General features: G+C 39.0%; 4 long non-coding RNA genes across 4 annotated transcripts in view; 1 reads left to right on the forward strand and 3 right to left on the reverse strand.

Annotated features, from left to right (window-relative positions):
- LOC126819744 (uncharacterized) overlaps positions 1-2,968 on the reverse strand; it is a 6,928-nt gene extending 3,960 nt beyond the window's left edge. Inside the window, exons 1-2 of the long non-coding RNA XR_007679741.1 lie at positions 2,506-2,968; positions 802-1,020 (exon numbers count right to left, since the gene is read on the reverse strand). This is a non-coding gene — a long non-coding RNA (uncharacterized LOC126819744). The remainder of the gene's footprint in view (positions 1-801; positions 1,021-2,505) is intronic.
- A 6,358-nt stretch (positions 2,969-9,326) lies between these two features.
- Positions 9,327-14,522, reverse strand: LOC126819749 (uncharacterized). Its single transcript, XR_007679747.2, has 4 exons — positions 14,168-14,522; positions 11,380-11,598; positions 10,586-10,671; positions 9,327-9,413 (listed from the first exon to the last, which is right to left on the reverse strand). It is a non-coding gene; the product is annotated as an uncharacterized LOC126819749 (long non-coding RNA).
- Positions 14,523-18,642: 4,120 nt separating this feature from the next.
- Positions 18,643-22,904, reverse strand: LOC126819748 (uncharacterized). The gene is made up of 3 exons (XR_007679745.2): positions 22,786-22,904; positions 20,338-20,517; positions 18,643-18,819 (listed from the first exon to the last, which is right to left on the reverse strand). It is a non-coding gene; the product is annotated as an uncharacterized LOC126819748 (long non-coding RNA).
- A 6,587-nt stretch (positions 22,905-29,491) lies between these two features.
- Positions 29,492-33,681, forward strand: LOC126819747 (uncharacterized). The gene is made up of 3 exons (XR_007679744.2): positions 29,492-29,840; positions 32,286-32,462; positions 33,251-33,681. It is a non-coding gene; the product is annotated as an uncharacterized LOC126819747 (long non-coding RNA).
- Positions 33,682-53,644: the final 19,963 nt, after the last annotated feature.

A 53,644-nucleotide genomic window follows, 5' to 3' on the forward strand; every position in this document is an offset into this window, starting at 1 on the left:
CGTATGTTACATAGCTTTTATAATGCATGTTCCATAGCTTTTATAATGCATGTGCCATAGTTTTATGACGTATGTGCCATAACTTTTATAACGTATGTTACATAGATTTTATAATGCATGTTCCATAGTTTTTATAACGTATGTTCCATAGCTTTTATAACGTAGGTTACATAGCTTTTATAACTTAGGTTACATAGCTTTTATAACGTAAGCTACATAGCTTTTATAACATAGCTTTTATAACCTATGTTCCATAGCTTTTATAATGTATGTTCCATAGCTTTTATAATGTATGTTCCATATCTTTTATAACGTATGTTACATAGCTTTTATAACGTATGTTACATAGCTTTTATAACGTATGTTCCATAGCATGCATAACGTATGTTATTGTTACATAGCTTTTATGACGTATGTTCCATAGCTTATATAACATACGTTCCATAACTTTTATAACGTATGTTCCATAGCTTTTATAACGTATGTTCCATAGCTTTTATAACATACGTTCCATAGCTTTTATAACGTATGTTCCATAGCTTTTATGATGTATGTTCCATAGCTTTTGTTCCATAGCTTTTATAATGTATGTTCCATAGCTTTTATAACGTATGTTACATAACTTTTATAATGCATGTTCCATCGCTTTTATAATGCATTTTCCATAGTTTTTATAATGCATGTTCTGTAGCTTTTATAATGCATGTTCCATAGCTTTTATAACGTATGTTACATTGATTGTACAAATAAATAAAGAGAAAAAGAAAGAAAGAAATCGAAAAAAGAAACTTTACACAATACCTGGCTGTAATTACAAGATTTAGTTGTTCTACAATCATATTCTCGTCTGAAAGTATTCTTTTCTCCGTACCATTCGTTCATAATGTAATCCACCAAATTGGTACCAACTATGTCATGGCGTACAACTATCAGACTCTCGCCCTGGGTGTCCTTAAGATGGTTAAATTGACAACTCCCACTTCTAGCGGCAGCGCGTCTTGCTAGTTCGTTACTCCATCTCTGATAAATCAAATAAAATATGTTTTTGTATTTTGTACTAATTAAAGCGATAATTTCATATTTTCTAAGAAAGTCAAAACATAATTATTTCGATGTCTTTTGCTCAATAGGTTGTCAACTCACTATTATACGGTCATAGGTTATCTTTCTCACGCTTAAAAATCTTCACACCGGAAATAATAACACAATTACCTCCCAATTACCTACCTTGTTTTCCTATTCCCCACCATGGAATAGTTATCTTCAAACGTTTGAATTTGAAGTTGAAAATGATATTTTTGTCAATTTCTCAACTGGCAATAGTGAATTATAGGTTTGGATTAATAGGATTATTCTTTAACAAGGTAGGACTGTTTATAGATACCATCTATTTTAGGGCTTTATTTTAATATATTTTAAAAATATAACTTAAAAATATGAAATTGTAACTTTAAATAATTATAAATTTAGTCAATATAGATCTTCTGGATGTTTCCTTCCGATCGGATGGGGAAATTAAACTCCTAGTATATCCCGCCTAAGCTAACGTGTACTTCCGATGGGGAATTAAGCTCTGTAGTAAATCTCACAAAAGGTGCCCATCGGATGTGAAATTAAATTCCAAATACATCCCACCAAAGCTAAGATGTACTCCCGATCGGATAGGGAAATAAACTCATATTATATCCCACAAAAGATAGGATTTGATTCTGATCGAATGGGGAAATTGAATTTCTAGTGTATATCCCACAAAATCTAGGATGTGATTCCGATCAGATGAAGAAATTAAACTCCTAGTACATCCCACCAAAGCTAAGATGTACTCCCGATCGGATGTGCCTTATTGACTGCCTAAATAGCAAACGACCTGACATTACCAAAATACACAAGTATCCAAATATTCATTTATTTCAATTAACACCACATTAGTATCTGATTATTAATAAAAAGCAGTTCCCGTGCTTTCGATTGGGGAATTTGTGCGGATTTTGTTCATTGATATACTTTTCAATCATTGATTTTTGACTCTTTATGGTCGGAAGATACAACTAGATGGTTTTTTAGGGGGTGGGGGTTTAATGAGCACGCTTTAGATCATAACGTCTGTCATTTAATCAAGTGGGTGTTTCCTAACCCACGCCTGTACGTGCAAGCAGTAGGGTCGCCTGTGTAGCCTCGTGGGTTTTATCCGAGGTCTCCGATTTACGCCCATCTCTCTTTCCCGCGCGGTTCCCCCTGTCAGTCGTGTAGGACAGAGGGCCTGGAAAAAAACACGGTGTAGTCGTTCGCATGGGACAAAAAACGTGCACGTTCTAGAATTCAGAATATGAATGAGAGTAGGCGGTAGTACTGCTGACCGGGAAAAATTTCCCTAACAGTACACTGTGCTGCGTATGCTTGTCTTCATTATCCCGGTCTGAGAAGAACACACTCTTCTACAGCAAGTTGCGCAAAATCCCCCGCAACCCCCTGACACACCTAAAAACAATAATAACCCAAACATACCATCTCCATCATGTTGCTGGCATCCACTTCTGCTCTATATTTGTTGATAAACTGCATCAGTTTCATAACAGTGGGAGCAGAGAGATAATTTGGTGGAGGTGCTTGGGGATTCCTTCTCGGGAAGAGCTGTTGTGTATTTGGTCGTCGTCGTTGTAGTGGTTGTTGATTATAGTTCGTCCTCCTTTGTCCCTGGCCGTTTGTCAGAAACCTGCGATTACCTCTAGCAGTGGATGTATTTGGGGTGAACGATCTTCGTTGAAAGTTAGAACTCCACGGGTCGTGGCGGTTATTTGTCATAATCCTATTGCCCCAGTTGCTGTTCCTGACCATACCATTCGTAGATGCAGGGTACTGTTGTTGGCAGAGATTTAAATGTACCAAAGTACAAAACAAAATTATCCGCACAGACAACATTTTCAGACAGTCTGTTCTCGTCAGGTACAGTTGATTCTTGTGACACAGGTCTTCCTCTTACTGCCTAATTTCATAATGTTGACAACAATATAAATTAACCCACGTTAATCAATCAAATATCCAACCATGATATGTTTTTTTACCGTACAAGTTAAGCTTAATAGTTCCCCGAAATAGTAAACCTCATCATCATCAATCACTATTTCAGGGCGGGGAATTTTCTGACGTGGGAATCATTCCAAGCATTGTTCTCGCAGGCATAATTGGTTTGTTTTTTTGTTTTTTTTAAAAGTGAGACAGTGTTCTTTTTAAACAATAATGTGACTCATTAAATTAATCAATCATAAAGTAGGATGACTTTGTCTTATGTAAACTTAATAGATTGGTAATTTATGTTTTGTCTTGAACGAACTACCATAATCTCAAAGAGTATATTACCTCCAAGGAGGTAGGGTGGTCGAATATATCTTTGTCTTTAATGTACTGCCGTGATTTCAAAGGGTACAGTTACACCAAGGAGGTAGGGTGGTCGATTGACGACGATATCACCCCTGGTGGAAGTGGACGTAAAAGTCAAGTATAAGATCAAGTGCGTCATTGAGAGTCAAGAAGCGTGCGTGTCAAGGAGTAGCGTCACCTGCTCGACCTCATGGGTGTTCTCCTTGTTCTCTGGTTTCCTCTCAAGACTTAAAAAAACCAACGCGCAAGCGCATGGTAAAATAAAACTGTACCATATGTTAGTACTGCAATGAACTTGTGTTACACAATTGACAATATTTAGGAAATATCACTTAATTCCCCTCCATACATGAAATTGATTAACAATCTTATCAGATGACTCATAGATGGTCGACATTGGCACTAGCTTGACACGACTAACAGCCACGCGGAAGTCGTTAGTGGAGTCAGTAATCATCACAGCTGACCTGAGTTACGCAAGGTTCTCTGTATGGTATTAGCAATCTTATCAGATGACTCACAGATGGTCTACATTGGCACTAGCTTGACACGACCAACGGTCCCGCGGAAGTCGTTAGTGAAGTCACAGCTGACCTGAGTTACGCAAGGTCCTCTGTCTGGTAATGCAATCGGTATTGATGAATTAAAGTTACAATTCCATATTTTCTAAGAAAGTCAAAACATAATTATTGCTATGTCTTTTGCTCAATAGGTTGTCAACTCACTATTATACGATCATAGGTTATCTTTCTCACGCTTAAAAATCTTCACACCGGAAATAATAACACAATTACCTTCCAATTACCTCCCTTGTTTTCCTATTCCCCACTATGGAATAGTTATCTTCAAACGTTTGAATTTGAAGTTGAAAATGATATTTTTGCCAATTTCTCAACTGGCAATAGTGAATTATACGATTAATAGGATTATTCTTTAACAAGGTAGGACTGTTTATATTTTAGGGCTTTATTTTAAAACATTTTAAAAACATAATTTAAAAATATGAAATTGTAACTTTAATCTAGCAATAGCCAGGTGTTTAATCGTGTGAGATACTTTATCTAGAAAGTCCAACCTCGTGGGTTTTCTACTGGTCCGCCGGTTTCCTCCCACTGCTAAAGAACCCTACGCGCAAGCGAACTATTGAAATAAAATTAAACCATTTGTTAGTCCCGAAATGACCTAGTTTGTGTCGAGTGAACGTTAAACCCCCCTCTCTCTCTCTCTCTCTCTCTCTCTCTCTCTCTCTCCTTTATCTAGAAAGGCATTATAAGCAAGAATTATTCAGACTAGACGAGGGCGTCTAGAAGTTAACTTGGGACCAGGTAGATCTCTAGGGCAGCGGCCATGTAAGTTAGTTGGGAGTTGGCACCCAATGGTGGCAAGCCAAGCTAGGACCATGGCTCCCTCAACACAAGCTAATTACGAAGTGTTAAGTTTTGTAGATGATATGTTTAAAGGGGAATACAAGCTAATTACGAAGTGTTAAGTTTTGTAGATGATATGTTTAAAGGGGAATAAAAGTATTATATGAATTTAAACCAGTGTTGTCATCAAGAACCTGACTTAAAGACTCAAAAGTGTAACACTGGATTGTGTAGAGTGGAGGTAAAACTACCTTCCTCTCTCGGGCGCGATCTCCTCGCCCACACGCCATCTTCTCAGCGGCCCAGATTAGGCGCTACCCAGGAACAACAACTGGGCTCTGTGACGCAAAAGGAACAATTGCGTCATTAATGAAGGAAACGATGGCGGTAAATTTCTTATTCGCTTCTCTTTCTGTAGTCTCGGTCACCCAGAGCACCCTAGTCTTCAACGCACATAGGGTCTGGGACCATTGTCAATATTTGACGAAAAGTCTATTGCCCACACGTAACTGGTTTTTTTAAATGTGGTTGATTATCCAGTATCTTCTGGCCAAGTCAAGTAAGAGTTGTGCCCCTTCCCGCAATAAATCCCATAATTCTTGCATCAATATAAACAAACATGAATTGTGACGACGAATTAGGATACCTCCCTCAGACTTTGTTTATGATAATGCAAAAGACCGGATAATCTAGCCAGGGTTTTAATGTTTGTATAATAAATGGAAGAAATTCCCATTAAATCAATCCTTTATGGGAGATTAGATAAATAGCCTAGCTGGCAGTTCTCACTATATAGTTAAAAAATATATATTGTAACGGGAATGGGCTGAAAATTTCAATCAAATTGATCCACAATGAACAACCGAGGTTTAGCGATTGAATTTTCCGCCTAGCCTCGATCATCGTTACTAAAGTCGGTAGGATATAAAACATAGTCTCGATTATCCATTTAATAATTAAATTATGAATGGAAGTCGGACAGCAAATCGGAACCTAATCCAATAAACATCGCAGGCTAGCGATGCCATTAAGAGTTAATTATGTTCTGGATAAGTTAATTAATGTTTAATTAATAATTTAGATAACATTTCAGGCCTAAAGAAAGACCTGCAATAGGCAGATTTAGCTCTTGCATAATGTATGTTGAAGTCAATCCTTGGAGATTGGCCGCAAATGGAAAGACTATCGAATCTTGTTCTAAGATACACTACCATGTTTTTACTTCTCTTAGTTCTGATTTTGGGGAGGGGGGCGAATGGTTAGAGGGTGCGCGCTGTATCATAAGGCCTGTCATTGCGCCAACTGGCGTGGTTTCGATTCCCCGGTTGTACGTGACAAGGAGTAGGGTCGCCTGTCCAACCTCGTGGGTTTTCTCCGGGTCCCCCGGTTTCCTCCCACTGCTAAAGACCCCTACGCGCAAGCGAATTATTGAAATAAAATTGAACCAGATGTTAGTCCCGAAATGACCTAGTTTATCTCGAGTGGACGTTAATCTCTCTCTCTCTCTTCTCTCTCTCTCCCTCTCTCTAATAATTTGTATAACAACACCATTAAAACAATGGGAAGTCATATGAAATAAGGTCGTCAATGTGGAAGAGTTTTGAATTATTCATTACCAAGTTCTTTTTGTTCCCTTTTTTTTTTAAATGTAAAAGTTTGACAACGGCTTGTCAATTTCAGTCGATTTTTTTATTTTCTATTTTCATTCAAAGTCTTAAGGTAAATGACCTGCTTTTTTTATCCAAAAATATCTCCATGCGAAATTGTTTTTACCTTTTTGCGTTAAATTAACGTCACTATTACGTCACGGGAAATGAAAATAAAATAGCGTATGGCATACTTACTTCATCAACTAATATATTTTCGGATATACTCCAATCTAATGACCAGACGTATCAATAACTCTTAATATCTATTTTAATTTCATAAAGCCTAAATAGGTTGTAGACCTCGAATTGCTGCCCCTCCCAATGTCATAGTAATGAGAGGGAGAGAGAGAGAGAGAGAGAGAGAGATCAATAAATCTTAATATCTATTTTAGTACATTAAACCTTACCCTAATTTTATAAAAAGGGTGTACACCTCGGGGAGAGAGAGAAAGAGAGAGAGAGAGAGAGAGATTAACGTCCACTCAAGACAAACCTTACCCTAATTTTATAAAAAGGGTGTACACCTCGGGGAGAGAGAGAAAGAGAGAGAGAGAGAGAGAGAGAGGGAGATTAACGTCCACTCGGGACAAACCTTACCCTAATTTTATAAAAAGGGTGTACACCTCGGGGAGAGAGAGAAAGAGAGAGAGAGAGAGAGATTAACGTCCACTCGGGACAAACCTTACCCTAATTTTATAAAAAGGGTGTACACCTCGGGGAGAGAGAGAAAGAGAGAGTATGAGAGAGAGGGGGAGAGAGGGGGGGGCTAGCATAATGGTTCAATAATTCGCTTGCGCGTAGGGGTCTTTACCAGTGGGAGGAAACCGGAGGACCCAGAGAAAACCCACGAGGTTTAACAGGCGACCCTAGTCCTTGTCACGTACAACCGGGGATCCCTTGTAAAATAAATGTCGCCCATAAAAACAAGAGATATGCATTGTCCGTCAATTTTACAGCACCCCTGGGAACACTCCCCCACCCCCCTCGTTGCTCTGAGCTAGTTATGGCCCTGTCCACAGAAGTTACGAAAGTCTTCAAATCACTCTGGGGATCACGTGGCTAATTGGGTAAGACGCTGGCTCGCTAGCCTGGAGGTCGGGTGTTCGATCCTTGCATTAGCCGAGAAAGTTCATCCAGATTTTCCGACGTGGTTTCCCCTTGTCAGTGATGCAGGACGCAGGGCCTGACAAGGACAGCTGTCTAGTCATTCGGATGGGACGAAAAACCGAGGTCCCGTGTACAAATTGGCGTGCACGTAAAAGATCACTTGGCAGTTGGAATTCGATATAAGAGTAGGCCGTAGCGCCGCTGCCCGGGCAAAATTTCCCTCATAGCACACTGTATGGTGTATGCCCGTCTTCATTAGCCCAGTTTAGGAGCAAAACATTAGGACGTTAAACCCTATTTCGTTTCATTTCATTTCATTTCAAATCACTCTGTAAAAGATGACTGCTTTCAACATATGACGTCACACCACACGGCGATATTCAGATCGAATTTGAAATAAGAGTAGACCGGCGTGCCGGTGTCCGGACAAAATTTCCCTCACAGCATACTGTAAGCCAGTCTCCATTATCCACGTCGGTGTAGAACAGTAGGACGTTAAACCCGTTTCATCTCATACCTTGGTATGTTCCTCAAGGTTAGGCAGGACCCCCACCCCCTCCCGCCCCCCAGTCAGAACCAGTTTACATATTCATGATTACAGAATGATTGGCAGCTGTCAGTTAGGGTTTCCTATAGCAATTGCCCGGAAATCAAGTAGGACGGACGGCACGGAAAGGAAATGAGTCAGTACAGTAATCGAACCTAAACTGTCTTATCTTTGGAATAAGGGGCCACAGTGACGCGGTGAGTAAGCACTGTCTGTTCGATCCCTGCGTTGGCCAAGAAAGTTCATCGGTAATTTCGGCATGGCTCCACCTTGTCAGTGGTGCAGGCCTGAGCTGGGACGAAAAACCGAGGTAGGCCTACACATTGGCCTTGCACGTAATTCGATATAAGCTGCCCGGGTGACACTTCCCTCATACATAGCACACTGATTGGCGCATGTCCGACTTCATTAACCCAGTTGGAACAGAACAGTAGGACGTTAAACCCCGTTTCTTTGGAATAATCCCATTGGTCTCTATTACTTGATACTTTATCATAGCGAATACAAAATGGTGGATTGCGGGGATCGCCATTTTGATCGATCATGTGGTCACCTAAACATGCGCATGGATCATACAATGACAAGAAGTTTATGGTCGTGATGGAATAGGAAGCCGAACCCGATAACGCCTTACAGTAATTTAAACAGACTTTAAAGAAATTATAAAACAAGGGGAAATAATTCAATCCGTTTATTTCATAACAATTAAATTGGTGTTAAAAGAATACTGCAATTTACCTGAAAAATATAGTTGCAGAAATATATAAATACTATAGTATTATGGTTAGTGCTAAATGATAAGGCCAGCTCAATTTTTCGTCATAGGTCACAAGAAGCAAACAGCGTTAGCGATAATCCCAACCCTAACCCTAACCCTGGACCTATCCCCAATGCTTACCCTAACCAAACAATCACATGGCTTAACCTTATTTACATCTCAGCGACCTTGATAAAAATTGAGCTGCTGGCCTTAACAAATAAATTTAGTGAATCAGCAAGACGTTGGCTCGCTAAACTGGGGTCTCGTTGACCGTGAAAGTTCATCGAGATTTTCAAACGTTGTTCCCCTTTGTCAATGATGCTGGACGGGCGGCCTGAGGTCACTTCGGCGTGTGCTTAGTCTAAAAGAAACCCTTGACGGTTGGAATTCAATGGGTGTCATTATGGACGTCTCCCATACCACGAGAGGGTTGGATGGCCGAATGGTTAGCGCACAAGCGAATTATTGAAATAAAACTGAACCATATGTTAGACCCGAATACTGTAAATAATACATACCAATAGCATAGATTGTTTTCACATCGACCATTACATCCTGAACATGGTGTACCTTGCTGATAAGGGCTTACACCCCTGATATTACCACTGAAAAAAAGACGAGATCTATTGTCAGGCATTGTTCCATTCAATATCTAATACTCAGATTGACTGTATTCCATCGGATTAAAAAAATGCCCATCAACAGACTTTACTCTGACGCTGGATTGTTTATATTGGCTGCAGAGGGGTTTTTTGGGGGGGTTTTCTTTTTTTTTAGATTTATTCAAAAATATAACATACAGGCACATCATACAGTATATTACATTATAGGGTTTATCATTACATCATCTGTACATATAATTATGTCATACAATTTCAAAATCATTTATTTAACATTCATTTATTATTGCCAGTACATGTTGATCTTTAGCATTGTGTGCAGGGGTTACGTTATTACTATTATTCTTAAAGTGTACTGTTTTATTGTTACGTGTAATTGTATTTAGCTTGGCTTTCCCCCCAAGATATAAACAACCGTTTTAGATCCAACATTCACAATAGTGTAGCCTAAAACGGTGACCCCAGATAAGTGAATTCAAAGAAATGAAATGAAATGAAATGGGTTTTTAACGTCCTACTGTTCTGCTCCTAAACTGGGTTAATGAAGACGGGCATACGCCATACAGTGTGCTATGAGGGAAATTTTGCCCGGGCAGCGGCGCTACAGCCTACTCTTATATCGAATTCCAACTGCCAAGGGATCATTTACGTGCACGCCATTTTATATACACGAGACCTCGGTTTTTCGTCTCATCCGAGCGACTAGACAGCTTTCCTTGTCAGGCCCTCTGCCCTGCATCACTGACAAGGGTAAACCACGCCGGAAAATCTGGATGAATGAATTCAAAGAAGCAGGTGTAATTTTAAAAAAAAGAAAAAAAGTGTTAATCAAAGAAAAATCCTATATGGTCATGTCCCTACACTATACAACTTGCATCACGACTAATTAAATTAACCGCAATCTCGCAGTTATTCATTTAAATTTGATGATGATGGCGACGATGGCGACGACTACGACGAAGATTACGATGATGATGGTGAAGATTACGGTGACGACGACGATGATTACGAAGATGATAATTACGACGATTACGGTGACTACGACGATGATTACGATGATAATGATGATTATGACGATGGTGATTATGATGATGACTACGATGATGATGATCATGATGATGATGACGACGACGACGATGATGATGATTGTAACTTACGGTGGAGAGTAAAAACAGACAAGGTAGTACATATCCGGACAGACATGCGCAGCGCACCCAACTTCTGTTGTTGTAGACCAGATCATCTGTTATAATAGATAAAGATACATTACGTAAGATTTAGATAAAGAGCTAACCGTTCTTGCTATAATCGTTGAAAAAAATAGATAATGCAAAAGCCAAAATGCAACTTGGAAAGTAGAAATTAGGAAATTAACACATCGAGATATTAGTGCATATCATTTTGACTTCCTTTCGACATTTTGAGTTTCGCCTCAGAAGTTAGTGTTGTCTGTACGTTCCATTGAATACGCGCAATGATAGTTGAATTTTGTTAAAGGACAATATTGGTGCCAGTCATTATCACATATGTGATAGAGCTGGTTAAACACATTCCAAATATAATTTTATCTCAGAGATCATAGCTCTATCACATATGTGATAATGACTGGCACCAATATTGTCCTTTAACCATGGCTTCATACGGCATGTAAAATATACCTGGAGTGTACAGACTACAACAACTTCCGAGGCGAAACTCCAAAAGTCGACACAACGCTAAAAGGTTAGATCTATTTAATAAGGCCAAATTCAAGTTTGGTCAAAGGTCACGAGATGTAAACAGGGCTAGCGCTAATCCCAATCCAACCCTAACCCTGGACCTAGCCCTAACACTTGCGGTAATCTTAACCTACAATCTCGCCAACAATCACATGCTCTAACCTTATTTACATCTCAACGACCTTGACGAAAATTGACTTGGCCTTAACAAATAGATCTAGCCGACGTAATACCTGTGTATAGTGACAACTTCCGGTGGGCATACAATCCTTGCCATCCCATTGATATTTCTCGTCATACCAGCCTTTTAAACCATAGTCTATCAACATCTTTAACGTTAACCCAGTGCCGGAAATCATAGCAAGATTCTCTCCACGACCTTCCATCTGGTGACCCCATTGGCATTGTTTAGCCCAATCCAACGATTCATCCGCCAGCTGATTATTCCATTTCTACAAAATTTTAAAGTATTGGTTAGATGAATATCCAACAACATTAGAATTGTGACACTGTGTTAAGCCGTTAGCCAAACACTAATTACTGTGAATTATTTTGACAAACTTGATATAAAGAGAGGGAGAGAGAGAGAGAGAGAGAGGGGGGGTGTTTAACGTCCACTCGACACAAACTAGGTCATTTCGGGACTAACACATGGTTCAATTTTATTTCAATAATTCGCTTGCGCGTAGGGGTCTTTAGCAGTGGGAGGAAACCGGAGGACCCGGAGAAAACACACGAGGTTGGACAGGCGACCCTACTCCTTGTCACGTACAACAGGGGATTCGAAACCACGCCAGTCGACTCAATGACAGACTTTATGATACAGCGCGCGCGCGCTAACCATTCAGCCCCCCCCCACCCCAAACTTGATATAAATAGCTAATTAAATATTGAGAAATCCCTTTTATATGGCATTTAAAATATACGCCTTCTTATATTATCAGCTTATTAGCACATGGCATTTCTTCGTTTTGTTGTGAATTTCCCGGTAGTTCTAATTTTTACAGCAGAATAAAAAAAAATACGCGGGGAATACAAATAAAGGAACCCCGATCATCAAGTCGCATTATCCCTAATTTTTTTTTTTTTTTTTTTTTTTTTTTTTTTTTTTTTTTTTTTTTTTTTTTGCGGCGTTCGCCATTCGCCGTTTTAGGAGAATCACAGACACCGCTTCTCAAGTTGCGTTATTCCTATCTATTTGGCGTTCGCCACTCGCCGTTTTAGGAGAATCGCGTGTTAATTATATTACGTATCAAACACGCACGAACGTAGATAAACATGAAGATAAATCAAATGTAACACAATAATACTATAGTATATTGTTTAAACAACATGGTTGATGGATAGACAAACTTCTCAAACAGGGGAGTTAATTTATTCTTCTAGTCTGTCATCATTTGTAAAGGGCGCACTCTTAATTACTTCAGTGACACGCAGAAGTTATTAAAAAAAACAAAGAAGTAGTTATATCAATATGTTTATTGATTTTAAATGACTATAAAAGTAAAAAATAACAGAGAGGTAATTATATCCATACCGTAACGCTGATATCGTTGACTAAGAAACAAATAACTGTTATAAATATGACACTAATAGATCAAAGTCGTCAGTTTATATACATAATGTGTATTAGTTTTTTTAAAATTATTAGTAATCGGGCAGTAGTTATTAAGTAGGTGTTTTGTCACTATGGTGTTAAAACTGTGACTATAATATACACCACTATTATCCAAGTTTGTGTATTCATGAGTGATGGGTGTTATAAATAGTCACGATTTTACACAAGTAGTAAATTACAGCTAGTTACACAACTGCTAATTAATGACAACTGTATAATTTCTAACCACTTTCTATACATACTAAACATTAGTTTAGAATACTGAACATTTATATGATTTAAAGTAGCTAAGGCTCTAACTCAATATCATCCAAAGGCTTCGACATTGAAAACACGAATTATTTGCCACAGGCGACCCAATTCCTTGTCACGTACAGCCAGAGGGTCGAAACAACGGCAGTTGACTCAATGACAAACCATTCAGCCATCCAACACCACTACAATGGCTGGTATCTATGGCGGTATGTTAGATTTAAAATTGTAAATTTGTTAAGGTCGTGGCGTCGTCCAACTTCTATCCAGGTAATTTCTAATCTCTTAATCTCTGAATGGAGATATCAATGCAATGTTCCCGATATGGTGCTCACTCATTAAATTGTACAAACATTGGCGACACAAGACGATCTCATGATGAGAGAGAGGGAAATGGGGTTTAACGTCCACTCGACACAACTAGGTCATTTCGGGACTGACATATGGTTTAATTTTATTTACATAATTCGCTTGCGCGTAGGGGTCTTTAGCAGTGGGAGGAAACCGGAGGACCCGGAGAAAACCCACGAGGATGGACAGGCGACCATACTCCTTGTCACGTACAACCGGGGATTCGAAACCACGCCAGTTGACTCAATGACAGGCGTTATGATACAGCACGCACGTGCTAACCATTCGGCCATCCAAACCCCCATCTCATGATGGTGGTTGCAAGATAGAAGATTTGCCCACGAGGTTTCACCTTATCAGTGGTGCAGGAATGAGGACAGGACACGGACAACTGTCTAGTCGTTCGGATGGAACGAAAACCCGAGGTTCCGTGTATACATTGACGTACACGTAAAATATCCCATGGCAGTTGGAATTCGATATAATAGTAGGCCATAGTTTCGCTGCTCGGTCAAAATAGCACATTGTATGGCGTATGCTCGTCTTCATTAGCCTGGTCGGAGCAGACCAGTAGGACGTTAAACCCCATTTCATTTCATTTCCAAATCCCTAATCAAACGAAACACTACCAGGAGTGGGGTGAAGACTGGCTTACGCCATACTGTGTACGGTACTATGACAGTGGCGATACGGCTTGCTCTTATATCGAATTGCAACTGTCAAGGGATCTTTTACGTCCACGCCAACGATTAACTAATCCAACCAATTTGAATTTATTGAATTACAATGAAAATACTTACCAAAGCATACATATCAGCGGCCCGTAACTCTCCTCTGTATTGGTTGTGCGAATCCAGAAGCAACTGTTTAAAATGCAATGATAATCCATGTGAAGTAGGGCCTTGTTGTGGGTTTGCATGCTGTGGGTTAAGATACGGCTGTTGTCTTGGAATATATCTCCGAACTTGTTGTTGTCGGACAACTGGCGTTGTAGGCCTCCTCCAGCGACGTACTGGTCGTCTTGTGCCGCTAGTTAACTGCGAAGTTAAAGTTTGGTGTCCACCACTTTGAAATAACCGTCTTAATCTTGCGAATACCGCAGGGTCATTTGTTTGAATGGTATATGATACTTGTCCCTGTGAGTGAACTCTGACGGACAACACACACACCGCTAGTAGTAGTAATAATCCCAAGTATCCCATATCAACCAATAATCCTATTTTGTTTTAAAATGTTTTCTGTGGATGAAGCTTTGTTGTCCTTCATATAATAGGATGTAATGATATGTAAAGTAAAAGACAGGACATCTACCCGAGGCCATGTTTTATTTACACGTATATTCACCCTATTCAATCAATCAAATGTCTATCGAACAATAACGACATTTGTATTTTTATATGGTATTGTTCACCAAGTCGTCACAATTGTCATTACCGACTATAAATTCGGAAAAAATAAATGAAATAAAATAAAATGGGGATTAATGCCCTATTGTTCCTTTCTCTACCTACTCGGCTGATGAAGGAGGTAAACCTGTAACCCAATCGTTTTCCACAATTCTATGGTTTCGGGCGCCATTTGTAATAAATAAAGAAAACATATCCCAAAAGACAATGCGGAAATAATTAGTAATGGCTGATTCACCAACGACAAAATAATAATGAAAAAACGTGTAGATCGGACGGAGCAGGCATAAACGACTGTCGTTAAATTTTGACTCATGTTGACGTATTTTACCGAAACCGAACATAATTGTTTTCAAACAAACACAGTATTGTTTTCAAAAAAATATAAATCATTTTATATACATTCATATTGCATTAACATAAGCCTTTACACTGGTTGTCGTCGATTTTAATGTTTAAAAAATATAGAGCCATACGCCCTTAAACAGTTGGGTTCTAGCCAAATAGTAGTCTTAAAGAGAGAGAGAGAAATGGGGTTTAACGTCCACTCGACACAAACTAGGTCATTTCGGGACTAACATATGGTTTAATTTTATTTCAATAACTCGCTTGCGCGTAGGGGTCTTTAGCAGTGGGAGGAAACCGGAGGACCCGGAGAAAACCCACGAGGTTGGACAGGCGACCCTACTCCTTGTCATGTACAACCGGGGATTCGAAACCACGCCCGTTGACTCAATGACAGACCTTATGATACAGCGCGCACGTGCTAACCATACGGCCATCCAACCCTCAGATTGTCATAAAAGACACATACTCTAGTATTCTGATTGGGAAAGAAGTGAACTAGTATACCACGTATTATGCTTTAAGAAATAAGATGAAATGATCGGGATAATTAAAGATGCATTATGGAAGATTAGATAAAGAGTTGGTAGTTTTCACTATAATACTTAAAAACTAGATAATGTAAAGGGAATTTGCTGAAAATTTCAGTCAAATTGATTCACCCTGAACTGAGTATTTGGCGATTGAATTTTGGGCCTAGTCTCGATCATCATTACTTAAGTCTGTACGATAAACAAAAAAATAGTCTCGAATATCCATTTTTTGATTTAATCAGAAGCAGCAGACCGAGTTATAATCCAGTTAATATCGCAGGCTAGCGATGCCATCGAGAGTTGATTATGGTCTTGTTTTGTTAATTTAGCTCTTGCATAATGTATATTAAATACGTTTATGCGCGATTCAGTATGTTATTCAAGACCACTGACATGGCCCAGTGAATAAGGCGCTGGCTCACTAATCCAGGCGACCCGGGGTTTGGGATATCACCCAATCGAAACCACGCCAATCGACTCAATGACAGACCTTATGATACAACGTGCACGTGCTAACCATTCGGCCAACTCGCATCAGGTGGAGCTGTCTTTTCTCTTTAATTTGAACTGTTCACATATTTTACCAAACATGATTGATTAGAAATTACAATATTGTTTTCAGAAATTGAATATAAATCACTTTACATACATAAATATTACATTAATATGTGTTTTTAGAACCATTTTTGTCTATTTCAAGGTTCCAAAAAATAGAGCCAAACGCCCATTAATCACTAGTGACAATGTTTTAATCATCTTTTATTGAAAAAAACTAATCAAACTTTTAAATCTATTGGAGATAAGTGTCTGAACAACCAAGTCATATAAATTAGATTATAGTTTCATTATTTATTTTATCGTAAAGAATGCACATCGCCTTGTTCATTCCTTTTTAGTTGTACATTGATTTTAATGTGGTTGCTGGTTGAATAAATTCATATCCAGATTATATAGTTGTTCCTGAAATTCATATCCAGATTATATAGTTGTTCCTGTTTTATTGGAAGTAACCGTCTGGGTTACAATATTATAGGCCTAGACATGTAATGGATTTAACACTGAAGTGAATGGGGAGGGGTGGGAGTATACTAGTTACTATACATGTAACGTTAAACTGTGTGTTTAACGTTACAATTGATACAGTCTAAGACTCCTTACGCAAGTTCAAATAGGTTGAAACGCACAACTGTCAACACATATCATTACAGTTTGTATTGGAATAAGTAATTCTATGACAAACAGTGAAGACTGGACACTAAAATAGTTACCGAACAGTTTTTCTTTGTGGTTATGCATTCTACATTTGCATACCGATGTTTCTTGTAATGACGTATTACGCACTGGCCAGTTGAAATTTCGCGTAGCAGTTGGGTTTCATGAAATCATATAAATATGCTGTAAGGCTTCACCTTTATTTCAATGGGAATTGATTTATTATATGTTAAGCTATGTGCAGTACTGTTTTGGGTCAGTTTATGTGTAAATTAAGGGAGCTATAGGCCAGTAACCTTTTTGCAGTCATTTTACTAAAAAAAACTTGCGCAAAGGAACTCTGGCTTGAGTAAGGCGGACGACATCAGTAGTGGAACCATTTCTAGGAGTATACTAGCCCGAGTCCACCTCGCAAGAGACGAAGGTGTCCATTCTCTTTTTAAATAAACCCAGTGCCGTAGATGTGGTCGCAGTTGTCGCTCACACCTTTTTTTTATACGAAAATAGTTATGCCATTGGCAGGTATGCGGCGGGTGATTAGTTTATTGTTGGTTACCGAGAGAGAGAGAGAGAGATGGTGTTTATATGAAAATATTTATGTCTGGTAGGTATGCAGCAAGTGATTGTTTTAATGCTGATTACAGGGATGGTTAGAAATTGGTGTTCAGATCAACACGGTTTGAGTTGCCGTTCTGAGAGAGAGAGAGAGAGAGAGAGAGAGAGATGGGGTTTAACGTCCACTCGACACAAACTAGGTCATTTTAGGACTAACATATGGTTCAATTCTATTTCAATAATTCGCTTGCGCGTAGGGTCTTAAGTAGTGGGAGGAAACCGGAGGACCCGGAGAAAACTCACGAGGTTGGACAGGTGACCCACTCTTTGTCACGTACAGCCGGGAAATCGAAACTAACCAGCCGTTCTAAAGGAAAATTGAACCCAAAACTTATGAAATGTTTGGTGGCCGTGCTCAGTAGCCCGGTCGGTTCATAAAAAATGAAATGAAATGAAATGAAATGGGGTTTAACGTCCTACTGTTCTGCTGCTATGCTGGGCTAATGAAGACGGACATACGCCATACAGGGTGCTATGAGGGAAATTTTGCCCGGGCAGCGACACTATCGCCTACTCTTATATCGAATTCCAACTGCCAAGGGATCTTTTACGTGCATTCTAATGTATACACGGGACCTCGGTTTTTCGTATCATCCGAAGGACTAGACAGCTGTCCTTGTCAGGCCCTCCGTCCTGCATCACTGACAAGGGGGGACCACGCCGGAAAATCTCGATGAACTTTCTCGACCAATGCAGGGATCGAACACCCGACCTCCAGGCTAGCGAGCCAGCGTCTTACCCACTTAGCCACGTGATCCCCCAAAACTTATGAAATGATTAGTGGCCGTGTTCAGTAGCCCGGTCGGTTCATAAATGTAGGACGTTAATCCCCTTGTCATAATAACAGAACACAATTTCTATGGGAATACAATCACTAGTTTTATTCTAAAAGCACGACGTTTCGACAAGTATCCTCTTGTCGTTTTTATACTTGTCGAAACGTCGTGCTTTTAGAATAAAACCAGTGATTGTTTCCCATAAAAATTGTGTTCTGTGTACCCCAATCACTAAATGCCACTTAAAGATTACCCTTGTCATAAGTCGGTTCACCAATATTCCAGAATGCGGGATATCAAACAAATACTTGCGAAAGAAGGTGTAATCATATTTAATTAATGGTTAAAATTTCACACATAAACACATCCTCGTGAGATGGTCCTATATTGTACATCTTGCCGCCTGGGTAGATTATTACCACGTCCTCGGAATCCAGCATATTTGGTTCGTTTGGATGCCAGAATGTAGTGTTGATGGGCTCATTACGATTGCTGATCCATCGATACTCGGATTCCTGGTTTACAGCTCCTACAGGTACGTAACCACCTACCAGAAAATTGCCACCTGGAAAAAAGCAAGTGATATTTTGGTGGTTGTGTGATGGATCACGGGTAGATCTTTGGACCGTCAACTGCGAGGCGATAAGTTGCCGTCATAGGTTGCCGTCATCCCAATGCTTCTCGACGAATTTAAACTAAAAACATCCCTTATAAACAGGGGTATAACGTCCACTCGACACAAACAAACTAGGTTATTTCGGGACTAACATATGGTTCAATTTTATTTCCATAATTCGCTTTTGCGTAGGGGTCTTTACCAGCGGAAGGAAACCGGAGAAAACCCACGAGGTTGGACAGGCGACCCCACGCCTTGTCACGTACAACCGGGGAATCAAAACCACGCCAGTTGACTCAATGACAGACTTTATGATACAGCGTGCACGTGCTAACCATTCAGCCATCCACCCCCCTGATTTCACAAGGATTGAAAGGTCACGGAACGCTGATTAACGATAGGCGTCACAACAAATTCAAAATAAACTAGAACCCCGAAGGAGCACTAACGTGTTTCGGTACGTCAGGTCACGTCAGGTCACGCCTTGTCACGTCAACAATCAAGTTACACCATGTATTATTGAGTATAGTTACATCCAATACTTATTAAAGTGAGAAAATAAACTGTCTCTAAGAACTGTTGCCATTTGGGGTAGGTTCAAAGCAAAAAAATAGTTTTTGAAAATCGGGATCAAAAGCGGGGCTGAATATCGATTTGAAGGTGTTTTGTAAAATCCAAAATGGCGGCGAAAATGTTATCGAGCAAAGTCTCAGAAAATGAAAGATAATATCTGGGGCTAACCCTCTCCATATCTCCTTTTGTGTATTTTTTTTTTAAAATATAGAGAACCATTTATGTTCTGGGAAAAATCGGAATCATCGATACTTTCCGGAAGTTTCCGGAAGCCGTCACAAAAATGTTTAATATGTTATTTTGAAGGCATCAATGTGTTCCTTATTCCTATCAAGTTTCAACTGGGTACCCAATTACAAACGGAGACATGCCATCTTCAATTTCGAAAAAAATTTTGATGCTAAAATTAATCGAATGAACTTCCAAGATTATTTTTTGTCTCATCCGTAAAACACCTCCTGACTTGCGAAAAGAATGGCGTCTAGATCTAGTTCTCCGGGTTTCGTCAAGGTCGCTGAGATGTAAATAAGGTTAGGGCACGTGACTGTTGACGAGATTGTAGGTTAGGGTTTGGGTTAGGGCTTGGTAAGGGTTGGGGTTCATGCTAGACCTGTTTACATCTCGTTACTTGGCCGTTGATTGGACCGTTGCTGATCGCTTTATACCCACAACCCGTTGGAGCTATCATAAAAACCCAATGCTTCACACCGAATTTGGAAAGGAGTCTGTCAAACCCTGTGGCGCCTCTATCAGATTCAAAAAAAATTGAAGCCAAATCTGTTAAAACCATAGTCTCTATCGAGTTCACAAGGTTTTCGGAAAAGGAGGAGGGGGGATAACTGAAACACGGACAGGGGCGATGTCTAGTATGTCCACATATCAACTTTAACTTACTTGGATTCACTAATAATAAATTCGCCATTTTTTCTGTAGTCTCCATAGAAACCAGGTTTCCACCATCTTGTTTACAGTAATTTTCAGCCTCAGTCCAGTTTAAAGAAGGAGTCATCATCTTCAGACAGTAATTAGTACCAGAAAACATGGTGTATTCTTTTGATACACAATCAGATCTGTCTGAAAATGGACCTAAATTACTATTAATGCAAACAACCCTATTAAGGGCTAGATCTATTTGGTAAGGCCAACTCAATTTTTGTCAAGGACGCCGAGATGTAAAGAAGTTTAGGACCCGTGGCGAGATTGCAGGTTAGGCTTAGGGAAAGCGTTAGGGTAAGGTCCAGGGTTAGGGTTGGGATTAGCGTTAGCCCTGTTTACATCTCGTGACCTTTGACCGAACTTGATGTTGACCTTATTAAATATACCTAGCCCCCATTTAGCGCATCAGAAATGTACACAGCTGCTAACTGAAATGAAATGAAAGGAAATGAATTGGGGTTTAACGTCCTACTATTCTGCTCCTATGCTGGGCTAATGAAGACGGGCATACGCCATACAGTGTGCTATGAGGGAAATTTTGCCCGGGCAGTGGCACTATCGCCTACTCTTATATCGAATTTCAACTGCCAAGGCTTTCTTTACGTGCATTTCAATGTATACACGGGACCTCGGTTTTCCGTCTCATCCGAAGGACTAGACAACTGTCAGGCCCTCCGTCCTGCATCACTGACAAGTGGGAACCACGCCGGAAAATCTGGATAAACTTTCTCGGCCAATGCAGGGATAGAACACCCGACCTCCAGGCAGTGGCGGCGCCAGGGGGGGGGGGGCAAGGGGGGAATTTGCCCCCCCCCCCCCCCATTAATCTGGCGAGGTCCCCAATGGACTCGCTACTTTGGCGCTCACAAGGGGAATTCGTTGAGGCTCGCATGTCCGTTCCTTCGACATTTTGTTCCCTAGTCGGATAAACTAGTGATCAGGCGACGAACGGTATCTGGGCAGATCTATTTATCTCGCAAGTCCGTTCGTTTGACACTTTACCTCATCGATCAGTGCCTGAAATACTGCCAGGCTGCATTCCCGGCAACCTGTTTTTCAAAATTTTCTGGGGGAGGCCCCCTACGCCTAGTTGAAGCTCGTGCCTTTGCCCCCTTAACCTTGGACTTTGCCCCAGCTTTGCCCCTCCAATCACCGACGGCTGGCGCCGCCACTGCGTCCAGGCTAGCGAGCCAGCGTCTTACCCACTTAGCCACGTGATCCCCCAGCTGCTAACTACTTGAACCTGGAATATAAGCGGTGTGTCCGATAATCTGATTAAAATACAGATCGATATTTCGTTTCGTTTTTGTTTTGTTTTGGGTTTGTTGTTTTGTTTTGTTTTTGTTTTTTGGTTTTTTTTTTGGAGGGGGGGTATAACTTCGATGGCCTACATTATATGAAGATCTGGCAAGTTGTACTTGTAGGTCGTGTCAGAGGTCGTACGAGGGACTTTTGACCCTATGACGTCAGACATTGATTAATCAATCAGCGTTGACGTTTCTAGTGATTTACCCAAACTCCGTGCATGACAGGCAAGAACTCGCCCTAACCCTCACTTCAAACAAAACGCCGGTAATATAACAACTCTTCCAGATCCTAGTGTAGTAAAGACAAGTAAAACGAAATTTTGAACATAAAAAAACGAAACGAAATAGGATCTGTGTTTTAATCAGATTGTGTGTGCGATGAAGATTTTGAATTCATATTGTCATGCAAGGATCCGTTTACGTGTAAGCGAGTCGAGCATCCTGTACCACTTTCAAGGAAATGCCAAGCTCTGATCGATGGTAAGGGACGTGCACTGGAACATCGAGTTCTGGCGTTGTCTTCCATGTAAACAGGCCTTGTGACCAGTGCGTTTTTTGTCAAAATGGGGAATAACCATAAATTTCACGAATATACTGGTCGCGTGTAAGATTGTCTGGTATGGCGAACATTTCCAGCTTTCAATCATGCGAGCCACATCCGACACTAGAACGGTCAGGCGAATAAGCCGCCATTCTGTGCCTCCACATATGAATTCCCCTACCGTGATATGGAGCAGAAACCTGCTTTCATCGGACCAATGGGAGAGAGAGAGAAAACCCACGAGGTTGGACAGGCGACCCTACTCCTTGTAACGTACAACCGGGGATTCGAAACCACGCCAGTTGACTCAATGACAGGCCTTATGATACAGCGCGCACGTGCTAACCATTCGTCGTAGGTCACGATATATAAACAGGGCTAACGCTAACCCTAACCCCAGACCTAGCCCCAACCCAAGACAAAGCCCTAAGCCTTACCCTAACCCACAATCCTCGGCAACAATCACGTGCCCTAACCCTGTTTATATCTCGTGACCTTGGGGAAATCTGCAGGTACCCATGTATCCAGGTATCTTATCTGAAATAAACCCAAACTTACCTCGGAACATTTCATATATAGAATCACCGACACCAATCTTCAGATCTCCTGTTGTTTCTGATAATGGTGCATAATTTGGCGCCAAACAGTAGCATACATTATTTTTATAATACAGCTCGCGCCAATTATACAACTGAGAACATAAAACACTACATTTTATTTTGGTATCAACATCAAAACTTTTATAATATCGTGAAATTATTATTTCTGTTAATTTACGTTTAATCCAGAATGATTCTGATATCGCGCCACATGAAATAAACAAAACACAAATTAAAAGCAGTACGTTGAAACGAAATGCAGACATTTTGAGTTATTTGGTTTCAGTAGTTGCGCCTTTCTTAGTTGTCATTTATGTCTTAATTATTGGTGAAGTTATCATCGATATTGCTGTCGAATATGTGTTTTCCCCGCGTTGTTCTGTTTAAATGAATTGAGCAGTCGTTGACCGTAGTTCATGTAGTAATCCACCCTATGAATTGAGCAGTCGTTGACCTGACCGTAGTAATCCACCCTATGAAGCATCAAAAAGAAGATATTGGAATTATTTCGATTTAGATATTGCTGTTGAATATTTATTTTCTTGATACAAACAATCATAATTTGTGAAATCGATATATCGATCTCTGGAGTAAGAAGCCCTCTCAATATTGATACTGTTGACACTGTTATCATGCTATTAGCCTAATCGATACACTAGTCAATTCTCCTTTTAACTCCAATACCCATATTCATCATTTCTTTACGGTTCTCCAAACACAAGACTTTCACAAACTATTTATAAATTGAACCCACCTGACTATTGATGAAGGTGATGTTTGACGTACCTTTGGTTCGAACTCAAGGTATTCAGGTTCGAATAAACTTTATTACAGTTAGCATAATAATATCACAATCCTTTTCTAATCGGGGAGGGGGTGGGGGCGTTTGATCATTGAGTCAAGTGGCGAGTTTCAATTCACCGGTTGTACGTGACAAGAAGTAGTCAAAGTATTTGCTCATTCAAGAACGTTCTGAATTGACGGAATGGGCACCGTGTGACAAGGAATGCCGATCGAGTGACACGGAATGGTGTCACAGTCCTGCCTGTAGTGTGAGCGACATCGTGACTTACTTACTTAATCAAAAGTTTCAGCTATGGCGATTGGTCAATGTAGAATAAGGTGGGTTGGATGGCCGAATGGGTAGCACGTGCGTGCTGTATCATAAGGGCTGTCATTGAGTCAACTGGCGTGGTTTCGATTCCCCGGTTGTACGTGACAAGCAATAGGGTCGCCTGCCCAACCTCGTGGGTTTTCTCGGGTCCTCCGGTTTCCTCCCGCTGCTAAAGACCCCTATTCTCAAGCGTATTATTAAAATAAAACTGAATCATATGTTAGTCCCGAAATGACCTAGTTTGTGTCGAGTGGACGTTAAATTCCCCCCCCCCCCAACCCACCCCCGTGATCTCATACAGTGGTAAATGCCTTCTTTTACCACTCTCATAGTAGCTAATGATTTATCAATATTAAGTGATAATAAGTTAGTAAGTATCTTTAATGTGGTTAACAATGGCTGTTGGCCATTATGTATACAATATAGGATTCAGATCACTTAAACAGCATCGATTAAACAGCATCAATATTAATGGAAATAATTTCTGTAGACCCTTTTATCACTTAGTATTTTCACTTAGTATTTTCACTTAATGGTATAAATTTAGGTTTCTAACAAAGGCGGGCATTGAAATCATTGCCGTGACACTTTTAAACGCCAACAGAGAGACTGCCATCGGTGGAATAGTAGATTCTTTTAAAAACTAACCATGTGATAAGTGTCTATATTTAATAATATATAGGCTAAATCTCAGAAACTCTGAATCGATGTCAAAGTGTTTGCTCAAATGTCATTCAAGAACGTTCTGAATTGACGGAATGGGCATCGAATGACACGGAATGACAGAATGGGCACCGTGTGACAAGGAATGCCGATGGAGGAGTGACACGGAGTGGAGTCACAGTCCTGCCTGTAGTGTGAGCGACATCGTGACTTAATCAAAAGTTTCAGCTATGGCGATTGGTCAATGTAGAATTAGGTAGGTTGGATGGCCGAATGGGTAGCACGTGCGTGCTGTATCATAAGGTCTGTCATTGAGTCCCCGGGTCCTCCGGTTTCCTCCCACTGCTTAAGACCCCTACGCGGAAGCGAATTATTGAAATAAAGTTGAACCGTGTGTTAGTCCTGAAATAACCTAGTTTGTGTCGAGTGAACGTTAAACCCCATTTCTCTCTCTTTCCCTCCCTCTCAATGTAGAATTGCGTTCTCGTGTTGATTCAACATTTCGTGTCATTAGAAGACTTCAATCCCGGAACATCAAACCGAGTTTCACCAAGATTTTGATGACAAAGGCAATAACTCTGCAAGTAGGATTCCAAATTACGTATACTCAAACAATGCCAGCAAGTCTAAAATAAAAATCTTAAAAAACTAGAGCAATTACCAACAGACAATGTGTCAACCAACCATATTGGTTGTGTTTATGGTCCGATATGCACGAATATCGAAAGGAACCGAGAATTACGTCACAGTTCTACTCCCAAGGCCGGAAGATACAACGTAACTTGATTTTTAAAGATACACGATTGTTACGAGCTAAATATGCCTATTGCAGATCTTTCTTTTGGATTCAAAGTTTATATAAACTATAGACAAGACCATATAGTCAACTCTCTAGGCCATCGGGTGGTCAAGATTTAAATTGATTAGAACATCTGCCAGATAAAATAGTTTAACGAAAAAAATGATAATCAAAAACTCATAATTTCGCGCAAAATAAAGTAATGTTACTGAAAATTTCACCCTATTTTTGTAGCGGAATGACGAGCTCTTTATCTAAATCTTACTCTCTAGACCATGTAGCACCATGGGTCGTCTATCAGGCATGGGGAACGGACCCACGTTAAAAACCGGTCGACACATCCTACGTATGACCAATGCACTATATTCTTACTACATATCATAATAGCCTTGTGGTCGTCTAGTAGTTTTTATTGTCTTCTTTGCTTTCTTTTCACGTTGTGTATGTCTAATAGTAAGTGCAGGGGGACTGCACCACACAAAATTTACACAAAAACAAATACACGGACAGGACATCATACTCAGGAAAACACAAACATAAAGACAATTCAAAAAAAGTGAATGGATCCGGGGGCTAGCCGTAAGCGTCCACTGCGCTGTACAGTCCCGGGTTAAGACGTTTATCTTCTTATTAGTTAAGACGTTTGTCTTACCACGAATAACAATGCAAAAGTTCAGTTCTACATTTTATATATCAAGCTGGATACATATGGTACAATGCATAAGAGATTACAATAAAGCCATTCTCTCAATCTCATTCCACCCAGACTCGCTGAGCCTGCTGATAGAAATTGCTACATCTTCTCCATCTGGAATCCAGCGGCTGTCTGACGAATGGTCAGAGATATGGCTTTGGGTTTGGACCTTCAATTATCTAATTGGTCAAATATGACGTAATTAATTATAGTGATTGGTTAATTAGCCCAATGGCGTCGAAAATCACCCTTATATGGACAATGGAAACTTACACCAGAAGTGTCACACGTGTTATTTTGTTATTAACCTAGAATTAAATGTTTACCAAATTATAACTGTTTTTATGTGAAAGTTCGTCACTCAGTATTTGAGTGCATGAGATCTGACTGATAGAATGACCAATAATTAGATAAAGATACAATATAATGCTATTATTAATTTAAAGTTACAATTTCATATTTTTAAGAGTATATCATAGTGAGAACTGCCAGCTCTTTATCTATTCGTCCATTATTACTCTTTAACATTCCATGGGACTCATACATATCTAATTTAACATATCAGATGTTCGAGATTTAAAAAGTTAACGATCAATAAGTTAATCGAAACACTCATAATTTCGCTCAGAATAAAGTAATTTGAATGATGTGTTCAATATATTAATTTGTCATTATCTAATTTTGAACTATTATTGCGAGAACGACAAACACTTTACCATAATGCATCTTTAGAAACGAGATAATTAAAAATATTAAAAAATATCTATATCCCTTTTATTTAGTATTCTAAACCTTTTATAATAGCTTTCATATTCTTTTGTTTCACTTCATGCATTTCTTAAACTCTCCAAAACGTCAAAGGGAACATTGGAATCCAATTAAAATCTTTTGGTACTTGATGTTGATGATAAATAAAGGGAATATTAGATGTAAAATAATCTATATGTGATACATTTAATATTAATTATTTTATTTGACGTTTTTCTTACTCTTTGTTTCAATTCAGGGAGTCGGGGTTTGCACGTAAAAGAACCCTTGGCAGTTGGAACTCGAGATAACAGCAGGTCGTAGACTTAATGCCAGGGCAAAATTGACCCCAGAGCACACTACATGACTTTGCCCGGCTTTATAAGTTCAGTCGGTGTTGGCATTTCATTTGTTTCAATTCAAGTGTAATTTTTAAGCCTTGAAATTTCATGGGATACCAGTTTAGGTTTTCTAAAAAGCTGAAGTTGGGCTTCACGAAATTGAAGTTTTACAATTGTGCGCTGTTTTTGTGATTATTTCTCTTCCATTATTTGTTTGAATATTCTTAATTAGCGTTTGCGTGGTTGGATGGCCGAGTGGTTAGCGCGTGTGCGTTGTATCATAAGGTCTGTGTTTGAGTCAACTGGCGTGGTTTGGATTCCCCGGTTGTACGTGACAAGGAGTAGGGTCGCCTGTCCAACCGCTTGGGATGTCTCCGGGTCCTTCGGTTTCCTCCCACTGCTAAAGACCCCTACGCGCAAGCAATTGAACCATATGTTAGTCCCGAAATGGCCTAGTGAACGTTAAACCCCCATCTCTCTCTCTCTCTCATACGCACCGAACCACCGTGGCTCCCTCTTTATAGCGCAAAAATACAACAAAGTGCACTTCCCTTTATATCTTAAAGTACAACTGATGCAACTCCATTGATATCTGATAGATCAATTCCAAGATTCTACAACTAAACAAAGAAAAACTACACCTTTAAAGGGGGTTAATCACTTCTCGTTGGCACCTAGAAATGGACACAAGTAGGTCGAAAAGCATATATACTAAGCAGCAAAAGAAACGTCAGGTTGGTATGTTACTCTGAATAGACGCATTGCATAAAACTTGCCAATTGTTTTTATTGTATATTTGTGACCACTTCTCCAACTTTACCTGAGCAATAAGGCTCATTCCCAAACACAGAATTGAACACAGGAAATGTTTTCAGAAACGCAACCTGACTTCTGAGATGGTAATGTGTTCTCCATGAGCTCCATGATTTTCATGTAACTCATGCTGCACGTGCTGTTCACCGGGACCAGCCCTATAAAATGCACCCCCATACCTGGTTGAATCATTCAGACTACCACGTCAGCAGCATGCCACGACTCACGACAGCTCAGAGGAACCAGGCGCTTGGAAGACTCGACGCTGGCCACACTGCCCAAGCCGTTGCTGATCACTTCCAGGTCAATGTTTTAAATAAATAAATTTAAATAAATTAGTGCTAGTTAACCTATCTGATGCCTGGGCCGGATAAACACCCGTTCCAAATTATTAGATTTGACATTGCCATAACTCTGGCAGTAATTATCGAAATCGCTGAAAATCAATAGGCTTCTTCGTTTCGTCTCATGACCTTAAACACCGTGTATAAATTTAAAGTCAATCAGATATTAACTTTAGTCTTTAGAGCGTCCATAAGATTTTTTGAAGTGATCAAGGGCCATCGATCTGGCAGTAATCATTGGAAATCGCTGAAAATCAATAGGCTTCCTCGTCCCATGACCTTAAACACTGTGCATAAATTTAAAGTCAATCGGATATTTACTTTGGCCGCTAGAGCGTCCTCAATATTTTTTGAAGTGATCAAGGGCCATAACTCTGGCAGTAATTATCGGAAATCGCTGATATTAACTTTAGCCTCTAGAATTAGGTTCCGATTTGTTGTTCGACTTCCATTCATAATTAAATCAAACAATGGATAATCGAGACTATGTTTTTTATCCTACCGACTTTAGTAATGATGATCGAGGCTAGAGTCAATATTCAATCGCTAAAATTTCGGTTCATAGAGGATCAGTATGAATGATATTTTCAGTAAATCCCCTTTACATTATCTAGTTTGTAACTATTATAGTTAGAACTGTCAGCTCTTTATCTAATCTCCCATAATGTATCTTTAATACGAGATATTGGAAAATAAATTGACGAAGACAATATATAGAGGATATTTGTCGTTTTAGAGTGAATAACATATTTTATTTCATCGAGAAGCAAGAAAACTTATATTTTCACGAATGCGTAGCATGAGTGAAAATAGAAACGTTTTCTTGCTTAGAGATGAAATAAAATATGTTATTCACGACAAAACGACAAATGTTCTATTTATTTTATGATTTTTCAATCATTTTAGGTAAAAACAACATGGACTACTTTAGCCAGTGGAATAACACTTTTATTTCACTGATAAAACGCGGTATTCCACTACTGATTATAAAATAAAATGATAATATCCTAAGAAATGTTAACACGTGAGATTGTTCCTATTGTAGGGGCGCTTCTGCACTTAACAATAAATATATCGACTATAGTCGCTTACAAACATCATTAAACTACGACCGCTCGATGATTTTGCTTAGTTCAGAGAGACAGGACTGACTACCAAGAAGACAGCAATTACTGAAACCAAATGACTCAAAATGTCGGCACTTCGTTTCTACGTGCTACTTTTTATTTGTGTTTTGTTTAATTCATGTGGTGCGATAACACAATCATTTTGGATTAAACGTAAATTAACAGAAATAATAATTTCGCGATATTACAAAAGTTTTGATGTTGATACCAAAATAAAATGTAGTGTTCTATGTTCTCAGTTGTATAATTGGCGCGAGCTTTATTATAAAAATAATGTATGCTACTGTTTGGCGCCAAATTATACGCCATTATCAGAAACAACAGGAGATCTGACGATTGATGTCGGTGATTCTATATATGAAATGTTCCGAGGTAGGTTTGGTTTTATTTCATATCTTTACGGGGATTGTTGGGCTTTAGCGTAGTAATTTCCTGCAGCAAGCAGACTGTCCTATGAGAGAAATTTTAACATTATTATTATTATTATTGTTCGATTTATATAGCGCTTCATTACACGTGAAGTGTTTCTAAGCGCATATCACAAACATATACTTCAAACACACAGAAACAATCAAAATCAGGAGAACATAATTAAACACAGCTGCCTGTTAGGCGCTATTATTCAAAGGTTTATATCCAACAAATCAACCGGCTAATCTCAATATTGAACTCAGTCGAGTTATTACCTGATGAACACCTACACCAAGTAGAGTTCAAAAATAAAAACGAAGTTTAAAAGAATCAACTTCATTAACAAAAATTAAACAATCAAAAACTAAACAGATAAATCAAATTCAAACGAAACAAATAAAACAAAGAAAATGAAAAGAGCAGTTCGTTACCATTCTACATTAACAAAATAAAGGAAATCAACTTGTGAAAATTTTTTCAAAAAATAAGAGCAAAGTAACACTTATGTTAATAATTATCAAAAGGAACCAAGATCTTAATGATAAAAACATATATTTAAAGTTTCATCCAAATTGGATAAAAACTGTGGTCTCTAGAGGGTCCACAACCTTGATATACCATATCTATCTATTTCTTAATTAATTACAGGTATGTAAATTATTGTACCGGTAACCTAAATTTTATGAATATTGTTGTGATGTTATGACGATGTGCAATGCATATTGATATTGTATTTACCTGTTTAAGATGAGTCAATAAAAATCTTTTCTTAAATATTTAGCACCCATGCCATTTAATTGGACATACGGTATCCGAGACTTTGTTTAATATTATCATAGCAATCCAATAGTACATGTACCTATGCCTATTTAAAGATACATTCCTGTGTACAAACTGGGTGATTTATGGTATTATAATAGGACTAAACACATATTCAAACTAATTAATGACATCGGCTCTTATTTTTTGATCAGATCTGAACTACCAGACTCTTTTCCTTACTAAGGGGGCACGAGACGGGAGATTTCACTATTTATGAGCCAGCGCTAAGCTCACCCAATTTAATTAAAACACAGATCCAAATTCTTTTCGTTTAACTTGTCTTTACTACAAGAGGATCTGGAAGAGTTGTTATATAACCCGCGTTCTGGTGATGTGAAGGATTAGCCAATGAAACGGCCTGTTACGGCAAGTTTTTTGGCGTGAGGTGCATGGAACTGTGGGTACACCACTAGAAACGTCAACGCTGGTTGATTAATCAATGTCTGACGTCATAGGGTCAAAAGCCTCTCGTATAGTCTCTGACGCGACATTCCATTACAATCGGTCAGCTCTTCATGTAGTGTAGGCCATCGAAAGTATTAAAAAAAACGATTCACCGTGGTCTCTGAGGAATGAAAGATAGACAGGGATGAATTGTAATTTTATATCTCGTGTGAAGGTGAAATTTGTAACCACACAGTGGCGATTCTGTTTACCTTTAATCGAAGTTCGACATCCACGGAATCTTGTACGTTCGTTACTACTGCATACGGCTAAATCTATTTGTTAAGGCCAGTTCAATTCTTGTCAAGGTCGCGGTGATGTAAACAGGGTTAGGGCACGTGATTGTTGGCGAGATTGTAGGTTAGGGTTGGGGTAGGCATTAGGACTAGGTCCAAGGTTGGGATTAGCCCTGTTTACATCGCGTGACCTATGACGAAAAATTGAGTTGGCCTTATCAATTAGCACTATCCTACTGCATTTGGTACTTCGATATGTAAGGTTTCTCAAATATTTCTTTCTAATATGAACCCAATTGGAACAGAACAGTAGGACGTAAAACCCCATTTTTCTCTCTCCCTTTAAAATCCGCTATCCTCACACATCGGGCTCTAAACCCACGTTTGTTCTAATGCTATTTTGAAATCCTTACTTTCAAAATAAGTTGGAATTGGTCCGCCATAACGAAACTAACACTTGATTAGCATGCGGTATTTTGTTTGCTTTAGAATCGCAAAATTTGGCTTGAGAATTCTGTTGGATTATTAGAAATTTTCGTCAGATTTCACGAGAAATGATTCTTTTTGTTGAACATAGAAGAATTATGATGAAAAGGAGAAAAGTAGTAACGTCAAAATAGCAGACGTGAGGGAGATCGGTATTAGACCGGTATTATATGTAGGTCTAACTAACCGATTATGTAATATTTTATTTTAGTGCAAACTCTAGAATAATTTATTATTTTGTTAAATATTTCGTTGACCCCTGTCCCTATAAGAATCAATTTTAATTTTAAGTAACCGTCATACAATGCACAGCGTTACCCTTCCTTTCCATCCAGTTGGATGCTTGGGTCACCAAAGATGAATAGGCTAAGTAGGGTTATTTGTATTAATAGTAGGCCTATTTTACGTCCATTTGCAGACAGATCTGATTGTGTATCAAAAGAATACACCATGTTTTCTGGTACTAATTACTGTCTGAAGATGATGACTCCTCTAAACTGGACTGAGGCTGAAAATTACTGTAAACAAGATGGCGGAAACATGGTTTCCGTGGAAACAGTAGAAAAACAAGCCAACGTATTACTAATAAGTCAAAGTAAGTTTATTTCAAATTTATTAATACGGCACGCCTCGTCCTGCCCCACCACCATTCGCCTTCAATTGATTTAGCATAGTAATGTTTCCAGCTGCATCTGAACTGGGTTTAAAGACAAATGTGTTTATTCAGGATGGAGGGCCCGACAAGGACAGCTGTCTAGTCGTTCGGATGGGGCGAAAAACCGAGGTCCCATGTTACACTTTGGCCGTAGGCCGTAGTGCCGCTGTCTGAGCAAAATTACCCTCATAGCACACTGTATGGCGTATGCCCGTCTTCATTAGCCCAGTTCGGAGCAGAACAGTAGGACGTTAAACCCCATTTCATTGCATATGTGTTTACAGCTACATGGGTTTCAGGGAGAACGCTAGATGGGAGACGATCGAGAACATTCTAGCACATATGACGTCATGTGTGGATTGTGGGCCAGAGTTGGGGTTAGGGCTAAGCCCTGTTTACATCTCGAGACTTTGGCGAAATCTGCAAAATACCGCAAGCGACACCGAACGAAGACCATCAGCGCCACCAACACCAAAAAAACAGCGAAATCAACTTTGTATATAAATCTAATGTTTTTTATGTATTTTTATAAAACTAAGAAATATCACGAACCAAATTTGCATCATCCTAGGTCAGTGCTTATGTAGAGACTTAACCTCTCTCCCAAATTCTTAAACCTTACCCACAATCCACATATGACCGATGACGTCATATGTGCTAGAATACGCATGACCGTCGCCGGACTAGCGTTCTCTGTGGTTTTATCGTCATCTCTCTTTATTTTTCAGATGAATATTTCCTGGTAGGTGGTTACATACCGATCGGGGCTCCAAATCAGGAATCATCCTATCGATGGATCAGCAGACGTAATGAGCCCATCAACACTACATTCTGGAATACTGGCGAACCCAATAATATGGGCGTTGAGAAAATCGTACAGATGTACCCAAGTGGACATTTGAATAACAGACCATTAACTTATGAGGAAACATTTATGTGTGAAATTTTAACCTTTAATTAAGATACATTTCACCTCTATTTATATCGTCATTGGGGAATCTTGGATATGTTTTTTGTGGGGGCCAGGAAAAATGGCATGATTATTCCGTGGACTACTACGCATCGATGTTAGATATTACGTCCCCATTCCAAAATGGCGGCGATGACATCTTTTTTGGCCAATAGACTATAGTAGTACGCTCGTACTTATTGTTGAATAAACCGCACCTAAAACTTTGGACTAAACAGTATTTTTTTTTCTGCTAAATTAAGCATGCTTAACAAACAGAGAGAAAAAGAAATGGGGTTTAACTAACTAGGTCATTTCGGGAAAAACATATGGTTCAATCTTAATTCAATAATTCGCTTGCGCGTAGGGGTCTTTAGCAGTGGGAGGAAACCGGAGGATCCGGAGAAAACGCAAGAGGTTGGACAGGCGACCCTACTCCTTTTCATGTACAACCAGGGAATCGAAACCACGCCAGTTGACTCAATGACAGGCCTTATGATTCAACGCGCACGCGCTAACCATTCGGTCATCCAACCCTCCGATTCCTTAACGGCCGTTTTATTAACCAATAGTTACCGCGTAACAAAAGATCAAAACAAGATTTATCAAAGCTATTATTATTTTCAAATAAAAATGTATTAGTGCAACTGTGTGTAGCACTCACTACCCGTCGGTCGAATATGGAAAGCAGTGCCAAAGGCTTACCACATTCCCGGCTACACATCTTTTGTTTTCGGCGTTGATCGTCTATTGCAACTCTTTACTCTTGGACTTTGCGTTATTATTTATATGCGGCTACCCAATCAAATATACATGTATATCAGGAACCAATCTGATTATATCAGAGATTCTATTTTGTATCGTTTTTTATAGTTCCAATTTCGTTTTACTTGTCTTCACAACACTAGGATCTGGAAGAGCTGTTATATAACCTGGGCCCTATTTCACGAAATTTTAACTAAAGATAAAATCCAAATTTTAGAAGATACTTCAGTTTTGATTGGCTAAGCACTAAAATCAATCTAATATTATCCAATCAAATTACTAAAATTTGGATTTTATCTTAGTTAAAATTTCGTGAAACAGGCCCCAGCATTCTGGATGGCGTGAGGGATTAGCCAATCAATGAAACGATCTGTTACGGCGACGTCATGGCGTGCGATGAACGGAACTGTGGGTAAACCACTAGAAACGGCAACGCTGATTGATTAATCAATGTCTGACGTCATAAGGTCAAAAGCGGTTCGTAGGACCTCTGAAGCGACCATCCACTACAACCGGCCAGATCTTCATGTAGTGTAGGCCAGTGAAAGTATAAAAAAAAACGATACGATATATAGATCTGTATTTGAATCAGATTGATCAGGAACAACAAGGCTTTCTAATATACGTGTGAAATGAAATGAAATGAAATGGGGTTTAACGTCCTACTGTTATGCTCCGAACTGGGCTAATGAAGACGGGCATACGCCATACAGTGTGCTATGAGTGAAATTTTGCCCGGACAGCGGCACTACGGCCTACTCTTATATCGAATTCCAACTGCCAAGGGATCTTTTACGTGCACGCCAATGTGTACACGGGACCTCGGTTTTTCGTCCCATCCGAACGACTAGACAGCTTTTCTTGTCAGCCCCTCCGTCCTGCATCACTGACAAGGGAGAACCACGCCGGAAAATCTGGATGAATCTAATATACGTGTTTATACCAAAGCCCGATGTAGACTTCTGGAAAATACAGTCTACATAATACTTACAGATACATTATCGGAGATTAGATAAAGAGCTGGCAGTTCTCACTATTACTTAAAAACTAGATAATGTAAAGGGAATTTGCTGAAATTTTCAGTCAAATTGATCCACTCTGAACCGAAAATTTAGTGATTGAATTTTGGGCCTAGTCTCGATCATCATTACTAAAATCGGTACGATGAAAAATAAAAAAAAGGGTCTCGATTAACCAATTTTTTATTTAATCATGAATGAGCGTTGAGCAGCAGATCGGATTATAACCCAGTAAATATCGCCGGCTAGCGACATCGAGGGTTGATTATGGTCTGGATAAGTTAATTAATGTCTAATTAATAGACATTTCAGGCCTAAAAGAAGACCTGCAATTGGCAGATTTGGCTCTTGCATAATGTATGTTTAAATTCATTCTCACAACTCCAATCCTGCAAAGTCTAGACTTCTTGAAAACACTACGTTATGGGTTTCTCGGTATCTCAATGGCATCTGATTTACTAAGCCTGATTTTCGTCTTTTATATTTCCCGATTAATTAGCTGATTGGTTAATTACGCCCAATGACGTCAAGAATTAGCCAAATATGGGCTTTGGCCTTGACTGCCAACCGGGTAAATTTCCTTTTAAAGTATACAATATCAGTTTGGGAACATAAATATATGTGCTGGGTTGTTTTTTTTGAGGGGGGGGGGGGGGTTGCTAACCTATGGGGCACTCCAGTATATGAAAATACTGTATCATCCATTGCGTGACGTATATTTAATAAAACCTGTTTACGAATTTGAAAACAATATTTAGATCGAGGCTTTAATATTGTTACAGGAATCCCCCCACCCCCTCCCCTTAGTTCGGGGCTATAATATTGTTACAAGCGTCTAAATATAGTTCAAAATTTCGTTTAACTTGCTTTTACTACACTAAGATCTGGAAGAGTTATTATATAACACGCGTTCTGGTTGAAGTGAGGGATTAACCAATGAAACGGTCTGTTACGACAGGTTCTTGGCCACAGGTACTTGAAGGGATTAAAGTAAAATTTCTTACTAGTGTCTGACTATATATGTGACCCGATCCCACGAAACCAGGCGCTTATCGCCCAACTTCATTTTAGACTACGGGCACAAAAGCATAAACTGTATGCCTTCTTGTTGCTGTGAACGAGCCGAACTCAACTCCAGATGATACGACAAATTAAAAAGAATTGCATTTTTGGAAAGCTTAGTCTGCGGACTATTCAAATAAGCTGCCAGCTCTTTTTTTTTTTATAAAAATGACCAAGAGCCTGGTTTTGTGGGAGCATCTCACATATTACAATCGTAAGAAAACTCGGCTATTATTCTAGATATATTTAATTGACACGTATACCATTACTATCTCCCTGATAATGTCTACTACATCGTTAACACAGTTCATCGCGTGCATTTTGCATACCGACAGTTCATTGTCCAATCACGCTATTTTACCGACATTTCGCCTAATAGTTTGGATGCAGCTATGGCGGGTGTGGCGCCAGGCAGGGTAAGCTTACTCTTCCGGACACCTGTTACCACTGTTTGTCGTGTATTTTGTACACGAGGAGCAGTCCATTTGCTGATTACACTATTTTGCTTTAATACACTATTTTTTAGGACTTCGAATTCTGTCTTATGGTTTGGATTGTTCGTACTTGGTTTTATTTTATGTTATTTAAATCCCTTCAAGTGCCGTGTTATTGGCGTGCGACACACGGAACTGTGTGTAAATCACTAGAAACGTCAACGCTGATTGATTAATCAATGCCGGACGTCATAAGGTCAAAAACCGCTGGTGTGACCCCTGACGCGACGTCGCACTAGAACCGGTCAGATCTTCATAAATCACTAGAAACGTCAACGCTGATTGATTAATCAATGTCGGACGTCATAAGGTCAAAAACCGCTGGTGTGACCCCTGACGCGACGTCGCACTAGAACCGGTTAGATCTTCATGTAGTGTAGGTCATCGAAAGTATAAACAAACAAAACGAAATATAGATCTGTATTTATATCAGACTGTTATAGACATGAAGTAGCTGTCAATATGGGCCTACCTGGTGAACATGCCAATAGTATGATTAATCTATTGTCTTATTTACCATTATTTTATTTCTTATATTGTAAATTATTAGATCAATGTTTGTTTATGTCAACACTTGATCTCATGTCAAACACTTGATCTCGACGAGTGATTAGAAGTAAATCCATACACATATCTTGTTATAGTACATGGTACTTTAAAGGACAATATTGGTGCCAGTCATTATCACATATCATGTTATAGTACATGGTAATTTAAAGGACAATATTGGTGCCAGTCATTATCACATATGTGATAAAACTGTTTAAACACGTTCCAAATATAATTTTAACACAGATATCATTGCTACAATAGATGCGTAATGAAGGTTTCAAATAAAGGAAGTGACAAACGCAAAAGGAAAACACGAGTTATCGTTGTATATAACTGACTGAAGTGACGAGTGATAACAGATAAACGGGCGAATTTCTGCTCACTAATAATTCCTTCGAAGAAAAAAAGTTGTTAATGTGAGACTGTGAGAGGATATCTAACAATTCAAAAAAGTAAAAGTAATTGAATGTCACTAGATGAGAGAAAACTAGAAATAGTCCTTGCATTCCCTTGTTTTTGTTCATTCTATACTTTATAAAAAAATATGATAATGCACGTCAAGTAAAATAATTAATATTAAATATATCACATATAGATTATTTTATATTTAATATTCCCTTTATTTATCATCAACATCAAGTACCAAAAGATTTTAATTGGAGTCCAATGGTCCGTTTGAAGTTGTGGGGCGTTTATAATATGCATGAAGTGAAATAAAAGAATATGAAAGCTATTCAAATGCTAAATAAATCTAATATAGATTTTGTTATACAGTACTGTTAATTATCTCGTTACTAACATAGTATATGGAAAAACAATCACTGGTTTATTATACACAAGCAAAACGTTTCGATAAGTATGAAAAGGGGTTTAACATCCTACTGTACTGCTCCTAAACTGGGCTAATGAAGACGGGCATACGCCATACAGTGTTCTATGAGGGAAATTTTGCCCGGACAGCGGCACTACGGCCTACTCTTATATCGAATTCCAACTGTCAAGGGATCTTTTACGTGCACGCCAATGTGTACACGGGACCTCTGATCTTCGTCCCATCCGAAGGACTAGACAGCTGTCCTTGTCAGGCCCTCCGTCCTGCATCACTGACAATGGGGAACCACGCCGGGAAACCTGAATGAACTTTCTCGTCTATTGTTTATATAATCTTGTGTTTTAATCAGATTGTAAAACATTAAAACAGGTAAAAACAATTAAACTATTTAAAGATGCACTATGCGAGATTAAGATAAACAGTTGGCACTTCACGCTATAATAGTTAAAAGGAATTGATAATGAGAAGAGAATATATTGAAAATTTTAGTCAAAGTACTCCATTATCGTCGTTTACAGAACACTGTAGCCTCGATTCTCATTGCTACCATTGTTACGATAATACATCGTATTTAAATATGTTGAAAATCAAAACCGGCCGAAGTTCTAGAAAGTTTTTTATGGGCCTGGCATGTAAATAAATGTCTAATTATTGATTTATATAAAATTTGAGGCCAAACGATCGATCTGCATTAGGCAGATTTAGCTGCTGAATAATGCATCTTTAAAAATATTAAAGATAAAAGGGTCCACAGAAATTATTTCCATTATGTTGTTTAATCGAACTTGATAGAAGTCATCTCAATCCTAATATTGTATACTTAATGGCCAACAGCCATTGTTAACCACATTAAAGATATTTACTAACTTTAATTCAGTTAAATTACATTATCACTTAATATTGATAAATCATTAGCTACTATGAGAGTGGTAAAAGAAGACTTACATTGTATGAGGCAGAAGTGGGTATGTTTTGGTAAACATGGTAATTGGTTTCAAATGTTGGTCAACATGTTACCCAGACGTTGAAAGTATGTTCAGACCTTAAAGAAATGAAATGAAATGAAATAGGGTTTAACGTCCTACTGTCCTGCTCCTATATTGGGCTAATGAAGACGGGCATACATACGCCATACAGGGTGCTCTAAGGGAAATTTTGACCGGGCGGCGGCACTATGGCCTACTCTTATATCGAATTCCAACTGCAAGCCAATGTAAAGGGGAAACCACGTCGGAAAATACCGATAAACTATCTCGGCCAATGCAGGGGGTCGAACACGCTAGCTAGCGAGCCAGCGTTTTACCCACCGTGCCAACACCATGTCATGCAAACCGGCAATGTTTTCTTGAATAGTTGCTGTTGATGGTTTTCCAGGACGCGGGACATCGTAAAGGCGCCACAACCCACTTCTTCACCGTGGAAAGGGAAGGGGGCACCATCCCCGAAAGTGGAAACCATCTGTGTTGGGGTTAGTCCTTCATCCAAGTTGCAGTTATTTGATGACCGCCCTATAGTCAGTTTTATCTATTTCTGGTGATTTCAATGGGTAGGTTCACAAGATGGTCTGGTATGAAGACAATGATAACTCTACAGTTGTAGTTCTTATGTCTATGATTCATTCAATGATTGTACTTGTCGGTGACAAAAGTTTGTTTCAACCCAATTGATCTATCCTTTTCAGGCTTATATAACCTTTCAGCCAGCCCTCGATACATGACTAGGATCGATAAATTGTTTTATGCGCCTATAGACTTACCTATATAATTATATTGACGATACAGATTTTTATTACACCGTTCTCGCCTTGTGTATCAAAGATTCAATTATTCTCAGGCGCGGATTTGAGGGGGGGGGGGTCACCCGGCGCGCCCCCCCCCCCCTATTTTTTTGGCGGTGGCTAACAATTTTTTGCCCCATATATACTGGAAAATGATAGTGATCCCCGTCGTAATTTACTCCGAAACGAGCCGGTAGTTTCGAATCCCCGGTAGGGTTGACTGTCCAACCTCGTGGGTTTTCTCCGGGTCCTCCGGTTGCCTCCCACTGCTAAAGACCCCTACGCGCAAGCGAATTATTGAAATAAATTTTTTTTTAAAAAGTATGTTAGTCCCGAAATGACTTATTTTGTGTAGAGTGGACGTTAAACCCCATTTTTCTCTCTCTCTCTCCCTCTTTCCCTATAAATATTGTGTGATCCATAGAATTCAAGGCAGGTGAGAACAGCAGGAGGTTAAACCACATTTCATTTTATTTCATTTCATTTCAGGTGAAGGGAGATAACTCCGGAATTACACAATGTAGGTTGTAGACCACCATTATTTTCCTCATTGACTTGTGGTACCTTGGCAAGTATCGCCATATCCACATGTAGGTCTTGGTTCATGTTTCTGTCGAGAGAAGGAGCTGTGACTTGCATGCTCTTTTTGAGCGGTGGCCATGTTGGTTTTCGTGTAGAATATTATTGGTTATCAAGGTGAAAGAGGGGGGGGGAGAGAGAAAGAGAGAGAGAGGGTTTGACATCCACTTGACACAAACCAGGTCATTTCGGGACCAACATATGGTTCAATTGTATTTCAATAACTCGATTGCGCATAGCAGTGGGAGGAAACCGGAGGACCCGGAGAAAACCCATGAGGTTGGACAGGCGACCCTACACCTTGTGATGTACCAACGGAGGAATTGAAACCACGCCAGTTGACTCAATGACAGGCCTTATAGTACAACGTGCACGTGCTAACCATTCGGCCATATGTTGGGTCGTTTTTTAGTATGGATAATGACTACTCCAGTTCATCAAGGGGTCAACTTTAGATTTGGGTTCCCTATTAAGTGCCTATGAGTATAGTACCGCTGTTCAATGTGGAAACTTTGGCCCACATAATTTCACAATTTGTTTCTATGATTTGAGCAAGAGGTTGCCAATGTTGCTCCATCTGTGCTAGAAAGCAGCCAACCTCATGAAATTTGGGGAAAATTTATAGTTGGGGAAATATTTGTCAATGATTAATAGATCGCAATCTGGTGATACAAGAAAAAATAACAAATGAAATGAAATGAAATGGGGTTTAACATCCTACTGTTCTGCTCCTAACCTGGGCTAATGAAGACGGGCATACGCCATACAGTGTGCTATGAGGGAAATTTTGTCCGGACAGCGGTGCTACGGCCTACTCTTATATATCGAATTCCAACTGCCAAGGGATCTTTTACGTGCATGCCAATGTGTACACGGGACCTCGGCTTTTCGTGCCATCCGAACAACTAGACAGCAGTCCTTGTCAGGCCCTCCATCCTGCATCACTAACAAGGAGAAACCACGTCGGAAAGAAAAAATAACAAACACATATATCTACAAAAATCGTCAAACTTTAATAATTCTGATACATAAAAATTCATTCATAAACAATTCTTTACGATACAGCAATAATGAAAAATTCTTAAACATACATTATGGGAGATTAGATAAAGAGCAGTTCTCACTATAATAGTTAAAAACTAGATAATGTAAAGGGAATATGCTGAAAATTTCAGTCAAATTTATCCACTCTGAACCAAGACTTTAGAGATTCAATTTTCGGCCTAGCCTCGATCATCATTACTAACGTCGGTACGATAAAAAACATAGTCTTAATTATCCATTTCATGATTAAATCAAGAATGAAAGTTGAGCAGCAAATGGTATCCTAATCCAGTAAACATTGCCTGAAATGTTATCTAAATTATTAATTAGACATTAATTAACTTATACAGACCATAATCAACCCCCGATGTCAACGCTAGCCTGCGATGTTTACTGGATTAGAATACCATTTGCCATTGCTAGCCTGTAATATTTAGCGGATTGGAATACATTTTTTTTTATCGTACCGACTTTAGTAATGATGATCGTGGTTAGCCTAAAATTCAAAAGCTAATATCAGAGTGGAGCAATTTGACTGAAACTTTCAGCATATTCTATTTACGTTATCTATTTTTAACTATTATAGCGAGAACTGTCAACACTCTTTATCTAATCTCCCATAATGTCCCTTTAATGCATTCGTGTATATATCTCATCCACTTTTTATGGTTTTGTTCGGGGGGTTTTCATCCACTTTTTATATATTTATCATGCATACAACAAAACTTTTAAAACAAAGTTTATATTTATAACATATAATAACAAAGTTTATATTTATAACCTATATTTAATAACAAAATACAATCTGATTAAAATACAGATCTATATTTCATTTCGGTTTTTTTTTTTATACTTTCGATGGCCTCTACTATATGAAGATCTGGCCAGTTGTAGTGGAAGGTCGCGGCAGAGGTCATACGAGCGGCTTTTGACCTTATGACGGTCAGACATTGATTTATCAATCAGTGTTGACGTTTCTTGTGGTGTACCCATAGTTCTGTGCACCTCACGCCAAAAAATCGCCGTAACAGACCGTTTCATTGGCTAATCCCTCACATCCTCCAGAACAACTCTTCCAGAGAGAGAGAAAGACAAATGGGGTTTAAAGTCTGCTTGACACAAACTAGGTCATTTCGGGACTAACACATGGTTCAATTTTATTTCTATAATTCACTTGCGCGTTGGCGTCTTTAGCAGTGGGAGGAAACCGTATGACCCGGAGAAAACCCACGAGGTTGGACAGGCGACCCTACTCCTTGTAACGTACAACCGGGGAGTCAAAACCACGCCAGTTGAATCAATGACAGACCTTATGATACAGTACACACGTGCTAACCCAACTCTTCCAGATCCTAGTGTAGTAAAGACAAGTAAAACAAAATTTTGAACTATAAAAAAACGACACAAAATAGGATCTGTGTTTTAATCAGATTGATCTATCAGAGTATACTAAATTTATACCACAGTATCCAATCAATTCTACCCTTCTCCACACAAGTCTCATTATCCAACGTGGACTGCAAGGGGAGACAACTCTGTTTGGGTGATTGCTATTCTACAACAAAACTTTTAAAACAAAGTTTATTATAACATATGTTTAATATGCCTAGCGCATTCTCAGACTTAAGAAGTTGAGTAAATTCTTAACTTAAGTCTGAGAATGCCTTGTGAGCTTGGGGCCTGGTTTTGGACTATCTTATTAAAATAATAACAAATAAATAAAAACAAACAAATTTTCTAATATACTAATGTAAGTATATATAAGTCTTAAGTTGAGATAAAAGCAATATAGTGAAAAAGTGGGCAAAATGGTGGACAGCACAAAATACCTGTGCATAAAAAATTTAACTATTGATATCTGGATGCAAATAAGATTACTTAAAATACAGATGTGACGTCATCCTTTGATGTTGGCGCACCATTATTTCAAATATTAGTACGAGCAATGTGCCGAGCGTACAATATTTATACTAGTTAAAATATTCGACCCGCATGACGCATTTCATTGAAATGCACGTGCTGGATAGTATATGTATTTTAAGTTGTTTAATGGTCTCATGCAAGACATTGCGTAATATTGTGCAATATCAATATATTACTTAATGTCTTGCATGAGACCATTAAAGGAGCTAAATCGCTAACATTTGGGACCTGGAAATTCACAAAAGTGGGTCGCAACGCATATAATACTGTAATATGAATGTATATAAACTGATTTACATTTAATGGTTTCCGTTTTTACTCCAATTTCAAATCAGTTATGTTCGGCGAAATAAGTCAGCAATCTCAATCGAGTGCAAATTTCTAGCGTCTAGTTATTCTAGTCTACATAACTCCATTTGATTTGGTGCAATGTATCTAGCCTCGTCCCTCGAGTCTCTCAATACAACTGGGGCTGAAGCGCATTATTTTATCTTAAATATCGGATATCAGAAGCTCATCTTTTCCCGGTAAGTTTACATCATCAATGTTGATTTAAATTGACCAATAATTCGTGTTTTCGATGTCAAAGATTTTGGAGGATTTTGAGTTACGGACTTAGGTCATTTAAACTACACTTATTATTATTGAGAACGTCTTATAACTGGGAATTTCCACATTTCTAATGAAATAAATCGGATATCTAAATTAATATTGACCCCGATTAATAACATATCAAAATTCTCAGATTACATATTTTTCAAAGACCCACCATATATTGTCATAAAGAGAAAGAGGGAGAGAGAGAGAGTTTTAACGTCCACTCAACACAAGTTAGGTCATTTGGGGACTAACATATGGTTCAACAATTTTATTTCAATAATTCGCTTGCGTGTAGGAGTCTTTAGCAGTGGGAGGAAAACGGAGGACTCAGAGAAAACACACAAGATTGGACAGGCTACCCTACTCCTTGTCATGTACAACCTGGGAATCCAACCACGCCAGCTGAATCAATGAGAGACCTTATGATACAGCACGTACGTGCTAACCATTCAGCCATCCAACCCCCACCCCCTCCAACCCATATATTGTCATATTTGCATAGGCCACAATGAAAATACAATATCAAAAATTCTAAAAATCTGATGGTGTAAAAACACAATTTTAAAAATGATTAATCATATAAGCTGAAAAAATATTAATAAAATGTTAATAAACATATTCAATAATGCTACTCAAAAATTGTCGTAAAATTGCTAATATTTTTTTTTTCTTGTTATTAATTTTTACAATTTCAAAAACATTAATTATATAAGCTAAAAAAAGATTTATAAACATATCCAATTATGCTTGTTAATAATTTATTTAAAATTCCTAATAATTTTTTTCATGTTATTAATTTTAGAATGCCACAAGTGGTCAAATATTAAAGATACATTATGTAAGAGGTAAATCTGCCTATTGCAGGTCTTTCTTTAGGCCTGAAATGTTTTCTAAATTATTAATTAGACATTAATTAACCTATCCAGACCATAATCAACTCTTGATGGCATCGCTGGCCTGCGATATTTACTGGATTAGAACCCGATCTGCTGCTTCTGATTAAATTGATAAAAGTAATTCGGCAGCATAGTATTAGATATTAGAGTAGTGTAAGTATTAAACATACATTATACAAGAGCTAAATCTGCCTATTGCAGGTCTTTCTTTAGGCCTGAAATGTTATATAAATTATTAATTAGACATTTATTAAGATGACAAGCCCTTAATCAACTCTCGATGCCATATTATGTGACCGATTTTCATTAGATTTGAATCCGATCTGCTGTTTAACGCCAATTGATGATTAACCACAAAAATTTGATAATCATGAGACTTTCTTTATTATCGTTACAGTGGTAACTATGACAATCGAGGATTCCGTATTTTTAAAATGAGGTTTTCTCGGCTCCGAGTGAATGAAATTTGACTTAAACTTTCAGCATATCCCCTTTATATTATCTACTATTATAACGAGAATTGCCAACCCTTTATCTAATCTCCCATAATGCTCCTTTAATCAATGCCATTGAAACAATTTATATTTTAATACTTTAAACATACGAAGATGAAATTTCAGAGGTAGCATAGTTGTCAGAAAAAAACAGACAATAACAAACAAACAAACTGTAGACGAAAACAAATCTCATGAATAACATGCATCCAATCTGATTAAAATACAGATCTATATTTCGTTGGGGTTTTTTAAAATTTTGATGAAGATCTGACCGTTTGTAGTAAAAGGTCGTACAAACAGCTTTTGACCATATGACGTCACCGTTGACGTTTCTAGTGATTTACCCACAGATCCTGGTGTAGTAAAGACAAATAAAAAGAAATTCTGAATTACAAAAAACGAAATGAAATAGGATGTGAGTTTTAACCAGATTAATAGAAATATGTTATCCATGAGAATTGCCTTATTATAAATATTTATACCTTCTAAATGTATATAAAGATATTAAAAATAAAAAATAAACATCACATCTTTGTCCAATGAAATTGCACAGTGTAGAACATTTTAGGGCAACATAACATTTTTTGTCCTCGATGATTTACCCTTAAGGGTCTTGGTATGATACACTTATAATGGCATGTTCCATTTATTTTATACGTACACACAAACCGTCTTTCGTCCAGATCCTGAATTAAGATTTTCATTAAATTATCTTCATCGAGATTAACTGACCATGGTCCTAGGCTTACTTGAGGCATGAGGGTAAGCGTTTCCCCAGCAGCGTCCGTCTGGGTCATAAAACAATCATGATTCACATCAAAGTCTGGATAATCGTGATTATTTGGCGCTTCGAAAAGAAGAATTCTTAAAGACGATATTGGCGTGGACGATCCTAGATGATTTATATTCGTAATTTTTTTGATGATTTCACTAACAAATTGATCGTAACCTTTGATTCTTGACCGAAACCTTTCTCGCATTTTTCTTCCGACGAGGGGCGGAGTTTTCTCTAGTTCCTCTACCAATTCACTTATTCCAAAATAACACGCGTCTTTATAAACTTTTTCACATAAAGAATATGGCGGAAGTTCGCTATATCTGAGGTATCTTAATATATGGCTGAACATTTCACCGTCTGCATCGATAAAATATTTTCCATTTTGATCCTTCTGAACGTCAAATTTTCCGCTGAACATAGCTCCGAGCATGGTGCTGCCATTCTTGGTGAGTGTGAGAAGACTTGTTGAATAGTTATGGCCTCCGACATTTAGCTCTATAATTGCTGGGAACTAGAAATAGAATCGAAAATATGAATTAGTCAGCCTTTCCAACACGAATGATTACTGAACTGAACTGAAATGAAATGGGGTTTAACGTCCTACTGTTCTGCTTCGACTGGGCTAATAAAGACGGGCATACGCCATACAGTGTGCTATGACCATGAGGGAAATTTTATCCAGACAGCAGCACTACTGTCTACTCATATCAAATTCCAACTGCCAATGTGTACATGGGTTTTTCGTCCCATTTGAACGACTATACATTGTCCCTTGCCAGGCCCTCGACCTGCTTCACACACAAAGAGGAACCAAGCCGGAAAATCCTGATGAACTTTCTTGGCAAACACAGGGACTGACAGGGCCTAAAATAAGGTTAAATTCTGAGAGCACGGATTTAGAGTCCCTGGAGCCCCGGCATCTGTGGACTATTCTGGTGCAGTTTACATAGGAATTTATTTTGTCGCGAGCAGCTTTTTTCGCATGAAAACTCAGCACTTGGAATAAAACACACCACTTTCGTTACGATAATATCTGATCTGTGCAACTGACCACACCACAAGAACACAAGAAGAAACACTCAATTAGGGGTCAGGAGGCATCGCTGACAACACTCTTTTTTAGAGCACTACACAATTTTTCAGAGCACGGTTTTCTTATTTTCGAAGCACAGATTTTTCATTTCCAGACACGTTCGTGCTCCAAGGCACGTTATTTTAGGCCCTGGGGACTGAAGACGGAACCTCCAGATCAGCGAGCTAACGTTTCACCCACTTAGCCACAGAGGTTCCCCATATGATTACAAACCATCTGGAGTCTTTTAGTTTGCGGGATATTTTTTGAAAATCAGGCCTGGAAATAGTACCTGACATTTTCAACTAAGAGCCAGACATGTATTAATAATATCAATAAAAAAAGACAAATCGTGCCGGACAAAATGACAGGCACCAGGGGTGCCTGACAATGTCTGTGACAGGTGCCTTATTTCCAGTCTCTCTCTCTCTCTCTCTCTCTCTCTCAATTCAGCAGACAATCTTGAAAATTTTACCATATGTAGTGGCAATCTGTTTAATACACAGATCCTACATGTATTTCGTTTCGTTTTTTAAAGTTCATAATTTCATTTTACTTGTCTTTACTACACTCGGATCTGGAAGAGTTGTTATATAACCTGCATTCTGGATGATGTGCAGGATTAGCCAATGAAATGGTCTGTTACTGCAAGTTTTTGGCGTGCGAACTGTGGGTAACCCACTAGAAACATCAACGCTGATTGGTTAATCAAATGTCTGACATCGTAGGGTCAAAAGCCGCTTGTATGACCTCTGATGCGACCTTCACTAAAACTGGTCAGATCTTTATGTAGTGTAGGCCATCGAAAGTATAAAACAAACGAAACGAAATATAGTTCTGTATTTTAATCAGATTGATGGATTGTTGATAATTATGTATTTCAGCTCTAGGGGGGCTCAATTTTTGTCAATGTCGCTGAGATGTAAATATAAGGGTAGGGCGCGTGATTGTTGGCGAGATTGTAGGTTAGGGTTAGGGTTTAAGCATCATTGGGGCTAGGTCCAGGGTTAGGGTTCGGGTTAGGGTTGGGATTAGCGGTAGTCCTGTTTACATCTCGTGACCTATGACGAAAAATTGAGCTGGCCTTATCATTTAGAACTAAACCTCTAGGGGTTATGCAGAAGACAAAATTATTAATCAAATTGTCATATTTTATTGAATTTTATTTGACATCATTAATTTGTGTCAAGGATAAAAAGGTCTTTTAGTTACTAAGAATATCTCAATAAAAATACACGTCTTTCCTTCCTGGCTGTGAACTCTTGAACCTGATGATAGGAAGGCCATGATCATATTTTATAACCACCATCACTCACACATACATCAATTCAATGCCTTTAGCCATTCGACATATTTGACGGACCAATCCACGTATTTGATTGCATTTGTTTACAATAAATGATAAACAATAAACAATATTGTTTTTTATGTAAAATGCATAGCAATCCAAGGAGTATTACTTATAAGGACAGGTAATGCATCTATTCAAAAGAATATATGGTACGTTACTGAACAAAACAAACCTTTGACGTTTCGATAAAGTCACCCATATTTTCTGATCTTGTTTGTCAACAAACGGCAGACAACTCGTCAATTTTCCAAGTTTAAAAGGGGGATAACCCGTGGGGCACTTACAATTTCTGCATGCTATTTCCCCAGTTTATGGGCCTTTTTTTATAAATCAATAAATTATTATTCATTAAAATAGGGGTCTACTTTCTGTAAATTTTTTATGGTCCTATCTCACATCAAATATATCGGAATAAAAGAATTCAATAAACATCAAAATTTAACTGTGCGTTTTACCCCATCCATAATGTTGCATTCGCTTTCACGTAGGGGTCTTTAGTAGTGGGAGGAAACCTGGGGGCCCCGGAGAAAACCCACGAGGTTGGACAGGCGACCCTACTCCTTGTCACGTCGAACCGGGTAATCGAAACCACGCCAGTTGACTCAATGACAGACAGTCTGATACAACGCGCACGCTCTAATCATTCGACTATCGTGTCGTATTTAAATACATACATCACGCACGTGAAACAAAAAATGAATACCATGGTATATAGTGTATATTACACATTTGATGCCACATTTGATCAATTACTGTGCAATACAAGTGAACTGCATAAGAACCTACGGTGAAGACACATAGAGCCGATGCAAACTAAAATAAAACACGCATCCTGAAGGCATATATAAATCCACATTATGTTCGCGTGTAATTTCCAAACGACTGAACATCAATATACATCTCCCAATAAATCACAAGGAATAATCATCTAACCGATGGCACGGCCTGGGCGGATCCAGGAATTTTTGCAGGAGCTGGGGGTATGATGCCAAGTTCCTGTGACAATGTATCTTTTTTTTTTTGAGGGGGTTCCCCCCCCCACCCCCCCACCCATCTCCAGGCCTTTGACATTTTAAAAGCCGGGGAGGGGATAGAACCCACATGGACCCCCACTATTCAAAGTTAGTTTTAGGAGTCGGATTTGGACCCAGTAACCTTAAAAACTTTATATAAGACATATTACAAGCCTTATCGAACGAAAGAAAATGACGATTTATTAAAAATCCGACATTATGGACTTCATTTCAGCAGCCATAGTAGCCTACTGTGATGTTTTCTGTCAATCAATAACTTTATTATCCAATCACAAGGGACACGGCACAGATCAAACAAAGAGGGAAACATCAGTCAAATAATAATAATAAAATATGCAATAGAACATTGAGCTGGGGAGGGCCCCCCCCCCCCCCCCCCAGCGCACATGTGGGGCCTGTACAGGATAGAGCCTATAGCAGAGAGTCTATATACATTCAGAAATGGCCTCAGATGCAAGGAAATCAGCTTCAAACTTTCCAAATTTTCTTGGCGGAGAACCCCCTACCCTCTTCGAGGCTTCGTGTTGGGTCACGCCGGAACAGGACGGAAGGGCTTGGCAAGGACAGTTTCTAATCGTTCGGATTGGACTAAAAACGAGGCCCTGTGTACACATTGGTGTGACAGTTGGAATTCGGAGTAATAGTGGGTCTGAGCGCCGCTGTGCGGGCAAAGTTTCATTTACCTTGACCGTGTTTAATTTAGCTAAGTCTCTAACTCAACATCATCTAAAGTCTTCGACATTGAAAACACAATTATTTGTCAATTTAAATCAACATTGATGTTAAACATTTTACCATAGGTACACGAATGCGTTTCAGCGCCATTTGTAACAAGGCACTCGAAGAACGAGGTTAGACATATTCCACGAGTCACGTCAAATGGTGACGCCATATTCTTCTCTGGAGAGCATGCGCAATAAATACTATCGGTGTAGATTGGAATAACCACACGCTTGCAGATATTGCCATTCGATTGAGACGTCTGGCGTATTTCGCCGAATACAGCTGATTTGAAACTAGAGAGAAAACGGAAACGATTGAATGTAAATCAGTTTATATACATTCATATTCTATTATTATATGCGTCGCGACCCATTTGTGTCAATTTCTAGGTCCCAAATATACTATTCAAAAAAAGTAGGGGATATTTGATTTTTAAGTGTTATTAAAGTCACCTAATGAAACTGACGAAGAAACAAATGACAAAATGAAATGAAGTTCACATTCATCGATTTATTCCAAATGATCGTTAGACTAAGTAAGGCACAGACTGACCATTATAAGGGTAAAATGATACCCGGGGTCAAACAGCAAAGTTACCACAGCATCACAACCAAGTCAGTAACGGGTAAATCCTCCTCTGTTTGCCAAACAAGCATTGATCCGACGTGGCATACTCCTAATGAGACGTCTAAGGTCATTTTGGTCCAGATTGTCCCATTCCTGTTGCAACGCAGCAGCAAGTTCTTGGACATTGGCAGGACGTTGTTGACGTTGACGTAACCTCTGTCCAAGCATTTCCCAGACATGCTCGATGGGGGAGAGGTCGGGACTCAGTGCTGGCCAAGGTAATGTGGTGATGTTCTGTTGTTGGAGGTAACCTGTAACGATCCTGGCCCTGTGACATCTTGCGTTGTCATCCTGGAAGATGAAACGGCGGCCATGACGTCGTGCGAACGGCACAACATGGACTGCCAAGATGTTGTCCCGGTAGTACTGGCCTGTAACACGCCCTGCAACAACATGTAAAGCCGTTCTTCCAGCAACAGTGATGCCTCCCCACACCATAACAGAACCACCCCCAAATCGATCATGTCTGATGGCGTTAACGTCTTGGAAGCGCTCGTTTCGACGACGCCACACCCTCCTACGTCTGTCCAAAAAATCAACAGTGAACCTTGACTCATCTGAAAACATCACATTGCTCCAGCGTCGATTATCCCAGTGTTGACGATCCCTACACCAACGACGTCTTGCCTGAATGTGATGATCTCTCAAACAAGGGATCACGCGAGGACGTCGGGCGCGAAGGTGACCCCTATGCAGTCGATTCCGAATCGTCTGGCCATTCACTCTCACACCAGTGTCTGTTTGAAGACGAGCGCTGATCGGATTTGCTGTGATGACATGATTTCTCAAGGCCAAGGTACGGATAAATCGATCCTGGGCTTGAGTTGTCGCCCTTGGTCGACCTGAGCGTGGTCTGTCCTGTACAGATTGTGTATCACGGTATCTGGACCATAGCCTGCTTATGACAGACTGAGAAACATTCATCGTCCGCGCCACAACCGCCTGTGTTGTGCCGATCTGTAGCATGCCAAGGGCACGTAACCTTTCATTTTGGGTAAGCCGACGCATATCAAAATTTGTTTTCTGGTCACTAAAACAATTAAACTGATGTTTCCACCCTGGAATTCAATGCCACAATGACTGTAACATTCAAAGTCAGAGTCGTGCAAATCTTGGGTTGGACCCCCATGATGATCCCAAGCATCACCTGCATTCCATGCGGTAGCTGTTGGTGCGTTTGGGCGTCACATGTAACTGGAAATGTTTCTTCTGTTAGGTTCTATAGTGACTTTTTTCGTAGTCATTTGCATATTTTAGTATTATGCCCCCAAAATCAAATATCCCCTACTTTTTTTGAATAGTATATTAGCGAATTAGCTCCTTTGTATGGTATTCCCCAAAACCTTTCAGTGATTTAGCTCCTTTGTATGGTATTCCCTAAAACCTTTAAACGATTTAGCTCCTTTTATATGATGTTGTTTGGCTGGTGTTAGTCCTTTTGAATTTACAGAAATCAATCATGTCGACAAAGGCAATAAAAACGTCTTCTTCTATATCTCATAAAATTTTTAATCTTAATAAAGACATAATTGTCATTTGACCGATAGAAAATTTTAATCCAACGCAAAAAGGATTCCAATTAATTATCTTAAATGGTTGAAATAAAACATCGAATGACGTGCATAAAAGAAAAAAACATGCCTTTGTCTTGACATTTTACTGATACGATTTTTATGTAATAAGACGAATAATTATCTGGAGTGAACATCAGTCTTTTATTGATACAAATGTCAAGTGACGATCCAAATCAAGTTTAAAAAAATGGACAGATAAAATGCGATAGTAAATCTCTCAGGTTTAAACATTAAGGCCGCGCTGTATCATACGGTCTGTCATTGAGTTTTGAGTCAACTGACGAGGTTTCGATTCCCCGGATGTAAGTAACAAGGAGTAGGGTCGCCTGTCCAACCTCGTGGGTTTTCTCCGGGTCCTCCGGTTCCCTCCCACTGCTAAAGACCCCAACACGCAAGCGAATTATCGAAATAAAATTGAACCATATGTTAGTCCCGAAATGGCCTGGTTTGTGTCGAGTAGACGTTAAACACCAATCTCTCTCTCTCTTCGCCAAGTTTTTTTTTCAAGGAAACATTACTCCGGGGATTTAAAATATTATTCATATTGCATGAGATGTGGGAATTGTTTTAGAATGTTGGTGTTATTTTTGAATTTCTTCAATAATTGATGAAGTAGAGAAGTCATACTGGATTATCCGAAATTTTGCATAAAAATTGTTGGTGAATAATAATAATAATAATTGTTTTTTTCTTGTCTAAATCCTCCTTGTGGTTAAGAATGTTATAAATTGCTGAAAATCTGAGATTTAATTCTATTTTTCTTAGCGGAGACAGATCGAATGTTTATTTACCCATGTACATCTTCAATCTATTTTATGTTTAAATACATCTTTTTACAATAAATTCTATAAAAAATTTGTTTCTTTTTTCATCTTTTTATGACACGGTCGAGTACTTAAGTGAGTTGTATTATGGTAAGCCTCGGGCATTCCAGTTATTTTTACGGTTGGGTGGTTAAAATTACTACGAGGTGA

This window comes from Patella vulgata, chromosome 4 (genome assembly GCF_932274485.2).
Source record: "Patella vulgata chromosome 4, xgPatVulg1.2, whole genome shotgun sequence".
Lineage (NCBI taxonomy): Eukaryota > Metazoa > Mollusca > Gastropoda > Patellidae > Patella > Patella vulgata.